Here is a 72,089-nt window from a genome sequence, read left to right on the forward strand (position 1 = left end):
CTCGTTGAATAGAAAAAGGACGATTACGTATCACAATTCCTAATTCTAACAGGTAAATTCTGATTAAACAATTTAGCAGGCCAAAACTAAATCACTCAAACAAGAATCACAAACAATTAAAACAGAATAACATAAACAATTCCAATAAAAACGAGATTAAGAACAATGTTACTAGAGTCAGGTTACACCAATGACATGAAATTAGGCTTCAAAATCCCCTTGAACTGAAGAAGGAAATTAGCCGCACATCTTGATCTAGAACGCAAAAACTCTACAGAATTAAAACTCTACTGTCCTCCCCCCGTTTAACCTAAAAACTTCTAATTAAATAACATGTGTTTTCCTTAATTCTTCCCCAAGAATCACGGAATTTCTTTCCTAGACGTTTCCCAGAAGATAGACTTCCAAATTTGATAAAATCTGATCAGATATGGATTCCAAAATTTGTCTCCAGCTTGCACCAGGATTCTCGTAATGTAAAAGATCTTTTCTGGGCTCCATCACTTCATGAAAATTGTAGTCCAGGAGTGGAGATGAATCTGGGCTTTTGAATCACCCGTTTTCGATATCTGACGCTCCAGTTAGGCCCGTTCAAAGATTCAATACTCAGCTAAGGAATCCTTCCGCGACTAGGATTCCAGGTCCGGTTTTGCAACAACTACTGAGAACACAAACGAACTCTGATTCTTTCCCATAATACCTTCCTGAAAAGATTGATTCGTCTACTTTAATTTCTCTGAAGAACACTTTTACAATCGAGGAATCTAGCTCCCTAAAAAACCTGAAAAACGTAGCACTGGTCAGAATAACGAAAAATCTGGAAAATCTGGAATTTCCTAATCTTTTCTCAATTATTTCCTAAAGTCTATCCAAATATGCCAGACTTACAAAATAAGCTCTAATCAGCTCAACTAGGCATAAATCATAACAAAAAACATAATATGGAAGGAATAAAAATATATAAATTACACTCTTATCAAATTCCCCCACACTTAGCTTTTGCGCGTCCTCGGGCAAACTAATTCAAACACTAAAGAAAAGCTACACTCAGGTCATATCCAGAACACCATCGTGATGCATAAGCAACACTATTTAATCCATGCATATTCATACCTAGCTTAGGAAGCAACAAAGAAAAAATACAGTAGAGTTAATGACATTCGTATCTCTTCATCATTTTCCACAATTACCCTCAATCAGTCAATGAAAACAAGAAGACTAATCACAACCAATTCATGTACAACTCACCCCTCAACTTTTCCTCAACTGTTTCTCTTTACTACTACAAACTGGGTAGCAAACTAGAACTTTTTTTCTTTTTTTTTTTTTGAAAAAAAATGAGTGCATTTTATGCTCCATCTCATTTCATGGTTGTGTTTATGAGTGAGTGCGTTTTACACTCCATCTCGACTCACCACATACCTTTCTTTTCTCCTTTTTTTTTTTTTTTTCTGTTTGCTTAAACCCAAATTTAGGACTAGCTTAAGAGAAACATTTTTTTTCTTTCTTTTAAGGGTTGTTATACACTCCTCAATCATGCTTCGTCACCAAGTTCACCCAACTTCTCAAGACATATTGTTTCAAAACTACAAAGATTCAAATATGATTAACTCTATTTTATGAAATATTGCTAACATCCTAAGTCAAGGAATATGCTAAACACAAAGTCAAGTTATTATTTCATGCATTACTAGACATTCAAAGACATGACTTAAAGCATAAACCTTCGTAAAAACAAAAACTCTTTTTTTTTTTTTTTTTCTTAACATAAACAAACACCTAAAGCCTAACTTCTCCCGCACACTTAAAACTTACATTGTCCCCAATGTAAAACCCAAATGAAGAGACGGGCAAATAAAACAAATAAAACGAAAAGAAAAAAAATGGCAAAACTAAAAAAAAAAACTAAAGTCAAGGGAAAAGAAAATCAAATCTGAATTCTTGGGTTGCCTCCCAAGCAGCGCCTTTGGTTAAAGTCGTTAGCCCGACTCCATGGCATCATAAATATTAAAACGAATTACTTCACCATCAAATTCCATTGTGAGGGTACCATCATGAACATCTATTTTTGTCAGAGTTATATTTAGGAATGGTCTTCCCAATAAGATAGGTGCAGGGTCAGGAGACGAAGAATCATCCATATCCATAATGTAAAAATCAACTGGAAACACTAACTCATTGACCTACACAAGAACATCTTCAACTACCCCTTCAGGGTATGCATTGGTGCGATCAGCCAATTGGATAATAACACCAATATCTTTCACAGGACCTAGATTTAATGAAGCATAAATAGATCTTGGCATGACATTAATCGAAGCTCCTAAATCTACCATAACTCTCTCAATTCTGGTGTTACCTATCTTACAAGGAATAGTAAACATACCTGGATCCTTGCACTTGGGAGGAAGCTTTCTTTGGAACACTGCTGACACATTTTCTCCCATTATTATCTTCTCATCACCGTTCAACTTCCGCTTATTGGTGCATAGCTCCTTAAGAAATTTTGCATACCTTGGCACTTGTTTAATTGCATCCAATAGAGGTATATTCACTTCCACCTTGCGAAACATCTCCAAAATTTCTTTATCCTTCTCTTCTTTCTTTGACTTCGCGAATCTGCTAGGAAAAGGTAAAGTATTAGACTGAAGTTGAATTGAAGGGTTAGGAATTACCTTTGATTCAGTTGTAACCTTTTCTTTCTCAATTTCATCTTCAATCTCTGCTTCCTTTGCTACACTTGGAATGTTCAGATTTGGTTCTTCCACTTTCTTGCCACTTCTCAGCGTCACTGCATTCACATTCTCCTTTGGATTCACCATTGTTTAAGAAGGCAACTTCCCTCCAACTTGAGCCTCTAAACGACTTATAGCAGTTGCCATTTGACCCATCTGATTCTCCAGACTTTGAATACTAGATCTTGTATCTTGTTGAAACTGTTTGGTATTCAAAGCAAGGGACTTAACTATATCTTCCAGGGACGAGTTTGAACTCTGTGATGCAGGTTGCTTCGGTTGAAAACCTTGTTGTCGTTGTTGTCTATTCTGGAAGAAATTCTGTCCACCTCCTACTTGTCTATTTCCTCCATAACTGAAATTCAGATGATCTCTCCAACCTGGATTGTACGTGTTGGAGTAAGGATCATGTTGCCTCGGTGGTCCAGAAAAGTTTCCTACTGCGTTGACTTGTTCAGTCCTTTCCTCTTGAAGTGTTGGGCACATGTCCGTTTGGTGTCCCATTGTCGAACATATCCCACAAGCTTTTACTTGTTGCGCATTCCCTAAAGCCAATTGTCTAACAAGAGAGGTAAGATCAGATAATTGTTGTTCAATGGAAGATGTACTTACCTCATTCACCCTTTTGGTTGGCGCATCATGTCTTGTACCAAACTGTTGGGAATTGGCAGCCATGTTTGAGATTAACTGTTTGGCAACTTCAGGAGTCTTATCTACCAAAGCACCTCCACTTGCTGCATCTATCATATTTCTTTCCATAGGCAGCAATCTTCATAGAGATACTGAATTAGCAATTGATCATTTATTTGGTGGTGAAGACAACTTGCACATAACTTCTTGAATCGCTCCCAATATTCATACAACGTTTCTCCATTATATTGCCTTATCCCACATATCTCTTTCCTGATGGTGGCAGCTCTAGATGCTGCGAAATATCTTTCTAAAAACATCCTTTTCATCTTGTTCCATGTTGTGACTGTCCCCGATGGTAAATAATAGAGCCAATCCTTTGCATCATCCCCCAACGAAAAAGGAAAAGCTCGTAACTTAATCTGCTCCTCTGTCACTCCAATTGGTTTCATGCTTGAATAGACAACGTGAAACTCCTTTAGATGTTTGTTTGGATCTTCACCTGCACGACCATGAAATGTAGGCAACAAGTGAATTAGACCAGACTTCAATTCAAAAGCAACATCTAAAGTAGGGTACTGAATACACAAAGGCTGCTGATTAAAATCAGGGGCAGCCAACTCCTTTAATGTTCTGCCAGCAGCCATCTCTTCTTCTATCTCTGAATCTGGATCATTGGATGAGCTGTGGGATGCTGAACCAAGGCTATATTTAGATCAGGAGATGAAGAACTTGCTTGACGTGACTCTTTTCACAACTTCCGTAAACTGTGTTCAATTTCTGGATCAAATTCCAACTCTCTTGTAGAATTGGATCGAGTCATAAACCACTAAAATCACAAAATTAAGCCTAAGTAAATAATAATACAAAAATAAAAAATAAAATTTTTTCTTAATAGCAACGAAAATTAGCTAAAAACTCTATTAAATGATCGAATTTGACAACGACAGCATGGGGCTAGAAACAATTTCTAGTCTTGCTCAGAATGTCATTTTCTTCGAAATAGGTACTTACAACACTCCTAGTTCAACCAAAATTTCTCTTAGGAATAGTACTGAATAGTACTACTGTTCATGTTGAATAGTGCTACTGTTAAAAAAAAAATTCTTTCTTTTTTTTTTTTTCAAAAACCTAAAAATCACAATTAAACAAAACAAAATAAAATAATAATAAAAAAAAACAACTAAGCACTGATTAAAAAAAATCACAAAAAACGTAGAATATATAAAAAAGAAATCCACAAATACCATTCCCCGGCAACGGCGCCAAAATTTGGTAGAGTGCCAAATGCACCAAATTAATTAACCTTACTAACGTAACTACTGAATTGTATAAAGGGCAAGCAAGGGTCGATCCTAGAGGGAATGACTCGATTAATTTCTATATTCTAAAACAATAAAAACAACAGAAACGCAAATTAAACTCTAAAAAGTAAACTTGACAACAGTAATGAAAGGGGGTTTGTAATCAAGGCAAACTAAAGTAAAACAGAGAAATAAAATATCAGGTTAAACAATCAGTTCTCGGTTCAATATCCACCTAAACATGCATTGGACATAAAGTAACCATAACATTGTTCTATCTCGTCATTATGGAACTACTGACCCTAGGAAACAACAAGCTCTGTTACCCGAATTCTCACTTAGTTTGTCACTACTGAAACAAGCTCTTCGAGTAGATACTAACCCTTGAACAACCTAGAACAAGCTCTCTAAATTTAATTCAATGGCAGCCTTAAGAATTAGGAGAATAGATCAATCTAAGCAACAATCACGCAAGCTCGGATTATTTAACTTAGGTTATGTTATTCAAGACAATAGACCGAAAACTTGTCCATAATCAGCTATCATCATGCGTCACTCGTTGAATAGAAAAAGGACAATTACGTATCACAATTCCTAATTCTAACAGGTAAATTCTGATTAAACAATTTAGCAGGCCAAAACTAAATCACTCAAACAGGAATCACAGACAATTAAATCAAAATAACATAAACAATTCTAATAAAAACATGATTGAGAACAACGTTACTGAAGTTAAGTTACACCAATGACATGAAATTAGGCTTCAAAATCCCCTTGAACTGAAGAAGGAAATTAGCCGCACATCTTGATCTAGAACGCAAAAACTCTCAAAAATTAAAACTCTACTGTCTTCCCCCCATTTAACCTAAAAACTTCTAATTAAATAACATGTGTTTTCCTTAATTCTTCCCCAAGAATAACGGAATTTCTTTCCTAGACGTTTCCTAGAAGATAGACTTCCAGATTTGATAAAATCTGATCAGATATGGATTCTAGAATTCATCTCCAGCTTGCACCAGGATTCTCGCAATGTAAAAGATCTTTTCTGGGCTCCATCACTTCATGAAAATTGTATTCCAGGATGTGTATATGAATCTGGACTTTTGAATCACCCGTTTTCGATATCTGACGCTCCAGTTAGGCCCGTTCGAAAATTCAATACTCAACTAAGGAATCCTTCGCGACTAGGATTCCAGGTCTGGTTTTGCAACAACTACTGAGAACCCAAACGAACTCAGATTCTTGTCCATAATACCTTCCTGAAAAGCTTGATTCGTCTACTTTAATTTCTCTGAAGAAGACTTTTGCAATCAAGGAATCTAGCTCCCTGAAAAACTTGAAAAACATAGCACTGGTTAGAATAACGAAAAATCTGGAAAATCTGGAATTTCCTAATCTTTTCTCAATTATTTCCCAAAGTCTATCCAAATATGCCAAACTTACAAAATAAGCTCTAATAAGCTCAACTAGGCATAAAACATAACAAAAAACATAATATGGAAGGAATAAAAATATATAAATTACACTCTTATCAGTGAGCTACCTTATGGAGCTCCCTATAGAATCTGTCAATATAAGATTGGAATGGCTCATCCCTCTCTTGCCTTATGTTGCTGAGATAGCTTAGAGGCATCGAAAACTTCCTGTTCGCCTGGAAGTGTCTCAGAAATGTCGAGCTCATCTGAGGCCATGAGCTAACTAATCCTGCTGGGAACGACCTGAACTATCGCTTGGCATGAGAAGTAAGAGTTACTGCCAAGCAACGGCATTTTGCCAAGTCAAAGACTTGGTGGAGTTCTGATAATCTGTAAATTATACAGTTTTTATTTGATCTTTTTGTCAGATTTCAGGTACTTTCTAGTGCATTTTTACCTAAATTGGTGCTTAATTCTTTACTTTTCGTGTTTCAGGTTAAAATGGACTTTTTGAGCAAATAAAGACAAAATTGGATAGTTTTGACTCAGAAATTAGCATATCTCAGAAGATAAGAGAGTTCCGGAGCAGGACAAAGCACGATGAAGCTTGTTCCCAAGGAAGAGAGCCAAGAATCGAAGAATCGAACGAAGAAGCAAGCAGAGTGGCAGTTCTGTAATTTCAGAACTTTTGAAGGAGCTTCGCCCCGGCGAAGAAATTGTCTTCGCCGCGGCGAAGTAAGTCAGAAACGATTTGGGATTTCTTCATTCTTCGCCGCGGCGAAGAATTCTTCTTCGCTGCGGTGACAGTCAATTTATTTAGTTTTGTAAACGTACAGTTTCGTGTTGTGCGTGTTTTGGCTGGGTTTTGGACTAAGTATAAAAGAAAAACTTAACCTTTTGTTTAAGGGATCTTGAGCTTTTTAGGTTTAGCCGTTTTTACACTTTTCTTAGAGTAAAGCTTTGAGTTTTTCGGATTGTTTAAAGGAGAAGATTCAGATTTTGACTAGAAGATTCATCTTTTGGGGAGATTTCTTATCTTTCATCTCAGTTTCATTATGTTTAACTTGTTTATTTCTGTTTTTCGTTTTTGTAGTATTAATTTAGCTATGAACTAATCTTTTATGGGTTAGGGTTTTGATTGTAGTTTGGATTTTAAATGGGTTAAGTATTTTGATTGTGTTATTTCCATGTGAATAAGCTTTGGTTGTGTGTTAAACTGAAATTAAATGCTGTATGTGATGAACATGATGAGATTGAAAAAAAATTCATGTTAGGCATCTTGGATAATCACCATTATAGTATTGGATGCTAGAGATAGATTCAAGAATTAATGAAATCAATTTAGGATTCTTATGCTTAATGAATTCAGAATTATTAACCTTCAATTTGTTGGGTGCGGAGTGTTAATAAGGATGAATAGGAAAACATAGCCCGAGAGGGTATGTTTAACATATTAGTGAATTCGATTTACAATCATTGCGCATGAATGTGAATATAGTGTAATTTTAGGTTTAACCCATAAAAATCCAAACGAAGTCAAAACCTTGCCCGCTTTGTTTAAAGTGATATTCAGTGTTTCATCTTGCTTTCTTAATTAAGGTTTAATTCTTTGTTTAATTTCATTCTTGTTTTTCATTACAATTTGCTCCCACCAATCCAATCGATTGCTTCAACTTGATAACGTTAGGAAACTTAGTGCTTTGCTAACAGTCCTCGTGGGAACGATATCCTACCCATCACTTTATTACTTGAGCGACTAGTGCACTTGCTAGTTTTGCATGTTGTAAGAAACACGCATCAAGTTCCATGAGGTCGTTGAACTCGTACAGATGATCTTGCGGATCGAAATTCCCATCGAATGCTAGCATGTCGGGCATTCTGAATCTTGACGGGAGAAGGGCGACTAACACTGTCAGAGAAAAGGGAGACGCCTCTGTGACCTGCCCTTGCTTGCTGAGCCTTTAACTGATCTAGGGCTCGCTGTAGTTCCTCAATCTGAGGCAGCGGAGCCATCTGGGGATTGCTTTTCGCGATGTAGGTTCGACCCTCACGGTTGCGATTGAGGAAAGACTGTAGATCGGATTCTCCTCACCTCAGCCGGCGGTCCCGACCAATCTCGACACACACTGGTTAGAGTCGTGTGATGGCGCTGAATGGTTCGGGGGACCTTCCTAACCTCCGCGGTGGTGCGAACCAACCCACGGATGGTGGGAACTTCCCGTGCGACGACGATCAAAGTCGTCATTTTGGCGATAATGGGAATCTCCCCGCCTTGCACTTTTGTGGGAGCACTCGTGCGACGTGGCACTAGACGGCTCAGGCCACAACATGTCACCGAGTCTCAATGCCACGGGTATTCTACCTGAGGTACGATCGGTGTTCGATGGTCCCTCGGAGCCTCTAGGTCCGCTGTGTGCCACTTGTTTTCCCTTTCTTTAATGCGCTGCAATGCATGTGTTATGGGCTTTTGCCTTTTTCGGCGCTTTCATGCGACCTGCAGGCATTTTTGACGATGGCACCGCCTCATTTGATTCAGGTGGTATGACCCGATCCAATCGGTCCAACCTTTGCTTGACCATTTGGAGAGTACTGTTGAACCTCTCCAGGTAGCTCATGATGGCTGGGTCAAGCTGTGAGCTTGAAGGGATATCCCCCACGATATTTTGTGGGGCTGAGGGCACCTCGGGAGAAGTGTCCTCTTGTACCTGGGGGATCTCTTCATCACTATGATTGGTTCGCTCAGATTCAAATCCGCGAGCCATTTGTTGTAGTGAGATCGATTAGTCAGAGATTCTCCTGATGAAGAACAAGTACTAAATCAAGCCGCCCTCCTTCTAGCGCCAAACTGTTGATGCGTGATTTTGACACCAACTATTCGCACGTGAGAAATGCTGAGCGGACTCAGAAGTCACACATGGTTATGGGGGGGTTTGATTGAGTAAGGGATGAAGAACAATATTTAAAGTGGTTCGGATGCTCAAAAGCCAAATCCTACGTCCACTAGTATTGTATTAATGAGTGAAGTCAGGTCGCATTCAATGAGCGATCTATAGCTTAAGAAATACAATAGGGGGAGAGAGAGAGAGAGAGAGAGAGAGAGAGAGAGAGAGTATACTATTTTAGAGAAAAATTAGCTAATCCCACAAATGAGAGAGGAGTCTTCTATTTATAGTAGGATGAATTAAGGTAATGATCACTAAATCTGTGAGGGGGGCAAATGTCGTGCAAATCCTTCTTTGCGTCCCATTACTCACCTGCTCGAGTGATTTCCTCGACTCGTGCAAGGATTGGACACGTGGACCTTTTCTAGCCTTTCGCCAACCTGGTGCATACCCACTGCACTGGCAGAGCATGTTTCTCATGTCATCATGCGACATGGCTACATCTGAGTGGTTGTAGAACCTTCTTAATCTCCAACCACCCATGCTAACAAGGCTCGGTGTTATCCCTACTTTCTCATGTATAACAATATATATAAAATAACTCAAATAAGTCACATTGAATAACAGTCATGGGCCTTAAAACTTCTTGGATTTCACAATTATGATTTCGTATAAAATAATAAGAAGGCGTACCTTCAGTTCACCATAGCTTTTCTTCTTCCAGCCCGAAACTCAATGATGGTTTTGAAAATAATATGAAACTGTGTTTCTCTATTTTCAGCCTTCTTCTATTCAACAAAGCACTTCAATACATGATAGAGAGCAATGCGTTCTGTTTCTTTTATAGGCAGAGGGAGGACCAGTTTCTTAAGGCTACATTTGTAATTTTCCTTTTAATTATCTCATGTTTTAGACCAATTACTGATATTTATTAAATCATAAATAAATATCCTTTACTATGGCACATTCTCCCAGTTGGCCCATGTGGCAAAATTATCATTTTTGGTTGAATAAATACAACATAATGCACATTACACATCATTATTAAGTATAGACTAATAAGAGTCATAGTGGTTTACATAATTCCTTCTATGTACCACAATATTAGTTTTTCTACTTAACATGATCTATTGGTGAAAAGCTCAATAATGGTCCACTATAATGTCTCTTATCATAGACCAAAGAGTAAACGATTTTTTCCCACCCAAAGAATGGACTAATGACACTTTCCCATCCAAAATGGTTCAAAATATAATTTTACTACCAACAATAAATTTTCGTTAGTAAATTTAGTTGTGATGAGGGTAAAATGGTAAAAAATTCATTAAAAGAAAGGACAGAACGGTTAGTCAATACTTTGCATGAAAAAATCAAAAAATTTAAATTCAAAGTGTAGGCAACTGTAGGGATGAATGGTTGCCACGGGTTTTTTCATCCTTCTCCTCTCATTCTCTTCTCTTTCTTTCCTATTTTTTTTTTCTTTCACCCTTCTTTCTTTCCTTAATGTTTTCTTTCTCAGATCCGAACCAAAGCCAAAACGGCTAGTCCTCCCTCAATTCTCATCTCTTCACTACGCCTCCCACTACCTCCCCTCCGCTGCTCCGCCCACCTACAATTTCCTCGCTCCACTTCCCCACCACCTTCCCTCCCTACATCTCCCGCATAGCAGCACCAACCCACCCACTTCACTTCTCACTGTCACACCACACCCCTCACTTGCTCTTCAAAACCCACTCACACACCGTCCACCCCTGCTCGCCGATTACCACCTACAGCGCTGTGATAGTTGTTCTGTATTTCAAGTGATTGTTGTTCTGTATTTTTGGATTTTCTTGTTGTGGCTTGTTTTATGGACTAGTCTGGAGTTTGTATTGAAGTTTGGGTGTTGTTTGGTTGTTTATTTAGAGTGTTCTTGTGTTTGTTCTGGCCGGATTAACCTATCAGTCACCTCTCCACTCCCCAGCCCAACCTGCACACCACCTATTCGTTAAAAATCCCCACCCAGCTAACTTCCCCTTGCCGATTTGATTGGATGGTGAGAAAATTGAAGACTTTTGTTTTAGAAGGGAATTATGATGAGAATTGTTTTTAGGGAGGCTTTCTTTGTTGACAAAAATAAAATGTTACTGGAAATGTTATTCTTGAGTAAGTAAACTGAGAAGAAAATGATTAATAAAATTTAAAAAAAAAAAATGAGAAGAATTGATATAAGAAAAAAAGAAGAAAATGTAAATGAAAGGGAGAAGAAAGTAAGAAGAAAGAGAAGAGAAGAAGAGATGGAAGAAAACGAAAAAGAAAAGAATAAACAATTAGGGTTTTTTTTAAATAAAAGAGGGGAAGAATGAATTTTATTCTTAATTTATATTATATGAGGGCATATTAATAATTTTATATTTAAAGAGTGTATATTAGTAATTCACAATGACAAAAAATAAAAATAAAAATAATTTAAGCCAAATGATAAAGGGTATTTTTGTCTTCACACTAAATATTACTGAAGTTAATAGAAATCATTAAGGGAATATAACGTTTGGGTAATAAAATTGTATTTTGAAACGTTTTGGGTGAGAAAGTGTCATTAGATCATTATTTGGGTGGGAAAAGATCGTTTACCCTAGACTAAATAACTAAAACATTAATGTGTTTACCAACAAAACATGAATTCAAGATATCAATAGATATTAGAAAAAATACATAAATGATATCAAAATGTCAAATACATAAATATCATAGAGTCATTAAGATTTTTCAATAATGCCCATCCTTTCGACATGTCTAATAAATGCCTTTGGAGGCAATCCCTTAGTTAACAGATCCGCAACCATGAGATTAGTGCTAATATGTTCAATTGACACTTTTTGTTTCTGAACTTCTTCTTTAATGTCAAAGTATTTCACTTCCATATATTTAACTCCCTTTAAATACTTGTCGTTTTTCACAAAGAAGATAGTTGTAGAATTATCACAATAAATTTTTAGTGGTTTGGAAATACTATCGACAATTCCAAGTCCCGAAATAAAGTTCCGCAACCAATTTCCTTGAATTGTGGCCTCAACCATGCCACAAATGTAGAAAATTTCTTAAGGAAATTTGGGTATTCAGACAGTAAACTTGTCTCAACTGGTTATGATGAAAATACTTAACTTAAGAAAAATACACAACACAGTGAGTCAAAATAGATATGCCCAAATCATAGGTAGCCTTATGTACTTAATGAATAGTACGAGGCCTGATATTGCTTATGTTGTCACTAGATTGAATAGGTATACTCATAATCCTGATAAGAATCACTGGATAGCATTAGACAGGATTGCTAGATATTTGAAGGGCACCATTGATTATGGGCTAACGTTTGGAAGTACACCACCTGTATTAGAAGGATATTTTAAAGCCAATTGGATATCAGATTCAGATGAAATAAAATACAGAAGTGGTTATATCTTTACACTTGATAGAGATGATGTGCCATGGAAGTCTTCCAAACAAACTTGCATAGCTCGGTCTACCATGGAGTCTGAGCTTATCACCTTAGAAAAGGCATGTTCTGAGGCTGAGTGGTTAAGGAATCTCTTAGCAGATCTTCCCATTGAAACTCACCCTCCTGTTCAGTATCAATCCATTGTGATTGTCAGGCCGTAATAGCAAGAGCAAAGAGCAAAATTTATAATGGGAAAAGCAGCCATATCCAGAAAGATATACCATTATAAAGCAGCTGCTAGAATCTAAGGTATGAGCCTTGACTTTGTGAAGTCGGAGTTAAAATTGGCCGATCCTCTGACTAAACCACTAAGTAGGATGTTAGTGGAATACACGTCGAGGGGGATGAGACTTATGCCTAAAGCATAAGGCAAGAGTGATGGTAACCCTACCTATGTGATTGGAGATCCCAATAAGTAGGCTGATAAGGGAAATAACAAGTCACTTGTTGTCTTGATAAGTATTATCAAATTTTATCTATAGAAAGTCCTCCCTATGGCGAGATAATATTGATTGTAGTGAATAAGATTGAGTAAAATTACTCTTAATGAAATCCATAGCCAATATAAATAGTGGTGTGAAAAACTGCACTTCACACCTTATGGAGGTTCACCTATGTGAGTGTGGAATTGGGTCAATTCCTATGAGAGTTTAGGCAGACATCTCTAGAGCACTCATGAAATCCAGGCTAGCATAAGACAATAAAGTGCTAAACCACATAACAGTATACAATATAGAGAATTTAGTGTAAGGAACTAATCCTCTGAATTACATAAAGAAACTTTTGGTTCATAAAAACTTAGTTTCACCAAATTTAAGTAATTCACGTTTAGTTACTCAATGATTGGTTCATAGTCCGAAAGACACCAACTCATAAATATTAAGTTCTATAATCAGTGGTGATTGGTTATTTTGAAATATGTGGGGGATTGTGATAATAGCTGGTAGTTCTGGTATTTCAAAATACCAATTTTAATTGCTTTTTGGACTGTTATGTACTAAAAGTAATTGAATTCTTGGACTGTTATGCTATTGAAAGCAATTGAATTGCTTTGGTTACTGTAAGAATGAATTAAGGGAAAACGGGCAAATTTTCTAGTATAAAAAAGGGTGTGTTTCTCATTTGAAATATACAATTTTTCACTTGAAAGAATCCTTGTTTCCTTTGTTTTTTATTAACTTTCTAGCTCTCTGTCACCACTATTATATTTCCTTATGCGATTCTAAACCTGAGGTTCGTCATTGTATCCTGGAGGTTAGTCCACTGTTGAGCCTTTTTGCACCACGAAGATTCTTCCAGTAGGGGCAAAATTCTGATCTTAAGGATAGTGCTTTTGCATGCCTTGATGCTATTGTTTCACTCACTGCTATATCATTACTGTTTTACTGCTGTTTTGTTGCTGTCAGCTATTATCACAATAAACTCAGCCTCCATGGTGGACAAAAGAATGATAGAGTGCTTCGCACTCTTCCATGAAATTGCTTCTCTAACTAATAGGAACAAATAACCAAATGTGGAATTTCTTGTATTAACAAATCCAACAGTCTTAATCTGAATATCCAATCACTTCAAGCTGATCAGATTTCTTGCAAGTGAGCATGTGATCTTTCGTCCTTTGCAAGTATCACAATAATTTTTTCGCAACCTTTCAGTGATCCAATCCTAGATTAATTTAGTACCAACCAAGCATTCCAACAACAAAAATGATGTATGGTTTGGTGCAAATCTGAGTATACAACAAGCTCCCAATAATGGATGCTTAAGGAATTCTTTTCACTTGTTTGCATTCTGATTGATTCTTTTGACATTGCATAAGGCTAAATTTATCTCCATTTCGAATTGGAACAACACTTGATGAGCCTCTTTCCATTCTAAATCTCTCAAGAACTTTACTATTGGTGGGAAGCTTGTCTACTGATTTGAGTTTACACACCATGTGTTCTTTTCCTTCAATGGAAAAACCCTCAGGTTGATCCATATAAACCTTTGCCTCTAAATTCCCATTTAGAAAGACAATTTTCACATCCACTTGGTGTAACTCTAGGTCATAATAAGTCACCAAATCCATAATAATTCTAAGAGAGTATCTCTGAAAGATTGGTGAAAAAGTCTCCTTATAGTCAATATCACCTATTTTAGTAAAACCTTTGGCAACAAGTTGAGGCTTGTATTGCTCGATATTGCCATTGGGCTGAAATGGCTGTGTAACCATCAACTTCATGAATACCCATAGACTTCTTCAGTTGAATTCTTTCATTGGGTCTCTGATAGTTGTTACTTACCAGGACTTCAAGTAACTCATAAGCTTCTTCCGGTGTCTTGTTTTGCTATGCTCCTCTAGATGCTACATCCACCATTGTTTGCACATTTGTCAACAACCCATTATAGAAGGTTTAGACTTGCATCCAAACAGGCAAACCTTGGTGTGGACACTTTCTCAACAATTCTTTATATCTCTCCCATGCTTCATAAAGTGACTCATTCCCTTCCTGCAGAAATGATGTGATATCATTTCTGATCCTTGCAAATTTCGCTGGAGGGAAGTATTTAGTCAGGAACCGTTGTGCCAATTCATTCCAAGTGGTGATTGTTCCTGTTGGTAGTGCCATTAACCATCCCTTTGCTTTATCTCTCATTGAAAAGGGGAATAATCTTAACCCGATGGCATCATCTGACACTCCATTTGCCTTAAATATGTCGCATATCTCTAATAAGTTTGCAATGTGTGAATTTGGATCTTCCTTTGCATCTCCCCCAAATTGTACCGACTGTTGGATCATTTGGATGATTGCTGATGTTATTTCAAAATTGTTGGTTTGCACCGGTGGTCTAGTGATACTTGGACCACTACCATCAACCGAGGGTACTGAGAATTCCCTCAAAGTTCTGTTTTCAGCCATTTCAATGATTATTGCATTTCGTTCTCTTCTCTCTCTAATAAGTCTTCTTGCAGTTCTTTCAATCTATGGATCAATGGGAACCACAGGATGTTGTCTTACTCTTCGCATAAACTACACAAGATCGAAGTGAATGAAAAGAAACACAAAATTAAACTAAAACTAATTAAAACAAAAATAAAACTCCAATCTAGTGAAAACTAGAAAACTTCAATATTAACACTAAATCAATCCTCGGCAATGGCGCCAAAAACTTGATGCATTGATTTTACAACATGCAATGTGTAGCAAGTGCACTAGTTACAAAAAATAATAAAATGATGAGAAGAGTATCATTCCCACGAGGATTGCGTGTTAAGTATTAATTTTCCTAGTTTTGTAATTGGTTGAAGGACACAAAGATTGTTGGATTTGCAGGAGACAAAAACAGAAATTAACACAAAATCAATAACGTAAATTAAAATCTAACTAATTAAGAAAATATCAACTAATCACAAAAATATCAATTCAAGACAAGAGGTTAGGGTTTCGACTCCACTAAATTACTTTGATTCAATCTACGGTTGATGTTGCCTTTAAACTCACATGCAAGGATTATAAATCAGATACCTTAATCTGCAGAATATACCTTCTCAGACTATATTCTCCTACTTATCCCTATTAAGCTTCTGCACCCAACAAAATAAAGATTAACAGTTCTAAGTCTATTAAGCCAAAAGGGATCCTAAAGTGATTTCATAGATCTCCGAACCTATCTCTAGCATTCATTAATCTATAGTATTTACTCTAAGAGGCTAATACATGAATCACTTCTCAGTCTCATCATGCTCAACAATTAATTGAAACAAAGAAAACTCAACATTCAATTGCATTAAGAACAAGAATAAATACAAAATCTAAGCAATAGAACTTGAAAAGAACATCTATTAAAGATTAAACCATTGTAATCAAAGTTAGGTCAAAACCCTATCCCAAAAGTTGGTTAGTTCATATTCAAATTAAATAAATTCGTAAAACAAACTGTAAGTAAAAAGTTCAACATGCTAAAACAGTAGAAAAGAATGAAATCTTCCCTAAATGAAGACCCAAAATGCTCTAATCTCCAATTTCTTCCTTTTCTTCTCTCAAAATCCGAACTCCCTAACAAAATGAGCTAAGGCTCTCTTAAATAGTTGGCCAAAACCCTAAGATTCTAATGTAAGACAATTAAAACGCAACGTTTTATAAACAAAAGAATTGTAGTTTTCACCGCAGCGAATAATAAACTTCGCCGCGACATCAAGTTGAAATCTTGCTAAACCATCTGACCCGAGGCTAGCTTGCCGCAGTAGAGAATTATCTTCGCCACGACAAACTTTGTTGGTCTTTTATGAAATTATGAAACTGCCCTCCACTTGCTTCTTCACTTGAATCTTTGATCTTCGTGATCCCCGATAGGAACAAGCTTCATAGTGCTTCCACTCCGCATCAGAATTGCCCGATTCTTGATTCCAGGTCTAGAAACTCAATTTCGCTCGGTTTTGCTCCAACTGCATGTTTTGGCTTGAAACGTAAAATATGCGAATTTAAGTTACAAATCAGGCACAAACCTCTATAAGAAGTATCCAAAATCCTACCAAAAAGTATAGAATATACTATATAATCCTAGGATTATTAGGCACCATCTAGTTGCTTCGCATTTTTCTTCCCTTTTCAACTTCAATTCTCGACCCGTTTTGCACGATTTTTTCCAAATACATTCCAAAAGCTCATGTACCTTCAAAATAGTAAAAACCACATCAAAGTAACATATTCTTAAGTTAAAACACACAAATAACAACAAAACATAAAAAAATACTAGGACAAATATTGGTTTATCAATCATCATGGCATTAGTTGTCCATTTCAATTTAGATTTAAATCAAATGGATGTGAAAACATCTTTCCCCAATGGAGATTTGGAGGAAAAGGTTTATATGAAACAACCTCATGGGTTCATTTCAAGTGATGGTGAGCACTTTCTTTGCAAGCTTAAAATGTCCATTTATGGACTTAAACAAGCCTCCCGGCAGTGGTATTTAAGATTTCACACAGTTATCTCTTCGTTTGGTTTTTTAGAGAATGTTATGGATCAGTGTATATACCACAAGGTTAGTGGGAGCAAAATCCTTGTAACCAATGATTTGGGTTTGCTGCACAAGGTGAAATAATTTCTCTCTCAATATTTTAGCATGAAGGATATGGGTGAGGCTTTTTATGTCATTATCATTAAGATTCATAGGGATGGGTCTCAACATGTTTTTGGGACTATATTAGGAAGCCTATATTAATAAAATTCTTAAGAGATTTAGGATGAAGGATTGTTCACCCAGTGTTGCAACCATTGTTAAGGGTGATAGGTTAAATCTAAATCAATGTCCTACACCTGAGATTGAAAAGGAACAAATGAAAACTATTCTTTATGCTTCAGCTGTTGGAAGCCTAATGTATGCTTAGGTCTGTACTAGACCTGACATTGCTTTTGCAATTGGCATGTTAGGAAGATATCAAAGTAATCTAGGTTTAGATCATTGGAGAGTTGCAAACAAGGTCATAAGGTATCTTCAAGGAACTAAATGTTTCATGCTTACTTATAGACGGTCCGACATCTTAGAAGTCATCAGATATTCAGACTCATACTTTGTTGGTTGTGCTGATTCTCGAAAATCAACATTTGGATATGTTTTTATGCTAGTCAAAGGTGTTATATCTGGGAGAAGTACCAAACAATATTTGGTTGTCACTTCTACCATGGAAGCTGAGTTTTTTTCTTGTTTTGAAGCTACTACACAGGATATTTAGTTGAGAAGTTTCATTTATGGGCTCGGTGTTGTTAAGTCTATCTCTAGGCCAATAAGATTGTATTGTGACAATTCAGCTGTTGTGTTCTTTGCTAAGAACAATAAGAGTGGAAGTCGAAGTAAATACATCGACATTAAGTACTTAGCAATAAGGGAGCACATTAAAGCCAAAGAAGTGCTCATTGAACACATACGCACCGAGCAGATGATTACTCATCCTTTGACAAAAGGCATGCCACCAAAGACTTTCAAGGATCATGTAGTTCAGATGGGACTACACCCCACTTTGTCACTATGAGAGGTAATATAGTTTGTTTTCTCTTTTTAGTTGTATACATTTTGGTTGGAGACAAACAAACATTTGAGGTTTGTTCATAAAGTAATATTCCACATTCAAGAGTTTATTTAAAAAGAGAAAAAATTGCATAGTAATACATGGAAGGTAATACTTGTTTAAAAGGAACTTACCGTTATGATTCATGCAATTCTATTTTTCTAATTAAACATAAAGAATATAAAACTACTATGTTGTGGATTGTGAAATAAAAGTTTGGACCAATTGGGAGAATGTTAGAATTTTAATTAATTAAAATTCATTGCCTAAAATTATTATTTGGTCCTTCACTTTTATATATTAGTTTTATATAAAATTGAACTGCTGAACAATTTCTTAGCAGTTATCTCCAGCAATTGTCTTTGATGGAAAGACTCATGCGTACTTTAAAAGGGGAACAATTACTGGTCCCCAATACACGCAATTAATTCTGATTTCCCAAAAACCATCATTCTGAGAATTGCAGTGCATTGGAAGAGTCTGTGATCTTTGAAGAAGACAACAACAACAAATTGCTACAGTTGGAGATTAGTGATTAAGTTATTTCGCTTCTGCAAATCTCCATGATTGTATGAACATGTATATGAATAATGATATGAATATATGCATGTTGATTATGAGTAATTTTACATTATTGATCTTATAGGTAATACTTCTATCTAGGTAAGAAATGTCTTCAACATAGTAACCCCTCGAAAAGGGAAGATGCAACATAGTCTTGTCATTTGAGCAAGACATTTCAAACCCTTCAAGACCATAAGAGATTGATTGAGATTTCAGCCTAAAGGGAAATCAGATTTTTGGGCCGTTTTTGTTGCATTTTGTTACTAGATAGAATTCATATATATTTTCATCATTGTTCATGACTGAATTATTTTTGGCTCCTGAGTAGGGAAAGAGAAGGAAGAAGAAAATAAATGGCACAAGAGACATGACAAGAAATAGAGAGAAAATGGGACTGTTGGTTTTCGGGTCGAACTCCTCACCAAAAGGCCTTATTGAATGAGAGGATTGCACCTTCTTATAAACCAGATGGCTTGATCATGCCTAGTCGATATGAGATCTCTAACACTCCCCCTCAAGCCCTCATGGTCAAGCCCATATGGCTATGAATAGAGGTAGTTTGGCAGCCCACCACTAGTCAATCACTCAGCTCATCTGGGCTGGCTTTTGGGTCTAACTCCTCACCCAAAAGGCCTTATTGAATAGAGGTAGTTTGACAACCTACCACTGGTCAATCACTCAACCCATCTAGGTTGGCTCAAATACCACTTGTTGGTTTTTGGGCCTAATTCCTTACCCAAAAGGCCTTATTGAATGGGAAGATTGCCCCCTCTTATAAACCAGATGGCTTGAAAGTGCCTAGTTGATGTGGGATCTCCAATAGAAAGTAGAGTTGCGTAGATGATTATGAATTTTGGGGATAGAGAAAGCAGCCTCCTTTGAGGTTTGTGCTACCCCCCATGTAAACTGATGAACTGGAGTGAAATAGAGAATTTGGGGAAAAAGTCTTTTGTTTATTAATTCGTAAGTGCCAAATATTGCAACTAAGGTTCACACCTTTTGTACTGTAGCAGCAACTATACAAGTTAACTCATGTAGTTAACTAGTCAACCATCTAACCAACTAGCTCATTTGACTAACTCACAACTAACTACAAGAATAACTATATATGTGATGAACAATTTTACAACCTCGTAAGTGCACGAATCGATATCATAGTATAGTGTGCAAAAGCAAGGGTCGATCCCACAAAGATTTGTAAGCACTCAATTAATCCTAATATACTATGCCTTATTAAACAAATAGAATAAACAAAATTCTAAACAAAGAAATTAAACTAATTACTAAGGAAGAAAAATAAATTCTTAATCAATCGAACTAAATAACACAATTAAAAATTAGCTGAAAACAAATGCAAGAAAAACCTAGGTATCTGATTTCACCATGACAATTCGATTCTCTGCTAACAACTAATTTATTACTGTCTCAATCCAATTCCTAGGGTTCAGTCTTCCATCATTATATTACCGTTTAATGTTCAAGTTTAACTAAGTATTCTTAACCATTAAACTCAGTAGGATGTTTAGTAAAGTCTAACAATCAAGAACCCATTAAGAACAAGAAGTACTCAAAATATCAACCAAATTGTATCTAGCCTGATGTTTGCCTTAACACAATCCAATCATTCAAAAGAGCTATTCAAGGTTTGCATATGATATTTACCTTTCCTTGTCTCAAACAATCAATTGTTTTGTATTTTAAAGTTAACATATGGTGTTTACCATACTTATTTCATATAAAACATCAAGATCGAATTAAGTAAAATGAATGAAACTATAAATATATTGAATCAGTAGAACAATAAAATTAATCAAAGCATAAAACCTTCATTTTAGGTTACATTAGATCCCTAGAAAAGAAATTAGTTACACATGATCATAAGGAAATCAAACCTCAAACCCTTCAGAAACATGAAGTACAAGAGAAAAATATGAAACCCTAGGTAGATCTCTACTCCTTGCCTCCAGTTCTCTCCAAGTTGAAGTCCCTTCTCCTTGCCTCTCTCAAAGTTTTAAGTCTCCCCAAAAAATACCTAAAGACATCTTTTTATAGTGCTAGGTTGTGGGAAAGTAATGGGAAAAATCCTATACAAAATAGGAGAGCAAAATTCGGATTAATCTTAACTTGAGTCCTTATAGAATTAGGATTCCTGTGCTGTCCCTTTGGTACTAAAACAAGAATATCTTTTAGATTAATCTTGACTAGAGTCCTTGTAGAATTAGGATTCATTTGCTGACCCTTTGGTACTAAAACAAGAATATCTTTTGGATTAATCTTAACTTGAGTCCTTGTAGAATTAGGATTCATGTGCTAACCCTTTGGTACTAAAACAAGAATATCCTCCTCTAGAAATCTTAGAATAACAAACTGTAAAATTCTCGGTAAACTACACTTCTAAATATTCACAAAAATATGTGGAATAGCTCCCAATTCGTTCTGAGGAATTTATGGTAGCTTGGCGAATTTTCCATTTTTTGTCTGTTTCTCCTTAACAGCTGTTATTGGAAAATTGTGTGCCGAAAGACTTCTACTTTCTAGCATGAAAACTTCTTCCAAAACCATAAACATATTAATTGTAGATATTTGAATCATATTTCTAGTGGTCCAAGAGTCATCCAAATCTAAGGTCTTTAGCTCAAGATATCGTAGCAACACTAAGGCATGTTCCAGAGCCTGCATCTGCTTGTCTTCTATGCACTGACATAACTTTCGGATCAATTTTTAACCATCTTATAGACTGAACTGGATCATGACCCAAACACAAAAGTTATATAGATATCTCTTATATTTCAAACGCCATGGGAATCAGGTCAATCAAAGTTTTTTAGCTAAATTTACACCCATTTTAGTGCAGCATGTTCACTCATGCTACAACACAAAAATCCTCTGCCATGAACAATCTTCAAAAATCCATAACTTCTTCATTTGAGCTCCGATTCTCAAACCGTTTGTTCCTACAGGATTTTGATTCTTTCCTCTTTAATGTTCATGCTTGAAATCCTCATTTTTCAGCACCTAAATACCTGAAAATTCATAAAACATGCCCGTGATTCTAGAAAACAAAAGAGATACAAAAATTAAGTAAAATTAACCAATCAAACCTAATTCCTTTACAAAATACCCTTAAAATCACTAAGTATGAGTGCACTTCCAAGCACTCATCAGTATGTACAATATATACAATATAGTTAGTATCCCCCCTCAAGTTGGTGGGTAAAAGATATCAAGAACTCCCAACTTGTGCAAGATATGGTGATGAGACTTGCTTCCAAGGGCCTTTGTAAGGATATCAGCTGGCTGCTCTGAACCGGGAACATAAGCAGTCTTGATCAACCCTTCTTTTAGCTTCTCACATACAATGTGATAATTAATGTCAATATGCTTCGTATTCTCATGAAACATGGGAATAGAAGCAATGTGATTGGCAGCTTGACTATCACAATACAATGTAACACAAGAGAGATGAGTAAAACCAAGATCAACAAGTAGTTGTGTGATCCAAATAAGTTCACAGACAGTAGATGCCATAGTCGTGTACTCAGATTCAGAGGAAGAATTAGAAATAGTAGCTTGCCACTTAGACTTCTAGGAAATGAGAGAACCACCAAGAAAGAGGCAATAGCCAGTGACAGATTTTCAAGTCATAAGACAAGAACCCCAATCTGAATCACTATAGGCTAGTAGCTGTAGGGAATTGTGAGCAGGAAAATGCAAGCCGAAACCTGGAGCATTTTTTATGTATTTAACCACCTTAAGGCCTATAGCTAGATGTGATTCTTTAGGACTACGCATAAATTGACTCAACAAGTTAACAAAGAAAAAAATATCAGGCCTGGTCATGCACAAATACAGCAACATCCCAATCAGCCTTTGAAAAACAGTAGGGTTAGATAATGGGGATCATCAACATCATTAAGTAATTGATCATGAGCTGTAGAATTAAACTTTAAATTCTAGTCCATATGAATCAGAGATAGCTTAGAGCCCGAAAGACTTGATTTTGAGAAGAGTTCCAAGGCATACTTCCTTTGGCAAATACTTATGCCTTTAGATGATCTTGCTACCTCAAAGCCTAAAAAATACCTTATAAGAGCTAAGTCTTTTAACTTGAAATTGGAGTGTAATAACTCCTTTGTTTGTTGAATCATGGCTGAACTATTCCCCGTGATGACTATGTCATCCACATAAACTAACAACACCACCATAAAAGAGTTGTCCCTTTTAACAAAGAGAGAGTAATCAGATTTTGATTGATGAAAATCTCTAGATAAAAGGGTTGTGGTAAGATTATGATTCTAGGCTCTAGAAGCCTATTTTACCCCATAAAGTGACTTATGGAGCTTACAAACAAGATGCTGCCCCCTTTACTTAGCAAACCCTTGAGGCAAATTCATATAAATCTCTTCTTACAAACCCCCTTGAAGAAAAGCATTGTCTACATCCAGCTAGTAAAAAGGCCACTGATGCATGGAAGCCAATGCTAAGATAGTTCTAAAGGTGACCATTTTTACAACCGGAGAGAAAGTTTCATCAAAATCTATGCCAGCTTGTTGAGTGTAACCCTTAGCTACTAGGCGTGCCTTATACCTTTCTAGAGAATAATCAGCTTTGTATTTAAGTTTGTAAACCCACTTACAACTAGTGCGAACTTTTCCAAGAGGTAGGGGAACTAAAGACCAAGTATGATTGAGTTCTAAAGCTTGAATTTCCTGTTGCATAGCATCAATCCACTATTGGTTCTTAGAAGCTTGGGTGAAATTAGTAGGCTCAGTGAGAGAGGAAAAATTGGACAGAAAAGCCTTGTAAGGACTAGAGATTTGGTCATAGGAGATGTAATCATGAATGGGATAGTTGACTAGTTTAGCTGAAGAAGTGTTTGGGATAGTAGGGCATACAAAGTCAGATGTCTAAAATGGGGGCTTGGTAAGCCTGGTGGATTTTCTAGGAGGGACCAGAATAGGTGGTGAAACAGGTGTAAAAACCAGAGGAGAATCAACGTGTATAAGACTAGGAATAGGTTCTACATTCATGACAAATGGTAACACATTATCAGGAGATGAAATAGAAGAAGGAAAATCTGGTTCTAATTCTAAGAAGTCAGAATTAGTAGGAAAAGGAGGTTGTGATGGTTTGGTCCAAGTAAAAGGGAATAAGTGTTCATAAAATGTGACATCCCTAGTGACATGAACTAAATGAGATTCTAAATCATACAAAATATAACTTTTTTGAGTTAAGAATATCCTAGATAAATAAAAGGTTTGGACCTTGGAGATAGCTTATCTTTTGAAGTGAAAATAGTAGAATGTGCCAAGGAACCAAACCCCCATAAATGATCCATTTTATGTGGTTTGCCATAAAACTTTTCATACGGAGACAGGCCTTTAAAATGTGAAGTTGGAAGTCTATTTATAAGATAGACTGCCATTTGAACACAAAAACCCCAAAAATGGTTTGGAATTTTGGACTGAAATTTCAAAGCTCTTGCAACCTCTAAAATGTGCTATGCTTCCTCTCAACGACACCATTTTGTTAAGGGGAATAGGCACAAGAACTTTGATGGATTATCCCTTTATTAGTGAACAAATCATGACAATTTCGATTAAAAAACTCTAAGCCATTATCTGTCCTAATACATTTTGGAGTCACATGAAACTGATTTTGGACCATTTGAAGAAATTGTTTAATGTTTTGAAAAGAACCTGATTTGTATTGCATAAGAAACACCCAAAGTGATCCTAGAATGATCATCTACAATTGTAAGGAAATACCTAGCATTCCCATGAGTTGGAGTTTTGTATGGACCCAAATATCCATATGCAAAAGGTCAAAAACATGGTCTGTATGTGAAGCATTTTCGGGAAATGGAACTTAAGTTTGTTTTACCAAAGGACAAACATGACAATGATTTGAAGGAAATGCTTTTAACTCATGATGTATAAAAGGTAAAACGGAATACGAGACATGTCCCAATCTTTGATGTCCAACTCAACTTTATTTCGCTTATGAGTATTAAATGACACTGAAGAAGAAATTGAACCACAATTTTCATTTGATTTCAAAACAGAGTTGTCAATAGTAGAATTTTTATTTGATTTCAAAATAGAATTAGCAACATTACATGCCGATTTATTCAATATTATTTTTGAAAGTGAGTCCAAATAATATAATCCTTGGTTATGTCTACCAATCCTCTTCAACTTGCCACTCCAGAGATCCTAGATGAGACAAAAATTAGGGTAAAAGGTGATAGAGCAATTATTGGAAGCAATGAATTTAGAAACTGAAAACAAGTTGTACTTAAAATCAGGCAAATACAGGACATTTGACAAACGTTCACCATCATCCAAAATAACAAAACATGTGTGTTTAATGTGAGTTTTAGTACCATTTGGTAAACCTACAAGCGAATGTGAAGATGATGCTATCACAGTAAGGGAATCCAAGCTAGAGAAACTATGTGTCATATGGTCTGTAGCCCCAAAATCTATAATCCAACTATGATTATCAAACCAAGAATTCAAGGCTAAAAAATTACCTGCAAGATTTGCAGCCAGGGGAACAAGATTTTCCTTTCCTAATAGCTGAAGGATCTTATTATATTGCTCTGCTGACAATATCGGTCCAAAAGGAGTAGCAGAATTCTCAAAAGTCTGAGTTGAACCTTGAGACTGCATAGACTACACTTGATTAGCAGAAAACTTAGCCTTTGAATTATTCTTTCCTTTGGTGAATTGGTAGTCAGCAGGATACCCATTCAATTTGTAGCATGTTTCCCTCTTATGTCCAGGAATATGACAGTAGTCACATTCAACGTAAGGCTTCTTCCTTTTATACTTTGGATTTTGACTCTGAGTTCTTGAATTATTTTGCGCATAAAGGGCAGTAGTGACTTCAGAATTGATTTTAATGTCAGAAAATATCTTTTGGCTTTCATCCTAATTAATAACTAAGTAGGCTTGTTTGATAAAGGGCAATGGCGACATAAGCAGAATCTGACTTCTTAACATGGAATAAGAGTCATTAAGCCCCATTAAAAATTGTATCAACTTTTGATGATTCAAGTGATCTAGATACGCCTTAACAGAAGCACTATCCGATGATGGTACACTGGCCAAAGAATTAAGCTCGTCCCAAAGATATTTGAGCTTATTGTAATGAATTGCTACCGTATTCCTTCCTTGTGTAAGATTGGCAATCTCACAGTGTATACCATACACTCTAGTCCCATTAACTTTGTGATATTACTCCTGTAAGTCTTGCCAAACTTGATGAGCATTTGTGGAATAGATGATACCGTTGAATATCTCATTCAATATTGTGTTGAATATCCAAGCAAGAATAAGAGAATTGCTCCTTTCCCAATGTGTAATTAGAGTAAAATTGATAAGAGGTTTCTTGCAAGTTCCATCTAGGACTGTAAACGAGCCGAGCCGGCTCGCGAGCCGGCTCGGCTCGGCTCGATAAAAGCTCGATAAAAGCTCGGCTCGATAAGGATCGGTTCGACTTGACTCGAACTCGGTTCGTTAACCGAGTCGAGTTCGAACACAGTAAAGCTCGGCTCGTGGGCTCGCGAGCCTACGAGCCTCGGCTCGATTAAGCACTGTACACTTAATAGGGTGTTTTGGTGATTTTTTAAACTATTAGGTATTAAATTGATATTTTTTAGTGAAAAAAGTTTAAAAAATGACAGTTCCCCCCCCCCCAAAGTGCAAATTTGAAATAACACGATATACCAAAACAGAGCGTCAATTACTCAATTTCAGTTCCCCATCCCACTTGCCCTAAATCCCAAATCGCAATCAAAGACCCCTAAATCCCAAATCGCGAACCAAACACTTTGAAATCGGTAATCTCCTAGGAATGTTATTTGTATATATTCAGAATTGTTTTTTGATTTTGTAAGGTAATAGACATTTTGTAATATTCAAAACTATCATGGTTAATTCAACATTGGATGTAAATATGAAATGATGTACGTAGGCAGATTGCTGTAAAAAAGGGGAACTTAGCTCGATCAAACCCGGATAAATGGTGGTTTGATCGAGCCTTATCGAGCTCGATAACGAGCTCGCGAGCCCTTATCGAGCTCGAGCTCGACAAGGCTACCGAACTCGATATTGAGCTGGCTCGCGAGCCGGCTCGAGCTCGACTCGAGCTCGAGTCTCAATTTTAAGGCTTGCCAGGCTCGAGCTCGAGCTCGAGCTCGACACTGTTGTAAACGAGCCGAGCTCGATAAGCCAAAAACTCGACTCGGCTCGGCTCGTTTACACCCCTAGTTCCATCAATGAAACCTAATTTGTTCCTCGCGTGAAGAGAAATTGTCATCGCTCAGCTCCAAATCCCATAATTTTCAGTCCCAATTAGTTGCTCAGACATTAACGTAGCTCTTGCAGTATCTGAAGGATGAATATACATTAGAGAATTAGAATTGATTGGACCTATAACAGATTCTTCATCTGAGCTGGCCATGGTGGAAGATAAAGCTCAAAAAGTGTAAATTTGAAGACAACTTCAAAATTTCAGTGACGATTCAAACGTAGACTCGCCGAAAAGTAGTTATTGAAGCTCAATTTGATTGGTTATCTGATTCAAAAGCGGAATTTTTGACAAAATGCTCTGATACCATGTAAACTAATGAACTGGATAGAATTTGGGGAAAAAGTCTTTTGTTTATTAATTTGTAAGTGTCAAATATTATAACTAAGGTCCGCACCTTTTGTACTACAGCAACAGCTATACAAGTTAACTAATGTAGTTAACTAATCAACCATCAACCCAACTAACTCACAACTAACTACAAGAATAACTATATATGTATAGTATATACAATATAGTTAATAAACTTTACAATTTTATCTCCTCTACTTTTAGGTAATTAAATCATTAGAATGTAAACTTTCATTAATCGGTTCTTTTGGAATCATTGCCTCATTGGTGTTTATTTGTCGACCCTGTATGTTTTTTTTTTTTTTTTTTTTTTCAAGGGTGATCAAGCCAGCTTACGTACACCTTGAGTAGTCCCCCGACCCCAAACAAGGCTTCTGAAATAGGGCAAGCCCTACGGTCCGTGGCTAACAATATTAGCAACTGTTCTTGTGATTCAAACCTAAGACCACAAAGGGAGTAAACCCCTTGACCCCAAGCCTTTACCACTTAGCCAACCCATTGTTGGTTTTTCAACCCCGTATGTTTACAGAAGTGACCCTTTGCCGCTGGTATGGGAAATTTGACCTTTGCTCCCCTTTCATTAGTTTTTGTCAATAAAATTTAAGTAATAGTAACATATTGTTGACATTTCCATCTTTTCCGACAGGTATTATTGGCATTTAATTTTTTTTTGAAAATTATAAGGTATTTTTTCTTTCTTTTCCTTCTTCCTCCTCCCTCGTCTTTATCTCTTGAATCTCAATGCCACCGTTTCTATTAAATTGAATCTCACCTCTCGTGGCTGTAATGAGGCCAAATCTAACCTCGGTGGCTGCAACGAGGCCTAGAATGGCCTTGTATGGCTTCGTGAGGCCAATCCTGGCTTCAAGTTTGTTTAGTTAAAAAAATATTTTTTACATGTTTTTAGTTTGTTAGTATAAATTTGATAAGTTTGAGAGTGATCAATGAAATATCACTAGTAGTCTAGATAACCTAACCAGAGATTAATCAATGAGTGTACAATATAATTTCTAATAAATTATTCGTTATCAAAGACTATGGATAGTTAACCAAAACATTTTGATCATTTCATAGTGCAAACAAATTTGGCACATAGAAACTAAACAAGAAAAATCACTACGAACATGATCATATTACAAACAACTGCAGCTTTTATTTTACTTTTACACATTTCATTGCAAGAACTAATTATGCATCACTATTGTTGTATGAACATCCTTCCATTGATTTAGATAATAGCAACTCAGTTGAAGAGTCTGATTGAGTCTCTCTTATATAGACATACTCAAAAGAAGAAAAGAAGTTTGTTAGTATAAATTTGATAAGTTTGGGAGTGATCAATGAAATATCACTAGTAGTCTAGATAACCTAACCAGACATTAATCAACGGGTGTATAATATAATTTCTAATAAATTATTCGTTATCAAAGACTATGGATAGTCAAACAAAACATTTTGATCATTTCATAGTACAACCAAATTTGGCACATGGAAACTAATACAAGAAAAGTAATTACGAACATGACCATATTACAAATAAATTTAGCTTTCATTTTACTTTTACACATTTCATTGCAAGAACTAATTACGCACCACTATTGTTGTATGAGCATCCTTCCATTGATTCAAATAATAGCAACTCAGTTGAAGAGTCTAATTGAATCTCTCTTACAGAGACATGCTCAGAAGAAGAAAAGAAAGGCTTAGGAGGCATTTACAAGTCATCGATTCTCCCTTCTAAGATTTCAATAACCTTTGTAATTGAGGGACGATCTGAAGGCTTCACTTGTATGCACCATAACCCAACTAAACACAGTTTTCTTGCAATCATGATTTCATTTTCAGTCAAATCTGGGAGCTCTAAATCTCCACTAATATTGATTTGGTCATATACCCATGAGAGGAAGTATGCTTTGCTTGAACGAGCTGCCTTCATATCAGAATTTTTTCTTCCTCCAACCATTTCCAACAGCAACATTCCAAAGCTATATATATATGACTTGCAAGAAACTGTTCCAAAATTCCTTGAAATCAATTCAGGAGCTATGTATCCTATTGTTCCCCTTGTAGCACTAACAGACACAAAATCATTTTCCTTTGGATAAAATTTTGCAAGTCCGAAGTCAGAGACTTTTGGGATGAAATTTTGGTCCAGCAAGATATTGTGTGGCTTAATGTCGAAATGAAGAATATACACATCACACCCTCCATGTAGATACTCAATCCCACGAGCAATTGCAAGAGCAATTTCAAATAGTTTGTCCCAACTTAATGATAGATATTTGCCTGTCTTGGAAAATATATGCTTATCAAGATATCCATTTGGCATGTACTTATACACAAGAGCACGTTTAGATCCTTCTGAGCAGAATCCAACTAATTGTACTATGTTGACATGGTGAATTCTACCTATTGTAGAGACTTCATTGATGAATTCTTCTGCACTAAACTTGGAATTTTCTAGCAATTTGACCGCAATAAAGCAACCACTATGAAGTTGTCCTTTATAAACTGATCCGAAGCCACCTTGGCCCAATTTTCATTAAAATTGTTTGTCACTACCATTAGCTCTGGGTAGGCGTACCTTTTAGGCATCCAAGATTGCTGGTTGTGCAGAATTTCTCCACATTATCAACTGTCCTCCTTCTTGTTCTATATTTGCAGATGAGGTACACTACTAAAACTATTGGAACACCCATAAATTTGCAAATAAGAACTACTAGAACCACCATTGCAAACCCAATAGCCCAACTAAAGAGAGTTAATTGTATTATTTAATCATACTCAGTGCAATACAAACAGGAATTAATTGCAGCCTGGGAATTGTATCGATCAGAAGCTGTCCAAGGAGGAATTCCATAGTCTGACACTATCTCATGAAATATGCTTCATATTCAACGAAACTAGGACCCGCATAAACCCATAAAGAAATGTTAATTTAAGCCTTATGAAGCTATTATTCAGTAACACAAGCCAATATTAAGAATAGGGGTTCCAGCTAGGAAATCATACGCAACGACAGGATGGATCTAACGAATGGATCATATATAGTTCTCCGCAAGTATTCAATGACAGGATCTACATTAGCACCAAAAAAATAGAGTTTAGGTTTTATAATTGAAGATGTATAAAACAAACCAAAGATTCATGAAAAAGTACAAAGAAATCAACAAAGTCATCACACAATTTATCAATACTTATGCAGAAAGATGAACTTACTAAGTGCAGTTTCAGATTTTTTGCATTCAAGTCCATATGTTGTTGTCCCTGCCCTAACAGAACACATACCATGAGGGGCAAGACAATCCTTGCACTCAAAGGACCATGTAAGATTGAAACCTTACTACAGAGACTTGCGGATGGTTTCGTAATGATATGTGTTATTACCAAACAACTCATATGGCCTATACTATATAGGAGTCCCTGCATTTAATGAGCAATACTAATACTGATACTCTAGATTAAAAATTGTAACATAAGAATGAGATTGGTTTTCATTCAAGCAATGAATTCTTGTGAAATGCAGATCACTAATCTTCTCTGAGCACCAGAAAAATCTGGCATAAAGGTAGTTACCGTCTAGTTCTAGTCCAAAACTAAACTTAATGGAAAATTCCTTTAATATGTCATCGTCTGACAGAGATCCATAGGGAAGGTGGTAGGTTCCACTGGCTAAGTTAATATCGACAATACTAATTGTATTTTCTTTATGTGAAATTCCCTTCACATAGTACTTTCCTGAATGAAATTCTAGGATGGTTTTGTTGCTTTTGTGAAGAAGATGGACCTTGGACAGATGGCAACACACTAGGGAGACAACACTGGTGACATGTGTCTCCATCCGCCAGGTCTCTAACAAACTAAGATTCCTATGGTCTTATATTGTTGTGTTGTCACTCTCTCACTACGGTGCTTGCCCACCACATTTTGTAAATTGATCAGGAAACTTCCTGAATTAGTTATGTAAATGAGTATAAATCAAGTGGTTTGTAATATGAACAAACATCTTCCAATATACAAGCTTATTATTCTTGCGTCTCTCTCTGGGTACTCCTTTCTCTTCTCTCACTCTGCTTTCTCTTTTTCTCACTTGGTATCAGAGCAGGTAAGGAGAAGATGGCAGACTCCACTCTCGGTGATTCCAACACCTCTACTCCACAAACTATAAATACCACCAACACCATACCTTCAAACACGTTCCAACCTTCCAACTTCAACTTCACTGTATCCACTAAGCTTGATCTCAAAAACGATCTTTCATGGAAGACTCAGGTAATACCTCCGATTAGAGCCAATGATCATGAGGGCCTGATTGATGGAACTAAACCAAAACCAATTCCCTTCCTCACACCAAGTCCAGGGACAACAAAAACTGTCAAGTTACCAAATCTAGATTATCTAGTCTAGAAAAGGCAGGACCAGACCCTCCTCAGCTGGCTACTTTCCACCATCTCAGATGGTATTTTGAGAAAAATCAATAGGTGCAACACCTCTCGAGAAGTTTGGGACAGCCTTGAAAAATTCTATGAAGCTTAGTCTCAAGCTAGAGTCCTCCACCTGAATCTCTAGCTCCAAAACACCAGGAAAGGGCAACTGAAAATAATTGGATTTTTTGACAAAATGAAGGATATTGCAGATGACCTGAATCTGGCTGGCCACACTATCCCGGAAGAGAAACTCATCTTGCAAATATTAGGTGGACTAGGGATTGAGTTTGAAACTGTGGTTTCAATTGCCACCTCTCTTAGAACTCTTCCCTCATTGCAAGAGACTTACACCTTGCTTCTCAATCATGAATCCAGATTGGAAAGGATGCACACCAACTCAACATTTGAGGTGCAACAAAATCCTTCCGCTCAGTTTGCCAAAAGCAACAATCCAAGACAGTTTTCATCTCAACAAAATCCTAATTACTACAATAGGAACCAAGCCAATAGAGGAAGAGGCAGGGGAAAATCCAAAAATACTGGAAATAGGAATGGTTCTAGGACCAAACCAACCTGCCAGCTGTGCTTGAAATATGGCCATTCAGTCGAAGTTTGCTATCACATATATGACAAAAACTTTACTCTTTCGAATCCAGCGAACCAGAACCAAGGAGAACCAAATCAGGTTTATGCTACACCCTCCAACCAACCATTTCCATCATCCGAATACTCAAGTGAAGGAGGATGGTACATGGATTGTGGAGCATCAACACACATCACTAACGACTTAAACAACTTGAGCCTAAAAAGTGAATACCAAGGACCAGAGAAGGTAATGGTGGGAAATGGCCAAGCTCTCAACATAACCCATTATGGTAAGGGCTTCCTAAACTCTTCTTGCTCTACTCCTATACTACTAAAGAACATTCTAGTTGTCCCTAAAATCACCAAAAATCTCTTAAGTGTATCTCAACTCACCACTGATAATAATCTTTGTGTTCTATTTCATGGGAAATATTGTTCCATCAAGGACAAGAAGGGGACAACTCTACTGAAAGGAGTGGCTGACAGATGACTCTACAAGCTGAACCATCACACTGGAACCAGACTGCAAAACTCTAAGGAAAAGAGGTCCAGTGCCTTCTCACTTTTAGCTTTCCAAGAAGTTGATTTTCAACACAATTCCTTCCTAGTTACTAAAAAAGAAACAAACCTTGTCTCTGCTCATTGTAAACCTGGAAAGGATCACATTAATGAAAATTTGCCTGATTCAAATTCTTGTGTCAATGACAAAGTCACACTTGACCTACTGCACAGACGTTTTAGACATCCAAACCTTACTACTCTAAATCATATCCTAAAGTCATGGTCTATCAAAATTCACAACTCTGGGAAGACCTCTCATCTAAATTTCTGCCAAGCATGTAGGCTAGGGAAAATGCATGAAATTCACTACCCGAATTCTCAGAAAAAATCAAGTCATCCTCTGGAACTAATTCATGCTGACATATGGGGTCCAACACCCATATCTACAACCAATGGAGCTAGGTACTACCTTAGTATCCCAGATGATTACTCAAGATACACATGGCTTTATCCTATCACTCTAAAATGCCAGACCTTAGATGTTTTTAAACAGTTCAAAACCATGGCAGAAAAACAATTCAACAAGCCTATCAAAACCATTCAAACAGATATAGGAGGAGAGTTCATTGCCCCTTCGCATTTTCTCAAAGAAAATGGAATTGTCTATAGATTCTGCTGCCCACATACTCGTTATCAAAATGGCAAAATAGAAAGGAAGCATAGGCACCTTGTAGAAACTGGTCTAACCCTCTTAGCCCAAGCTAGCATGCCTTTGGATTATTGGTGGGAAGCTTTCCTCACCTCTGTATACCTCATAAACAGAATGCCTTCTCCAGTCATTGACAATCTATCACCATATGAAAAACTAACTCAAAGTAGACACGATTACAACTTCTTTAGGTGCTTCGGGTGTGCTTGCCATCTATACCTGAGAGCCTACAATAGACACAAGTTTGATTTCCACACCAGTAAGTGTATCTTCATTGGCTACAACCCAAATCACAAAGGCTTCATGTGCTTGCATGAAACTGGTAGAGTTTACATTTCTAGAGATGTGGTTTTTGATGAACATGACTTTCCCTTCAACAAAATCATGAACAAGCTGCCATAAAGTCTGAACAACATTTCAAACACAACCCTTACCATCCAATTCCTAACAACCTTCAATAGCATGAATCTCCACTAGTGTGATGGTTCAACAGTGAGCAGTCCACCAACGGCAACTCCTCAAGTAAGTTCATCACCTTCTCTATCTCAAAATTATGATAACCCATCCAATCCTCCAAACAATAATCAAGCTCCTGCAATCAATGATGAACCAGTAGAATATGATGAAACCACTTAAGGAGAAGCTCCCGAAAACACACACCCTATGGTGACAAGAGCCAAGGTTGGAATTTATAAGCCTAAGGATTTCCCAATGACTTCTGACACTGTCCTAACTCCATCATGCACTCAAGTTGCTCTGAATCATCTAACATGGAAAGAAGCCATGAAAGATGAATTCATTGCACTATGTAAAAACCAAACCTGGACCTTGGTACCAAGAAACTCAAACACCGAGACTGTAGGGTGCAAGTGGATTTACAAAATAAAACACAATGCAGATGGAAGTGTATCAAGATACAAGGCAAGACTGGTGGCCAAGGGATTTCTACAGACTGCAGGGTAGATTACTTTGAGACTTTCAGCCCTGTGGTGAAATGTAACACAATCAGATCAGTGTTAAGCTTAGCCACAACACTAAACTAGGAAACAAGACAAGTGGACATCAACAATGCCTTCCTCAATGGAGAACTCACCGAAGATGTCTTCATGGACCAACCAGAAGGTTTTGAGGATCCAAGACATCCAGACTTCATATGCAAACTCAACAAGGCACTCTACGGACTCAAACAGGCCTCTAGAGCCTGGTTCCACAAACTCACAGAAGCTCTTAAAAGATGGGACTTCAAAGGATCAAAAACTGACTCATCTCTCTTTTACCTACACTGAGGGAAAGACTTAATAATCCTTTTGGTGTATGTGGATGACATCATCATCACTAGAAGTTCAAGCCATCTAATAAATCAAGTTGTTCAAGGACTGAAAAACAAGTTTGCCTTAAAGGACATAGGAGAGCTATCTTACTTCTTAGGAATTGAAGTAAACAAACAAGGGTCCTCAATGCATCTGTCTAAACGCAAATATATCCAAGACCTTCTTATTAAATCTCATATGGAGCTAAGTAAATCATGTCCTACATCAATGATCATTGGGCACAAATTCACAAGTAACGAAGGAAAATCTCTGCCAAATCCTTCCTTATATAAGAGCGTAATAGGGTCTCTATAGTATGCAATAATTACAAGACCTGACATTGCATATAGTGTGAACAAGTTGAGTCAATTTATGCAACATGCTTCTGAAGACCATTGGCAAGCAGTTAAAAGGGTCCTAAGGTATTTAAAGGGAACTTCGGAGTATGGCCTTCTCTACAACCTAGGGGGAAAGTGTGAAATCCAAGCCTACTCTAATGCAGATTAGGCTTGTGACACTGAGGGCAGGAAGTCTACAAGAGGCTACTGTATTATGTTAAATGGAAATCCAATAGCATGGAGCTCAAGGAAACAAAGAGGGGTGTCCAGATCAAGCACTGAAAGTGAGTACAGAGCTCTTGCTCAAGCTGGAGCTGAAATAGCCTGGCTAACTTCTCTACTCTCAAAACTAAAAATATGGATTTCTTCAACACCAAGAATCTGGTGTGATAATGTTAGTGCCACAGCCCCCACTTTGAATCCTATCTTGCACGGGAAAACCAAACACATTAAGGTGGACATTCATTTTATAAGAAAAATGGTGAGTAATGGAGACATTGAAGTTAGCTACATTTCATCAAAAGAACAGGTAGCAGACATATTCACAAAGCCAAGTCCTAAGAACCACTTCGAATGGATGAGAAACAAACTTAAGGTCCTACACAAAGACCTTAGTTTGAGGGGGAATGTGAAGAAGATGGACCTTGGACAAATGGCAACACACCAGGGAGACAACACTAGTGACATGTGTCTCCATCTGCCATGTTTCTAACAAACTAAGATTCTTGTGGTCCTATATTGTTGTGTTGCCACTCTCTCACTACTATGCTTGCCCACCATGTTTTGTAAATTGATCAGGAAGCTTCCTGAATTAGTTATGTAAATGAGTATAAATCAAGTTGTTTGTAATATGAACAAACATCTTCCAATATACAAGCTTATTATTCTTGTGTCTCTCTCTGGGTACTCCTTTCTCTTCTCTCACTCAGCTTTCTCTTTTTCTCACTGCTTTTGTATGAAAGTTCAAAGTTAGGATGACCACATACTGTTGGATCGGCCTTGAGGCAAAAAGGGTATTTTATTGTATTGATGTCTCCACATGAAGAAGAGCATTCTTGTTGAAGTTTTCTTGCTTGTATTTCAGTAATGAACAGGAAGATCAACACAGAAACAAGAAAATTTGAAAAAGTTAATAATGATCCTTCCCTTCTTATGGTTCTCTCTTCCCTTCTCAGAGTGCACAAAGTCTTTATAATGCACAGAAGTTGCTGCTGTTCCTAGTCAAAATGTGTTAGATTAACAAAAACAAAAGGTCAGTAAAGATGCCTTATGAAACGCGATATGGCCCAGAAAGGTTGAAACTACTTCTCAAGATATAATATTTTTTTAAGGATTAGGGTCTTCCTTACTAATTCCTTAAAAGTTGAGTAATTTTAATTTTAATTCTTTACTAAATGGATCAAATAAGTAATTTCTCCATAATTTTTCCAAAGAGACAAACAAATCAAAAGGCCACATTATAAGAGCTGAATTTTTTGTGCATAGAGTTACTCCATTGCACAAAATTCTCTGTGTGCCCATAAATTCAGGTCTAAATGTCTTCATAATAACAATAAACAAGTTATTGAATTCTAGGTTATAATAAGATGGCCCTTCAAATATAAGAAATTGACAACAGAAGTAGCGCTCAAACTTAAGGACAGTATTTGGCTTGAGCCTAGGCAAACATGTTGACTGTGGGCCAAAGTGTTTCAATTGATATTAGAGTAGGTCCAACCGAAAGTGTCTGGATGGTCTATAGTAGCCCAGGAAGGCTACCAACAAGCTAGATTTGAAGGGGATAAATTGTGAGATCCTTATCAAGCTAGCAAGAGGAATCCCTATCATAAACATGAGGAAGTGATAGTGACTCTATTGATAGGGTAGCAAGAGGAACCACCTCTATCATAAACATGAGGAACTCATAGTTACCCTCTTGATAGGATAGCACGAAGAATCCCTATCAAGATGAATCTATGGTCAAGGAATTTATATTTACCCTCTTGATAGGGTATCAAGAGAAGTCTTTATTAAGAAGAGAACTAATAGTTACCCTCTTGATAGGTTAGTAAGAGGAATCCCTATCAAGACGAATATATAGTCAAGATAAACGTGAGGAACTTATTGTCAAGGTAAATAATAGGAAATAGACTTTGGAAACGCTGTTATATAGATGAAAAAGTGTCATTATGCTGTTATTTAGGTAGTATAGTGGTATTTTAAGATTTTGTAGGTGAAAAAGTGTCATTATGCCACATTTGGGTGGGAAAATGTAGTTAACTCACTACAGCCTTTGACTACGAGTCGTTTTGCAGTACCACCAATATCTTCTAATTTCATTATATAAATCATTTTAGCTATGTCAATGCAAAGTTATTAAGGTAGGTGGGAGTGTTGAAATTAGTCACTCCTAGATGGACTTGTTCGCTTTCATAATCACCCTCTAATTAATCAACTTCTTCCGTTCAATTCATTTTCATAGCGTCTTTGGTCCCTTTTGAGTTTTTTTTTTTTTTTCGTTTCAAAGATTTTTAGCTCTATACTTGTTATAAGAGTAATACTACATTTACAAAGACTATATAATGTCATTTATACAAAATTACATAGTAATACTTTTGCATTAACATATCATTCACTACTATCATTTAATATGCCTTTTTTAAGTTGATTTTTCTATTAATTCATCTTAATCCAATCATATTTTGACACGTCACTTTATATAAAATACTTTATATAGTCTTTGCAAATGTGATATTATTCTTTTTTATAAAGTGGACATGTCATTAGTTATATTTATTGGGATCAAACTTTGTATATATAACATTATTAAATAAAAAAATCTAATATATACAAATTTATTGACCTCTGTTCACAATGTTTTAGGTATAGATTTGTTGGTCCAAATGTCAGGAAAAAATGATTTGTGCTTTGGTTATTACTTTAGGTATAGATTTGTTGCTGCTTTTCGTATCCATGTAATTTCTTTTGTGATAGTAATTACAATAATTTTTAGGTAACAGAACTTCAATTTATTATTATCATGTTTCGCTATTATGCTTGATACGACAATAACACTTGAGAGTCAACTCAAAGAGGAAAAGTACTCTTTTTCATTTTTAGAGGGATAATTAATTTGTAGAATCGTGTAAAGACCTAAACCCTTTGTAGGGGAGGAGAAGGAACTAAACGTCAAGATAGAAAACGACTCTTGATAAAGTAGTGATAGCAAGAGGAGGAAGAATTAAGATAAAAACTCTTGGTAAGGTAGCAAGAGAAACTTATAATCAAAATAATACAAGGAACTTAGGTGCATTTGATTCAGGGAATTATATATTAATGGAAAAATAGATTACCTTGAAGATTATTGTACATGTTTAAGGAAATATATGTTTGGTTAGTTAGAATAAATTGGTGGATATGTTATATTACTATGTTTGGTTAGGAAGAAAATATTGGTGGGTATGTTATATAATTTACTAAATTGCTCTCCTTTTTAAATATTAATATAATATTATTTTTATTATTATTTTTTGAATAATTTCTTTTAACCCCCTATATTTCAGATTTAGCTAAAACACTACAGCAACAAAAAAGTTTAAAACTTAACAAAAACACCCCCACCCACCCCAAGCCATTACCGACAGTTGCGAAAGTGGAGATTTGGCTGTGAAAGGCCAAATCTAGCTGTTTTTTAGCATGGATCACAGATCCACGGCCACAGATCTGGCCATGAAAGGCTAGAAACAGTCTTATCGGTGCACGATTGACCAGATATGGCCAGTCGTGCGCCATTCCATCGCCGTCGGCAATGGTTTTCAACGACTGATGGTGGTGGCCAGATCCAGCCACCACCCTTGGGTAATTTTGTATAATTTCAGGGGTATTTATGTCTAAAAAACTTTATATATAAGGATAAAATAGTCAATTGGTATTTTTGTAAATTGTTTTTAAAACAAGGGCATTATTGTCCTAAAATTTTATCAATAAGGGGTCGTTTGGATCAAGTTAATATTAGATAACTAGGGTAATATTTTTTAAATTGAGCAGATGACGATGTTTGGTTGGTTTGTAAAAAATTATTCCCAGAATATTTTATGACAAACAGTAGCATTTGGGGGGTATATTTCTGGGAATCTTAATATCGGGGGGGGTGGGCTATTATTAAAACTTACCCTGGTATTACAATTTTTTTTCCCATGTTGCCCCTAAACAGTTGAGCATTTGGTCCAAATTAACCTTATATTTGTTAATATTTATAAAACACCCAATCACTCATGCTGACACTTTTGTCCTCACTTTTTAAATTTTTTGGACGACATTGCCCTTGTTATTGTCATTATTTACAGAAATGCCATTATACCCAGAACGAGCCACCACCGGCAACCATCGTTGACTGCTGCCAAAGGCTACCAAAAGTCGTCATAATGGCGTACAATCGGTCGTATATGGTCGGCCATGCGCCAGTGAGGCTTTTTCCGACCATGGATCGAAAAAAGTTAGATCTGGCTGTTTCACGACCAGATCATGGTCGTTTCACGGCCAAGGATGTGGTCGTGAAACGATGACTAATCTAATTGTGAAACAGCTAGGTCTTTGGCCATGAAACTGCTAGCGTTTCACAGCCAAAGACCTAACCATTTCAGAGCCACATCTCTAGCCATGAAACGGCCATACACAATCATAGATCTGGCCGTTTCTGTGGCACTTTCGGCATCACAGCCGGATTTGTGGCATTGCCAGCGGTAGTGGCTAGCGACAGTGGCTTGGAGTGGGTAAGGGTGTTTTTGTTAATTTTAAAATGTTTTTGATTGCTAGGGTGTTTTTGCAAAATCAGAAAAGTAGGGGGTTAAAAAGAATTATTCAAAAAATAATAATAAAAAATACCGTTATATTAATATTTAAAAAGAAGGGCAATTTAGTAATCTATATATCATACCTAGGTGTGCATACGAGCCGAGCCGAGCCGAGCCAAGTAGTGGCCGGCTCGAGCTCGGCTCGGTGAGATAAGGTGGGAGCTCGAGCTCGAGCTCGAGCTCGTCGAGCTCCAGCTTATGAGCTCGAGCTTGGCTCGTCAATTAAATTACATGGCTCGAGCTCGACTCGACTCGACTCGTCAAGTTCTGAGCCTAACCGAGCCAAGTCGAGCCGAGTTCGAGCTCGAGCCAAGCTCGTTTGCAGCTTTTTCCCAGCAAAACAAAGCACAGCGTCTTCTTCTTCTTCTTTCATTTTCCCAAAACTACCTCTTCTCATCAATGTGAATTACCACTCCAATTTACACCTTCTTCTTCCACAACTCTTTTTCATTCTTTCTCTCTTCAAACCCAGCTTCAACTATTGCAATTATTTTCATTTTTTGTGTAAAATGAACACATCTGTCTCTCATCAACTCAACAACTCATCTGGGTTTTTCTCAAAACACATTTTGGATTGGTAGATTTCTTTAATCAGCAAATCAAAATGAACAAAATCAGTCATTGACGGTAAGGGAATCAAAGGTTATTTTGTTAGTGGAACTCGCTTACCTCATGGCAACGACGTGGTGCATACCTTGCCTGAAACTTTTTATGTGGTGGATTTTTGAACCTTTTAATTCTGGACCTGATCAAATTCTTTAGTTTTCTTCATCGCATATGATTGATCTTTATGAAAAAGAAACACCTTGTAGAGTGTATGAAACAAGATATGTTTAAGAGAAATTGGACCCAAGTCAACCTGGGGGTTTACTTTGAAAACAACTGCAGCTTTGAAGATCAAAGAAAAAAAAGTTATTTTCCACTGAACGATAAAAGTTTTTTTCATCTAGGACTCAAAGTCATTCTCCAAGTATTATTCAGATCCTTTAGTTTTTCTGAACGTGTTAAACAATTCGATTCCAATTTCCAAGTATTATTCAGATTTTTCTGTAGTAGATGCCCTCCAAAAGCTGATGATTCAAGTGGGTTCCGTAATGTAATATTCTAGATATACAAATACATATAATATATTGTATTCCAACGACTTCAGAACATCTCTAAGGCTGCTCTATGCCTATACCATAAACCAGATTAGTCTAAAATTCTTAAAATAATTGTCATTTAAAACGAGTTTAATATATTAATGTATAAGTGGTATATATATTCGGACGCATATGGGTCCAGATATATATATAAAAATTGGGAATATATAATATTGTTATTGGAGGAAAGTTACAAGAAGAAAGGAATGACTAATGTAATTATCAAAGCCACTGCATTTTAGAGAGGCCAATGGACAAATACTAGAAAACAAAAACTGATTGCATGTGGAGGAAATTGTCAGCGGCATTAATGAAAGACAAATCACGAGCAGAGTGTAGAGAACCCTCAAGAATGCATGCTTTACTGATATATAATGAATAAAAACAGTCCAGATCATCACGAGCGGAGTGTAGAGAAGGGATGGGGAAGAACGTATTCAGTGCTCCATTGTGATAAAACAGGAGAAGGGTAGAGTTTTCAATTTCTGATAAACAAGAGAAGGATTGGCCGTGCAAAAATGGGTAAACAAATCATATGATAGCACCATCAACTTAGGAAAAAAATAAAAAATATAAACCAAAGTGCAATCCAGACAACATTTACTAATAATTAATTCTTCACTCTAGCTTCTCCAGTTCCCCCATTCTCTCAATGAACACAAAGCATGAAAGTGATGCCCGTTAATGTAACCAGTCAAGCCTCTAGGCATCAAACAGAGACCAATGATTGGATCCTGTCATCACCTAGGGTGGTGAAATTTTAGAAAATGGGAGAGGCTACCCAAACTGTTTCAATATATCAACAGTTCATGGAAAGGGGCTAAAGGGGACTACAAAGCACCAATACTAGGGGCTCCAAAATAGCTAGAATGAATGACAAGTTCAGTACCAAAAACACCAATAAGTAACTAAAGATCCAAGAAGGAAAAAAAACACATAGAAAAAGAAATTATTGAAACAAGAAATATTCCCAGTAGATGTGAAAATCAGGGATACAATTATACATAACAATTCATCAAAATGCTCACAAACAAAGTCTTTTAAGATACATTTGAATTTGCCTCCATGCTCGAATTTCCCCAGCTTTCCACGCTTGAACTTGCCACCATAATGCTGCCCGCCATACCCAAAATTTCCCCAGATATATGGATTAGTGCAAACTAGCAAAATTTAATCAAACTAATTTCTCATAAAAAGTTCAACATTTACTATCACTAACCTGTCAAGATTCCACCAAAACTTGATAGGATCGGAAGCTAAAACTCCCTATTTGTCTTCTGTTTCTAAACAACAAAAAGGAAAATATATTGTTTTAGTTTCAATAATGTTAATATATGACCAAATTAATCCATAATTTTAATAAAATGGACTATAGAAATATGAAACTTACTTTGTAACTTTTCTTGACTCCATAGAGATTGAGACACCAATCACCACCACAGAGTAGCATTTGCACGGTATCGGGAGACAACGATGATCGATAAGTGTCAATAACTCGACTCCCTGCACTGAAAGTTGCCTCTGAAGCGACCGTGGTGATTGGAATAGCAAGTATTTCACGAGCCATCTTAGATAGAATGCGATAGTTCGTTTGATTTACCTTCCACCACTGTAACGCATCAAATGAGGTATCATCCTCGTCCCATAACAAACATTTCTCCTCTAAATAACGATCTAACTCAGATTTCTCATGTTGCATCGTTTCAGTTGTCCTAACAAATTGACAGAACCGTGAACTAGAACGTTTAGGGCATTGTACATTGTCCCGTTGAACTTGACTGATTTGCACAGGTGGTTCACTATTGGCAGATTGAGTTTCTGCTGCATATTCCTCATAAATCTCATACAAGGCAGCTTGCACTTCATCCATTTTGGCTTGTGCTTCTTCATTAGGATACATTTGTGGGTAGGCAAATTCCAACATCCTCATTTTCATCCTCGGATCCAATACAGCTGCAATTGCCATTACGAAATTGCATTCCCCCCAATACTTGTCAAACTTTTCTTTCATCTTTCCCACCATTGACCGAATGAAATCATCATCATCAGAACACTTTTCATCTAGCAACTCTTTTATGTCAACAATTTCTTGCAAAAATAAGTTAGAAGTGGGGTACTCACTCCCCGATATGACATTAGTTGCCGAGTTGAATGCTTCCAAAATCTCACACACTTTCTTTAGGTTTTCCCAATCTTCATCTCTTGGGGCAAAGGTAAAGTTATTATCCAACTGAACTAACATTGGAAACACATCTCTATAATCAATTGCAAGTTTCAACATCTGATAAGTAGAATTCCACCTCGTTTTGCAATCAAGTATGAGTTTCCGTTTGGGCAACTGAAACATTTGAACAATCTCTACAAACATAATTGCTCTAGTCTCTTATTGCTTGACATACAAAATACAGTCACGTATGTCTTGAATGATGGGCTTAATCTGGGAAAGCCCATCCTGAACCATGAGAATCAATATGTGTGCCGCGCACCGCACATGAAACAACTTCCCACCACACAGTAGCTTCTTGTTTCTTCCCAAATTATCCTTCAAAATCTTGATTGTCATATCATTACTTGAAGCATTGTCAACCGAGATATTGAACACCTTGTTCTCAATTCCCCATTCAATTAAACACTTATGAATAGTAGCAGCAATCTCAACACCAGGTCGAGGAGCCGGTATATAAACAAAATGGAGCACACGCTTCTGTAACTTCCAATCATTATCAATAAAATGTCCAGTGACAACCATGTATTCAAGCTTCTGATTAGAAGAATTCCATAGATCAGTTGTCAAACAAATCTTGGTAATACTCTTAAGCAAAATAACCAACTTCTTCTTTTGTATATCATACACAGTCATACAATGTTGTTTCAAAGCAGTACGCGTTATATTCTCCCATAGTGGCATACCACATTTTTGCATCATGTTAAAACCCTCCTCCTCCACAACTGTAAATGGATGCTCATGCATGAGCACCCAGTTTGAAGCTAGTTCCTGTATCAAATTCATATCAAACTTGGCATCTGAAAATGCAAGTGCAGATCGCATTGAGATATCATCCGTTGAACTGGGTGGTCGAAAAAACAAATGTGTTTGCATCTGACTACCTATTCGCTTCAAACATGATTTCAAATGTCTTGCAAACTGAGTTGTGCTCTTGGTCTCCGTTATTGCAAGCTTTGCCTTGCAATGAATACACTCTCCCTTTGTAGAACCATCCGATAGAACTACCTCTTTAAATTCATTCCAAACCGGTGATGTCTTTGGTTGTTTTTTCCTCTGAAAAGGATTAACTTGCTCCTCCTCAGTATGAGGGGTAGAAGCATCAACACCATCACCGGGTGTGCCTGTGGGTGTCGCATCGTCATCAAACTAGATTTCAAAGATATCTTCTTCTAGTTGCATTTGTGAAGTGGAAGGGTATGTTGGATTGGGGGTGAATGACGGATGCTCCATTGGAATAAACAAATCCCTCTGCAAAGAGAATATGTAGTCAAAATGCAAAATCAAGTAACTTTGACTTGTTAACTTTTAATACAATAGATGAATAGAATGACATGGTTACTAATTCAACACATCGTTTTAGCTTGTTCCGTAAAATTTTCTCATGTCTTTGTGTGTGACATAAGAGTACAGGCTGATAATATTAGCTATATCAAAATGACAAATGATGCTCTCTTGGGAAATAAATTAATAAAAAGATGTTAGTCATTTTCACCATTAACAATAATCACTTAATTATGAGTAACAAGACGGTCAAAACTCATTTAAAATCTTCAAGAATCAATTGATTGCCAACGCCACGTTAACTTGGTAGCCACTAGTTCAAACAAAAGTAGATGGTTCATGGTTAAGTATTATTTCACACTCGCCTCCGGCAAGAGCTCTGAAGCAATGGCTTATGGGCAGCCGAAATCTTAGTGGCCCATGTTTGAGAGACAAGGTGAAAATGAAGTCAATTTCTGAAGAAGATTTAAGATAGAAGAGATGAATGAAGTCAGACCCCACAATAATTCTTTTTGTTTCTTGCTAATCGCAAAAGTATAAAATAAAGAAGAGAAAGAAAGAAAAATTATCTTACACCTTGAGACTTGAAACATTCACCCCTTTTTTTCTACAACTACAGTTTGAAACTATGGCCTATGATTTACACACAAAAATGTGCCCACCAACTTAATTAGCTTGGAAATTATCAAACAAGTGCATACACCTACCAGATAAAGATCATATCAAAGTTTACGCAAATTACTGCTCAGAGATTTTTTCCAATTTCATATGATCGATATACATACAAGAAATTAAGCCTATTCTCCATCATCAATTTTCTTTCTCTCTCCCAGAAACATGGATATACTTCATATTGTCATCCATTAATCTTTAAGTAGTTTATCAGTTGAACAACAATTGTAGTGGTTTTGTTCAAAAGCACTGCCCAGGTATCTTAATGAGAACGTAGATCATTCACCTTTGACCCTAGCTGGCTTGCTTTGGAATTTACCTCATATTGAAATATTTAAGCTAAATTTTATCAGGAAAAATATATTTATATATATTTACATTACATGCATCACATATCTATGCGTCTAAGCAACTTAAAATAATTAGTAATGTTGATTATTTACATTACATGCATCACATATCGCTGCACTTAATCATGTTTTTCGCTCTTTTGGGACTATTCCAACAAATTAACATCACAGGTTTGCTCTCTTATTCTTTTTATTTCCTCTTTAGAAACTTTCATTCTCTTTCCCTTGCTCATGACAGAACAGTCCAAATATTTATTTTATTATGTTGATTTTCCTTTTCCAGACCCTGATGAAAGCAGCTTTGTAGATTTTTAAAGTGGGGGATAATTTCTGTTCATTTCCATGGCATAGGGAACACAAAATAAAATTGCAACATTTTGACTAACATCTATGATACGTGTAACCATTTGTGTTTATTTAATTCTTTAAGACAAGTCATTATGATCCCAGACAGTCTATCACCATTCACCACTGGCCTTTGCAGCTTTGCACTGAGACATTTATCTGAAATTTTTATTTTCTGTCATAACCAGATTTCTTCATAAACAGAGGATTCAGTTCTCAAACACGACAAGAGCTCCATATATTTTATCAACACTAACCTCATGTACATACATTACTCATTTCCCAAATCTATTATGAAAGTAATAATATTGAAACAATATTAGGTGATTTGTTTAATAACTTGACAGCAAAAAAAATTTTATTTTAGGCAGCAGCTGAACAAACATGTGATATTAGCAATAACTCTTCTCTTAGAGGCATTTCATCAAATAAATAACAACTTCTCTGCAAACTTCCAAAAATTAATGCAACTCATATCACCCATCTTCCAATTTCCAAATACGCAGCAAAGTCAACATAAACCTAGAAGAATTCGTAACTAAAGAGAGAGGAAAACAAAGAAATTTATAATCAACTTAAACAAGTAGAATGAGACTCACTGCAAGAGACAACTTTGGGTGTCAAGAAGTAGGAAAATGTACCTTATGGTAGCAGGGAAGTGAAGAAGGGAAGACGATGGTGGACGGTAGTAGCTGAAGCTGGTCGCTGGTCGGTAGTAGTTGAATGAAGGCTGGATGAAGGCTGGACAATGGTGGTCTCAGATCTTGCGCTGTGTTTTGGAGGTGAATAGCTGAATGTCTGTTTTTGGCCGAAAGAATGACTTGATTTCAGATTTTAGGGCAAATATTAACACAGCTCGATCTCCTGCTTGAATGACGTCTCCAGTTCGTTGAACAGCTCGCGAATAGTTCGAGTCGAGCCTGAAAAGCTCGACAGTTTTCACGAGCTTGACGTTGAGCTCGAACTCGAGAACTACTCGTTCTCCGACGAGTCGAGCCCGAGCTAGTCACTAGTCGAATCCAAGTAGCTCACGAGCTACTCGGTTCGACTGCAGTCCTAATCATACCTACCCATTTATCCTCCCAACCAAACATATTATTCACCAATTTATTCGAACTAACCAAACACATTTTTTAAACGCTCCCAGTAATCTTCAAGGTGATTTTTTATTCCGTTAATATATTATCCCCCTGTAATAAAATATTATATGATTCAAATGCCCACTAAGGGGTAAAATTATAACAAAAATAAGATAATCAAGTAATCTTAAAATATCTAAGAAAATAGAGGGAATCAGATTATCTCTAATATTATTAACAGTAACTACTATTGTTAATTATTAGAATATTACCAAAATTTTATATTACTTGACAATCAAACATGGTAATTAAGTAATATAAAATAATATTACCTCAGTAATCTCATATAACTCCCAACCAAACACTCCTTATAGTCAAGATAGAAACTCTTGATAGGATAGCAAGAGGTGGAAACTTAGTCAAGATATGGTATAGCAAGAGGTGAAACTTATATTGAATATAAACTATGCAAACTCTTGACAAGGTAGCAAGAGGAAGTCAATGTAAACTCTACCATCTCAGAGTCTAAGATAGATGGAAATTAACAAACTTAGGAACACATAAAAATCTAAACCCTTGATAGGGTAGCAAAAATGAAAGTCAAGATAATTAGATATCATGTCCAAGCTTAAGCTTTCATGACTATTTCTAGACAGAAATTATCGTGGAGTGATAGTAGGGATGGACTAGATTCCATATTCCAATGCAACTTTGCTATGATGATCAATCTCATTGAAAATGTTCTTAATTAGGTATAGTAAAATATCTATAGTGAAGAAGTGGCTGTTTTCAATAGGGATATATATTTTAATTTCATCAAAAACATATGAGCTCTATTAGGAATACATGATGAATTAAAGTTTGCAAGTGTCAGCTGCATGGTAAACAAGCAATTGCAAGTGAATTACCAACATTTAGTTAATTAATTGCTTCAATAGTTGTTCCTTTTCTTTGCATTTTACAAGTGGCAGTTCGATAAACTGAATTGTCCTGAAGTCTGTTTACAAAGAGAATACAAAAGCCTCTCTCTTGTTTACACAAATAATATAAGAGACTCTTCTATCTTAATTTACAGGATCTTTTGGAGATCAACTAGTCAAGACCAAATTAGTTTTAAATTTCTCAGAGTAAGTTAGAATTGTCGATTGGTCAATAAACTTAAAATTAAATCAAATTGCAGACTCAATACATTACTCTGCTACATTTTTGTTATTCCAAGAAGAATAACAATGAATTATTTATTGATTGGAAAGGTGAAGTTCCTCAATTAACTCAATTTTATCTTTATACATGATGAATTTGCATCCGTTTCGTCATCGAAGAAATCAAGGGCTCTGGAGGCATTTGTAACACCATTGGCATGGAAGGCCTCTCTCTGAGCATTGTATTGAGTGGTACATAATTTCATGTTAGCACAAAAGCAATGGATGGCAAGTTGCATCTTCCACATTCTTTAATGCCGATTAGTCGGCAGCCAAATTTTATTAACAAATTAAAGATTTAAATCTACTATGCTTCAATTGTGTTAAAAAGGAAAGAATTTCAGAACGATTTAAACCGGCAGCTATATCATGGGAATTAAACAAATTAACTAAGCAAATGCCATTGGAAACAGCTACCAGAACAAGACTTATTGTGTCAAATTAGTTTAGCAGCTATTGGAGAGATATCACTTTTGCTAACCCGCTGCAATTTTGAGTCACCTAGGAATTTTACTGAATTATTATTATATTTTTTTTCATTTTTACTCTTGTTTTTATCTTTTTGAGAGAATGTAGTTTTTGCTTCTCAGTGTTGTCACTGATACCACAGTGGGTTTGGCTTCTTACGGGGATTGGCATTGTAATTTGACTTGAAGTGAGCTCAGGATTGTGTAATTGGTTGATCATTACTATCTGCACATTACCCAACCTCTCCCTATATATACAGCATATGGATTTTGATATGAATAGAACATTTTTGTAATTATGTATACATAAGTGATTTTTAGTCACTACTAAACCTTACAACTAAGTCATATAACTGAAAAATACAAACAAATAATCAACAAATGACAGAATAGTAATTTTACATAATTTTTATCTATTTGTATTACTCAGTTGTAAGCAAAACATTTTGTATTGATCAATATCTCCTATAGCTAAATACATCTCTATTATATATATTTAAAAAAAATTAAACTTCATTTAATAATTAAAATAACCCTGCTTAGTTAGGTTTTTTATTTGCACCATTTTTCTCTAATTTCAAACTTAATTAGGTTTTTTTGTTTACACCCATTTCCCTTTCCCCAATTTCATATGTGAAACTTACTTCTTTTCTTTTTCAAATTCAAATTCATCCCGTTGTGTGCTTACTTTCTCTATAGCTTTAGTAATATATTTTAGACCTGACAAACGGGCAGACGGGATGGGTACAGGTAACGGGTCAAACGAAAAAAATTTTGGACGGGCAAGAAAAGACACGACCCGTACCCGACACCACCCGTGCGAGTATGGGTCTACCTGTGGGTCACCTATTTTCCACATATATTTTCACCTTTTTTTTTTTTCTTTTTCTTTGTTTTTCAAATTTTGTTATTCAAAGTTCAAACCATATATATATATATATATATAAGCATAAAACAAAGAGGTGAAAATTTTGGAAAATAAAAAATTCAACTCAATCCAAAGGATATTTGACGTCCGCACGGACAAAACTCAATAACAATTCAACAACAGTGACCAAGCAAAAACCATTACTCTCTCTCTCTCTCTCTCTCTCTCTCTCTCTCTCTCTCTGAATTTATAAATATAAACCAACAAATTACAAAGAAGGCTACAAAACAAGAAGCTTAGTACTATCAACTGAAGCAAAAAGCGAAAAAGAAACCTCTAAAACAATAAATTATTGGTGCCCAGAGTGCTCAATTTGTACCAACATTTCTCAAGAGTCAAGATTATTGAAGAAGAAGCCCACCATTTATTATTCTTATAAATTTAATATTTTGAAAGCCCAAAGTTAAGAGTCTTCTTCAACCTTTCATTAGACATTACTTAATGATTAAAGGTAAATTAAAAAGAGTAGCATTACACTTATAATTTTTTCTGTTATGCCTGGGAAATCAAGGGCTGACGTGGGAAGTCACGTGATGAAGTGTGACCTACTCCCGTCAGAACGGTAAGCACACGTCAAGCCTACTAGACACTGCGGAGCTCCCATGTGTCCATTTTCCTGCTCCAAATCACGTGAAATCAGCTTGGGACGTGGGCAATGTGACGTAAAGCCAGATTATGTCCTGACATTCACACCAACCCATGGATTTAATGATGATTACATGCATTCATCTCGTTATAAAAAGAGGAAGACCCCTTCATTAAGGGGATTCGGCCATTTTACACTTGAACTCTCTCCCTCTGGCAAACTTTGTATTTACTTTTCCTAATCATTTGTAAGTCAGTCCGCTGTTGCGACCTAACCCACTATACTAATACAAATCAGTGGACGTAGGACTTGCTACCTGAGCATCCGAACCACTTTAAAAAGCTCTCATTGCATTCATTCTACATTCTCTCCATAATCACGTGTGTCCCTTGATCAATCAACGTTACGCACATGTTGATTAGTTGGTGTTAAAATCACGCATCAACAGTTTGGCACTAGAAGGAGGGCCTGATTTAGTGTTCATCCTTCATCAGGAGAATCTTCCGCCTACTAGTCCTACAGCAACAAATGGCCCACCAATCTGAACCTGAGCAAGCCAACCAGCGCGTTGAGGGAGTTCCCCTAACCCAGGGGGATACCCCTTCCAGGATACTTCCAGTTTCACAAAATGCTGCGGTGGATATCCCGGCAGCTTCGCAGCTTGACCCCGCCATCAGAAGCTACCTGGAGAGGTTCGACAATACTCTCCAGACGGTCAACCAGAGGCTGGACCGTTTGGACCAAGGCATATCATCTACAATAGCTGGGGCGGTGCAACCGCCAAAAACGTCTGCAGGTCGCGTGAAAGCGCGGCAAAGGGAAATAGCCCGTGCCGTGAGCACTGCAGCACGTAGACGTAAGGGTAAGCAAGTGGCAAAAAGTAAGCCTACGGGCTCCCAAGGACCAGTGAACACAAACCGTGCCCCGAGCAGGGTGCCGGCAAAGTTGAGACTCGGCGAAAAAGTGAATCTCGAGCTGTCCCATGCCACGTCGCAGGTGAACCCAAGCAAAAGTGTCGAGCGGGACGATTCTTATCACCGCCAGCAGAGCTATCCTGATCGTTATCATGCGGGAGGTCCCCACACCTCGCGGGGCAGTTCATACCACCGCGAGGGTCGTGAAAGTACCCCGCACCATCCATCACCTTCACACGCCTCTAGTCAGCGTGTGCCGAGAGCAGCTGGAAATGCTGGCCGAGGCGAAGAGGAGTCTGACCTCCAGACTTTCCTGAACCGTAATCGTGAAGGCCGGACTCGCATGGGTGAAAGCAATCCCCAATTGGCTCCATTACTGCAAATTGAGGAGCTACAGCGAACTCTGGATAGGCTGAGAGAGCGGCAAAATGAGCAGGCCCAGGTCGCCTCTACATCCCTCTTCTCTCCCGAAGTGCTAGCTGCTCCACTCCCACCAGGGTTCAGAATGCTCGACATGCGACCGTTTGATGGGAACCATGACTCGCAGGATCATTTGTATGAGTTCAACGACCTGATGGAGCTCCACCAGGTATCGGATCTTGCAAAATGTCGCTGTTTGGCCGTGACGCTGACTTCTCATGCCAAGCGGTGGTTAAGGTCACTCCCAGCAGGATCGATCAGTTCGTGGCCTCAAATGAGCATGACGTTCCTGCGGCATTTCCAAGCAAATCGAAAGTTTTCGATGCCTTTGAGCTACCTCAGCAATATAATGCAAGAAAGAGATGAATCCCTGCAATCTTACATCGACCGTTTCCACGGGGAACTCAACAAGGTGGCTCATGCCCCCGAAGAGTCCATCCGAACACTTATAATAGCTGGAGTTCGCCCGCAAACCGACCTGTGGAAAGAACTGCAGGCTGAAGACAATGTTTCCCTCACCAGATTTTACAATCTTGCAGAAAAATATCTCCGAATAGAGAATTCATTGGCGGCACTCCGCCATCGCGATCACGGCACTTCAAGCAGTATGTCTGGTTGGGGAGAAAATAGGAGAGCTGATCGCAAAGGAGACATTGATGATCAGCGAAAAGGGAAGAAACCCCACTACGAACATAAAAAGTCCTATGCTCCTATTCCTCGTCGCGACCAGGACAGAGCTCAATACACTCCGCTGAACGTGTCCATATCTGCAATCCTCGACAAATCCAAGGAGGCCAGCCTGCTCGGTGAGCCGGAACCCATGAAAACCCCTGCTACGGCCAGAAACAGCAAAAAGTACTACCGTTTCCATCAGGATAACGGGCATCACACTGATGAATGTCGAGCTCTAAAGCAGGCAATCGAAGAGCTCATCAAGAAAGGGCACTTCAAGGAGTATATTGATGACTCTGCTCCGAAAGAGAACCAAGGGGAGCAAAAGAAAAAGCATCGTGATCGCAGCGGATACAGCAGTGTTAACATAATCTTTGGAGGCCCGCACCTCGCGGGAAACATGCGAGGTGCGCAGGAAAGGTACGCTCGCGAAGCATATCACAACCCGATCAGGGTAATGAACACTTCGCAGCGACCGCAAAAGGCTCGAAAGGACAAGTCGATCACCTTCTGTGAAAAGGAGGCAGCTCGCTTGCACCATCCTCACGAGGACGCCCTGGTGATCACGCCCCTAATAGGGTGCCATAATGTCTGCAGAATGCTTGTGGACAACGGAAGCACTGTGAATATCCTGTTCAAGACTGCTTTCGAAAGAATGAACCTAGACGAGGCTGACCTGAAGCCCGCCTCGATACCTCTTTACGGTTTTACAGGGGACCACCTGATCCCCAAAGGAACGATCCAACTACCAGTCACGCTCGGCGACTACGACGAGGTGACTAGGGTTACCGAATTTTTGGTCGTGGATTGCCCGTCAGCCTTCAATGGAATCTTGGGGCGACCTCTGTTGAGAAGCTTCAAGGCAGTCACTTCCATATATCACCTCAAGATGAAGTTTCCCACTCCAACGGGGATAGGGGAAGTGAGGGATCGTAGAGCGCATCTCGCGAATGCTACGTAAAAGCGGTGCAGATGGCAGGCAAGGGCATTTCGCGATATATGCCTCGCCAGGCTATGGCGATCAGCCGAATCGAACCACAGTCGAATCGAACCACAGCTGGTCCAGCGGAGGATAACATAGACCCGCGAATCCAGGAAATCCCTCCCAACGGCCCGGTTGAAGATCTATCCGAGATTTCGAGTGATTCAAAAGAGCCGAGCCGAGTGTTAAGGATTGGAAGCTGTCTCAACCCTCAGCTCGCTTCCGAACTGATAAGCTTCTTAAGGGAAAATATTGACGTGTTTGCCTGGTCGCATGCAGACATGGTCGGGATCAGCCCGGATATTATTTGCCATACATTAAACGTGAACAGTGAGGCCAAACCGGTTTGCCAGAAAAGAAGAGCAATGGATCCGGAGTGGTACGCTGCACTAAAATCAGAAGTGGAAAACCTCCTCCGAAATGGGTCTATCCGAGAGGCATTCTGCCCGACCGGGGTTGCCAACCCGGTCCTGGTAAAAAAGCCAAACGGCAAGTGGCGGACCTGCATTGACTTCAGCGACCTCAATAAGGCTTGCCCGAAAGATAGCTTCCCTCTGTCGAGAATCGACCAGCTCGTTGATGCCACCTCGGGGCACGAGCTGCTAAGCTTCATGGATGCATAATCGGGATACAATCAAATCCCGATGTATAGGCCAGACGAGGAGCATACATCCTTCATTACGGATCGGGGGCTGTACTGTTACAAAGTTATGCCTTCGGCCTCAAGAATGCTGGCGTAACCTACCAGCGGCTGGTTAACCGAATGTTCTCCGACCAGATCAAAAAGACAATGGAGGTCTATGTGGATGACATGCTGGTCAAATCCCAGGTCGCCTCAGAACACATTGCACATCTCGCTGAGATGTTTGACATCCTCCGACTGTACAGAATGAAGTTGAACCCTCTCAAGTGTTCGTTCGGGGTATCGTCAGGAAAGTTCCTAGGGTATATGGTTAATCAGCGGGCGATAGAAATAAACCCCGAGAAAATCCAAGCTCTGCTCGATATGGAGAGCCCGACCAGCAAAAAGCAGGTCATAAGTCTAAATGGGCGGATAGAGGCACTTAGTCGCTTCATATCGAGGCTAACAGACCGCTGCTTACCATTTTTCAATGTTATGAAGGCCAACAAGAAATTCGAATGGACTCCCAAATGCGAACAGGCGTTCCAGAGTATAAAAGAACACCTTGGGAAGCCACCTCTCCTCTCTAAGCCTCTTCCACAGGAAATCCTGCTCATCTACCTGTCCGTTTCTCAGTTTGCAGTCAGTGCAGCTCTAGTACGGGAAGAAAATGTGCAATGGCCAGTGTACTATGCGAGCAACCGTCTGTCGGATGTCGAGATGCGGTATCCGAAAATGGAGCGACTAGCCTTTGCTCTGCTGATCGCATCCAGAAAGTTACGACCTTACTTCCACGCCCACACGATTCACGTAATGACTAATTACCCCCTCAGGCAGGTCCTCCAGAAACCAGAAGCCTTGGGTAAACTGCTCAAATGGACCATGGAATTAAGCGAATTCGACCTGAAGTACAAGCCCAAGTCGACCATTAAGGGGCAAGCTGTTGCTGACTTCATCTCAGAATTTTCCTATCTCCCAAGCGAGCAATAGCCTAGCGAAGTCATGTAGGAAAGTATTCAGAACCTGTCGACCTGGAACCTCCACATCGACGGGTCATCAAACAGGAAAAGAGCTGGTGTGGGTCTTCTCCTTGTAAGCCCCGAGGGGGCTCGAATTCATGGTATTCTCCGATTCGGGTTTAAGGCGACCAACAATAAGGCTGAGCATGAAGCCCTACTCGCCGGGTTGCGACTTGCCAAAGAAATGGGCACAACCGCGATTAATGTCTACAGCAACTCCATGCTGGTCATCAACCAAATTTTAGGGGAATATCAAGCAAAGGAAGAAAACATGGTCCGCTACCTGAAAAAAGCTAAGACCTGGTCGTTCAAACACTTTGAAATCACTCAGATTCCCAGAGATAGCAATTCTATAGCGGACGCCCAGCAAAGATAGCCTCATCGTTGGATTCAGAGGCTCTAGATAACATTCCTGTTCGTTTCGTCGATGCTTCAACTATCAGCTCAACCGAACAAGCCGTAAATGTGACTCAACCGGATTCCTGGATGACTCCCATTTTCTAGTACCTCAAGGATGGGACATTGCCAAGCGGCAAGGTCGAGGCAAGAGTCCTACGGGCAAGATCTGCTCGTTACACACTCATCGGAGACCAACTGTACAGGAGAGGATTCAGTGCCCTTCTCCTCTGATGTGTAACCAGTGAAGAAGCAGGCTACATCATGAGGGAAATTCACAAAGGGATCTACGGCAATCACACAGCTGCTCAATCTCTTGCAAACAAGGTTGTTCGTTAGGGATATTATTGGCCTTGGATCCAAGAAGATACGCACAATTTTGTCAAGAAATGTGACAAGTGCCAGCGGTTCGCGAACATTCTGTGAGCCCCCTCTCACGAGCTAATAACGATGTCTAGCCCCTGGCCATTTTCCATGTGGGGGATCGACCTTATCGGTCCCATGCCAGTCGGAAAAGGAAGGGTCAAGTATGCCATGGTCGCGGTAGATTATTTCACGAAATGGGTGGAAGCCGAACTGCTGGCTTCGATCACGACCAGAAAGCTGAAAGACTTCGTTTTCAAGAACATAGTGTGCCGCTACGGAATTCCTCACACCCTTATTTCGGATAATGGAAAGCAATTCGATAACGAGGAGTTCAAGCAGTTCTGCGACGAGCTGGGCATCCATAAAAAATTTGCCTCAGTCGCCAGGCCGCAAGCAAATAGCCAAGTTGAAGCTGTCAACAAGACCATCAAGCACACACTAAAGGCCAAACTTGGGACAGCCAAAGGAAATTGGGCTGACGATCTCCCTGAAGTCTTATGGGCGTACAGGACAACTCCGAGAACCTCAACCTCAGAAACCCCTTTTTCGCTAGCCTATGGCTACGAAGCAATGATTCCTGTGGAGGTAGGAACTGGTTCTCTGCGGAGAGACTTGTACGATGAGGTTGAAAACGAAGTACTTATGAGGGCGAGTCTGGATCTTGTTGAAAAGCACCGCAGCAAGGCTTCGCTAAGGATAGCAGCCTACCAGCAACGTGCGAAGAGGTTCTTCGATTCAAAGGTCAAGCGAAGAGACTTCCAGGTCTGAGACCTTGTGCTAAAAGAAGTTCTCCTTGGAACCAGGGAGCCAAGTGCGGGGATACTAGGACCTAACTGGGAAGGTCCATACCGGGTCGACAAGGTGATCAGACCGGGGACTTACCATCTCAAAAGTTGAACGGTTCCAAAGTACCCTGAGCTTGGAATGCCGAGCACCTCCGGCCATACTATCAGTAATCCCAAACTCAGCTCTCAAATTAGTTTTGATTTTGTTAGTTCCCTCTTTGTTGTAAAGTATTATTCTGTCCGCTGAAACAGTTCGCATTTATTCTGTTCGCTTGTAACAATTTGCATGTAATATTGTCTATGTAAAACTGAATTGTAAACTGCATTTATGTATGATAAAGCGAATAGCAATTGAAAGCAAAATGTATTTTCATTTATTTACAACAAAAATTAAGACCCTATTCCAATGGAGTCGGTCTCATTGCACTATGGCTGGTCGGAGGGATCCTTCGAAGCAAGACCCGAACCCTCTGCCTGGTCGGATCTTCGGGTGGCCGTTGCTGCTTGATCGTCTTCCTCCGCCAAAACCCGCAAGGTCTCTTGCCACCCCTCTGGGAGGTCGAAAATATCCAGATCTGGGTTCTTTGGTCCTAGGGTATAAATGGACCCGATTGCCCAATCGTCGGCCTTGTCCTCGATCTTCTCTGACTGGATCCGCATTTCTTCAGTCAGTGAAGCAATTTTTTCCTGACTCTCCTGGAGTTCGGCCTCGAGAGCTAACCTTTCCTTTTCAGAGGCCTCCCTTTCTTGTTCAGCTCGCTGAGCCCATATGGAGGTCGTCTGGAGCTCCTGGTCCTTTTCTCCGACCTCCTTAAAGAGTCTAGCAGTTGTCCTCTGAAGCTCATTCACTTCCTCCGCACGTCGTTCAAGCTCCGCTTTTTGGAAGTCCACTGTCCGCAAAGCGGCATCCTTTTGGTTCAGGTATCTGTTCGCCGCTTCGAATGCTTGCGTTCTTTCTGCTTCGACAGTCTCCAGGCTCTGTTTGAGCTTTGCGACCTCCTCCTTTAGATCACTTGCCCCCTTCACAGCCCCCAGCCGAGTCTTCTCCATGGACATCCTCATCGCAAGCAAAGCCTGCGAGCAAGAAGTGAATTAGAATGAAAACGGCGGACAAACTTTAAGAACAGTTTATTTACCTTGCTTAGATGCTAGAACGACGTGGTCATCAGGTCATCGCCCGTATCGGCGAATTCATCGTATGACTCCGATAGCCCACACTCAAGCAGAGAATAGACTATCGGCTGCAGGTATTCGAGCAGGCTCCCCAATGAGTCTAACACTAGTGTGCCCTTCGTCTTGTCGGCAGCAATCGTCTCGTCCGCGGGTTCCTTGCCCGACCTCCTTCTTGAGTCCTGTCGCGACCTTAAGGGTTCTTCCTTAGATTCGGTCTCTAACTCGTCGACCTGAATCTGCTTCCTTTTCTTCGACCTTTGGGCCGGAGCCTTCCGCCTCGGGCGAGCAGGTGGTGGCTAGGTGACCTGTTCTGTCCTGGTCGTCTCTTGCTCAGGCTGGGGCTAGGAAGGCGCAGCTATTCGTACCCATTGTGCCGTCATGGGGCAAGCAGCTTCGGCCACCCTTTCTCTCCTCGATCGAGGGAAGATGAACGGTGCTCGCCGGGGTTGCTCGGACTCTTTCGGAGGCATGGTCGTTGCATGCAAGTACATTAGCAACTAGACAAAAGTTATTCTGCGACCAGAAGGGAATCAAAGTAACTTACCTTCTGGGGGCTCCAAAGACGCGTTGTTACTAATGAAACCGTACTTCCGCAAGTTCGCGATCGTCACGAGCTTCCTCGCGTCCCGACTTTCCTCTGGAAGGACTCCAAAAGACACGAGCCTATCTGGGTCAGCGAGCAGGTCTTTGCTGGTCGTCTTGTTAACTGCAAAAGAAGGCAGGTCGTTATAATAAAGGAAGCGAACAAACAATGAACCTAGCGAAGAAGAACCTACTTGGTTTCTGAAAGCGGCAGTAGCCGTCATAGTAGAAAAAGAAGAACTTTGTCTCGTAGGCCCCCGCGTTGCTGGGATAGCTATGTATCCCTTCGGCAATGGTAGGTCACCGGGACAAGTAATAGGAATCCTTATCCTTACTCTTTTTAAGATAATAGGCGATGCCGAGCTCCACCGCCATTAGCTCGACCAAGCCACTCTCGCGGCACGCGATGTACATCGCGACGGCGATGACATACACGTTTGGCATCAACTGCATTGGTGCGATCCCGAAGTGATCCAGGACCGACCTAATGAAAGGATGAAAAGGAATCATCCCTCCACCCTTGAAGATCTCTTCAGAGATCGCAGCTAGGACATCAGAAGGATGCCGCGACGACCGGGTGTTGTCGAGGAACACCTCTACGCGGACATTGAACTGTCTTTTTATCCTATCGAACTCTTCTTGGGTGAGAACCGAGAAGACGTCAAGGGATGCGTCCGCAGGAACGTCCTGCGAAGACGAACTGGCTCCTTCCTCAGGTCTGGATGTTGACGGTTCCATTCCAAAGTCTGCAACACCGACAGACAGGTCATTTAAGCCATCGCATGTTGTCCCGCACGGCGGCATGGGACAAATTCCTTAAACCCTAACAGCAACTCGAGCCGCCATCCACAACTCGAATCCGACGATAGCGTCGCGTCTCTGATGAAACACCAGGAGACCCAACGCCATTGCCCACCAACCAAACAAAAAAAAAACAAAAAAACCAAAAAAAAAAAAAAAAAAAAAAAAAAAAAAAAAAAAAAGAGGAAGAAGGGAAAGGACCTTACCTTCTGGGGCGCGTGACTGAGGACAGATCTTGTTTTGGATACTGGCGAGATGCCAATCGGAAAGGAAGAGCTTCCGGTTTGCAAAGATTTTTCGCTCGAGGCAGAAGGGATTCTGGTGGCATCATCTGAAAAATTTGGGCTTTTATATGGACTGTGAACCGACGGTTACCATCTCTCGGAATAGAAACGACAGCCTTCTCTCTCTCCGCATTAAATGCGCCCGACGTCGCATTCAATGTTGTGATAAGGGTCGACGTTTCGAATGTGTTGTGCAATTAATATTGTCAAAACAACACCGGGTCAGTACACAACGCATTTAATGCGCCTGCCAGACGCTTTAACACGTGCAGAGCGCCTGACAGCGCGGAAGCAGGCTCATTGAATCTCCAACCCTAAGGCACGGTAAGAAACATCCGATGAATCCAGGTCGCTAGGATGATGATTGTTCGTTTGGGCAAAGATTGTGCGAGGTCGTGTTCGCAAAAGGCCCTGTCCCGAGCTTCTTCCATTCAGGTCGAAATTACCAGAACCTCCAATCGCGGCATGACTTAGTTTCCAAGGTTCGATCCTCAAACCTTAAAAACTAGGGGACTTCTGTTATGCCTGGGAAATCAAGGGCTGACGTGGGAAGTCACGTGATAAAGTGTGACCTGCTCTCGTCAGAACGGTAAGCACACGTCAGGCCTGCCAGACACTGCGGAGCTCCCACGTGTCCATTTCCCTGCTCCAAATCGCGTGAAATCAGCTTGGGACGTGGGCAATGTGACGTAAAGCCGGATTATGTCATGACATTCACACCAACCCATGGATTTAATGATGATTACATGCATTCATCTCGTTATAAAAAGAGGAAGACCCCTTCATTAAGGGGATTCGGCCATTTTACACTTGAACTCTCTCTCTCTGGTAAACTTTGTATTTACTTTTTCTAATCATTTGTAAGTCAGTCCGCTGTTGCAACGTGACCCACTATACTAATACAAATCAGTGGACGTAGGATTTGCTACCTTAGCATTCGAACCACTTTAAAAAGCTCTCATTGCATTCATTCTACATTCTCTACATAATCACGTGTGTCCGTTGATCAATCAACGTTACGCACGTGTCGATTAGTTGGTGTTAAAATCACGCATCAACATTTTCATACAAAGTTTTTATACAATCTTGATGTGGCAACTCGCGATTGGTCAACTCGTAGTGGTTCTCATCTACCCAAATACAAATTGATCAATCGTAAGCTGCCACCTTAGGGTTGTATGAAAAAATTATAAGTATAATTTTATTGGACTAAAAAATAAGCAACTTGTTTGGGACATTCGTGTATTTTAACTACAAAGCATTAAAAATTGCGCACTCAAACCACCAAATCTAGAAACTACGACTTGCTAAACTTTGCAGAAAGCAACACTAATAATAAACAAGAAATATTTCAATGTTGATGGAAAAAAACAAGTTTGATAAAATCATCACAAAACGGCCATAAGTCTGCAGGAGCAAGATCATAACACCATCATCACAACCATTCCTAGCTTCTCTACAAACAAAATCAACAAACGGCCACCCACCAAACCCACAAGAAAGGCATCAAACCCCATCCCCAGAACACTCCAAAACGGCCACTACAACCAAGTACCTAGATCTATCAACCCCAACACAACTCATGGGTAAGTCTCATACTACCATAGTTTTGTGAACTCTGTCGACACAACTCATGAGAGAGAAATGGTTTAGGAGAGATTGAGAGTGAGAGCTGATGGGCGTGGGCGTGGGCGTGGGCATAGGCATTGGTTTAGGAGAAATGGTTCAGTGATGAGTGATAGCTACGTGAGAGAGAAATGGTTTTAGGGTTTTTCATATATATTTTTTTTTAAAGTAAAATAGGGGTACATGCAGGTATCACCTGCCCACCTGTTATTTTTACGGGTGGGTCGGGTACAGATAAATTTGGTATGGATGATTATTATAGACACTTGTAACCGCCTGTTTTACTCGAGTACCCGTGGACCCATGGTTACGAGTCAAAGTTTACTAGGTCTACAACAAAGTAATTCAATACATGTTAGAGAAAAATATGCTAGTTGAAGTATCTTGAAAGGTACGCATCTATTATCATTGCAAAGTTTTGACACAAAAATTAGGTTGAAATTGAAGGTAGGGACAAAAGGAATATTTTTCAGGATTAATGTGTCTGTGAGTTTGACTACACCACTATGAGTGGTTGGAGTAATATTTTTGTTTGGCATTTTAACATAAGTAGGTGAATTAGATTGTGTGTGATTTGGAAAATGTTTTTGGTTGCAAATTATGTGATCATTAACCATTGAGTCAATTATCCAAATATCACTAGAAACTGAATTGCTCAAATAAAAAGATGTACCTGCATAAGTGGCAGAAGCATTGGTGGTTCGAAACTGATTTAGCATTTGGATAAGTTGACTGGTTTGTTCAAGATTGATCATCGTTGTTTGTGCCTCAATTTTCGAGGTTCTGTTAACTATCACATGGTTTGTCATTGGATCGTCGGTTTTGTCCTTGGGACAGCCATGTAATTTCCAACACGTGTCCGGTTGTGATTTCTCCTCTTGCAATAGTCATAATACATTTTGCCCTTGATCTAGATGATCTTGAGCCGTTGGATCCACTTTGAAAATTCTCTAATTATGAACCATTGGATTAGTTGATTTGACCGTTGACTTGGTTGACTAGCTGTTGACTGTTGGATAAATTGAAGTAATCTAGGTCGTTCAGTGCTTTATATATAAAGCCACCCTTTTCACCATGAAACCATAGTTGCCTTTCACCAAGCCCTTCACCTCTCGGGTTTCCTAAAACGCCTCTACCATGCCCTTGGTTAGAGCAAGCAGTAAACGCTGTGAAATCACCGGGACGCAGTGATTCCATGGAAGCCAACCATTGGCTTTCATCTTGAACGGCCAATTGATAAACCCGACAAAGTGTTGGCGGCGAAGTTTTGGCTAACATTTGGGTTCGAAACGGAAGAGACCTTTATTCAAACCCAGCAAAAAATGGATTAAGCTCTCTTGTTCTTTGATTTTTTGAAATTGTTGCAGGGATTCCTATGATCTTTTCAACGGTTCTTCGATGGCATCCAACTCGTCCCAGATCACTGATAAGCGATTGTAGTGTGTTGTCACCGATTTTTTATGTTGCTTAACTTCAGCAAGATTTTGTTGGAGAGTGAATAATTTTTCCAAATCGAGTTAACCATACATTTCTTTGATATGACACCATATTTCTTTGGCGATTTCAGTAGGTGGTAAACTGTCAGCAACCTCCTGGGTCAGGAAGTTGTTGATCCATAACGGACCGACATGTTGCATCTGGTCCAATGTTTGTGAAGATGAGACTCAACCGACGGTGAGATGGTTCCATCGACGAATCCATCTGTCTTTGGTGATGAGAGCTCTTCAGAAATCGTGAGCCCACGTCATGTAATTTTCTAATTTGGTGATGGCTTGTTTAACCAGAACGAGATCTAATCTATCAGATGACGTAGAGTAAAGTGAATCACATGGTTCCGATTGTCGTTTAATGGCTGGAACGATCTGGATTAGGAATGGATAAGGTTGGGCCGGGTTGACCCGTAAACCAAAATGGGCTTAGTTGAGTGTTTGGGCTTGGCTAAGATGTGTGGTTTTTGGGCCCATAATGGTCATTTGGGTCTAGCCCAATGTTTGGTAGAATGAGCCCAGCTAGAGTTGATGTGGGCTCATTGTGAGCTTGTGGACTTGGGCTGGATTGGTTGGTAGATGGGCTAAGTTGTGTTGGTTTGTTTGTGGTGGGATCCATTTAGTTTAAAAAGAAAAAAAAAACCCTAATCCGAGTGTCTGTTTTGCAAGTGAGAGCAATAATAGAGGGCAGAATTGGATTAGCTGAGGGGATCGAGCTAGGAGACTTGAGAGGCAAAAGAAGTCTTGGTTAAGAAACCTGCTCTGATATCATGTCAGAACTTAGCAATTGGAGAGGCAACTAAACTATCAAAGTATGCCAAGAGAAGAAGACTTTGTAAAGAAATGTATTCGACTGATATATGTCTCATGTACAATTTACATCTATTTATACAAGAAAGAATGAAACCTGTAAGGAAATGTAATAAAAGAAAATAATATCATGATTCCCATAATAAGGATACAACATAATATCCGATATTCATTATTCAATTACAACCATATTGTATCTCAAATTAATGCGTAATATCCACATTTCATGTCAACGGGTTGCCTTGGCCAGGTTGCAACAACCTTAGTCACGACCAAGTTGGGTTGCATTTAGCCAGGTTGGTTGCATCTGGGAGGCCGTCAATTGACTTGCCCTCGGATGATATCCAGAGCTCCAAAAAACTAGGTTCCTCCACCACTTCTTCCACACCACCGTTTGTTTTCGAGATGAAGACTTTGACTTTTGTATTTTATTTTTTTTTACTTGGTTTTTGGTTCTGCTTTATTATGGGTTTGATTGTTGTATCTTTTTTCTACTATCATTTTATATGATTTGGGAGTAACAGACGGAAATAGCAAATGATTCTAGTTGACTATTGGTTTTAAGGGTTTGGGTTGATTATTTCTGTGTGATTATGTAAAATCTGGATTGAAATTTTTGTAAAATTTGGATATTGAAGATTTTTGTAAAATCTGGATGGAAGATTAAATTTTTGTGGAGCTAGAAACAATGGAAGGTCATAATTCTTTATGGAAGATGTTTCTGTACAGAGTTTAATATAATTAGGATGTAATAATTGTGTAAAAGCTTGGTTTGGAAATATATTTCTGTAAAATCTTCCTTGTTTGGAAGATTTATTCGAAGTTTTACTATATTTGAGATTTAGTTTATCTTAGTTTAATTTTATATTTTTTTAAGATTTTTTATTGATTTAATTAATTTTTTAATAAGTGGAGGTTTATTATAAAATTTGTGTTTATTGAATATAAGCTACTATTTTTAAAATTTATTACTGTGATAATCATTCCTAAGTGCAAAAGTGACATTTGAATGGTCAAAATAAATCAAATTGTAATTTCTATGGACAAACATTAATAAATAAGGGTAAGTGGTTCCAGGTACCCTGCATTTTTTTGGGGGAATCGAAATCGGAACTGCACAGTGCAGGTTCCCAAAAAAAGGAACTGGAACTGGAACTGGAACCGAAATCGGAATTGCACAACGCATGTTCTTAAATTCAAGGAACCAAAACCTAAAATAAAGTTTCCGATTCCTTTCCCAGGTACCCTATAAAAAATCAATTACCCACCTATTAGTTTAAAATACCTTAAAAGTTTACAAATACACCCCTAACAAATTTTGATTACTCATTCATTTGTGTCCAATGTGACTCGTAAATCCTCTAACCTTTAAGCAACACTTGAATTCAATCAATTCATCACAATTCACATAAAATTCTTCAATAAAAACCAAAACACAAACAATCAATTAAACAATCATATTATAAATCTATAATTCAATATTATAATTAATTGAATTTCTAATCATTTAATTTAGTATTGTACTAATGTTTATTATGGAATATTATAATTAATTAAGTAATCATACAATAAATCTATGATGTAATATTATAATTAATTAAATTTTTAATCATTTAATTAAGTAATGTACTAATGTAGTAAATTACTAATGTTTATAATGTAATGTTATAAATTTATAATTAATTAAATAATCATTTAACTATGTAATTTTATAATTAATTAAGTGATTATAATATAATGTAATGTTAAAATTAATTAAGTAATTATTTAATTATAATGTAATGTTTTAATTAATTAAATTTCTAATCATTTAATTAAGTATTGTACTAATGTTTAAAATAAAATGTTATAATTAATTAAGTAATCATTTGTTTATAACGTAATGATAAAATTAATTAAATAATCATACTATAAATTTATAATGTAATATTATAATTAATTAAATTTCTAATCATTTAATTAAGTATTATGCTAATGTAGGGAATTACTGATGTTTATAATATAATGTCATAATTAATTAAGTAACCATTTAATTATGTAATGTTATAATTAATTACGTAATCAAATTCTAATATAATGTTATAATGAATTAAGTAGTCATACCATAAATCTTTAATGTAATATCTTAATTAATTAAATTTCTAATCATTTAATTAAGTATTGTACTAATTTTTATAATGAAATGTTAAGTAATCATTTATTTATAATGTAATGTTATAATTAATTAAATAATTATACTATAAATTTATAATATAATATTATAATTAATTAAATTTTTAATTTTTTAATTAAGTATTATGCTAATGTAGTAAATTACTAATGTTTATAATATAATATCATAATTAATTAAATAATCATTTAATTATGTGATGATACTATAATATAATGTTATAATGAATTAAGTAATCATATTATAAATCTTTAATGTAATATTATAATTAATTAATTTTTTAATCATTTAATTAAGTATTGCATTAATGTTTATAATGGAATGTTATAATTAATTAAGTAATCATTTGTTTATAATATAATGTTATAATTAATTAAGTAATTGTACTATAAATCTATAATGTAATGTTATAATTAATTAAATTTCTAATTATTTAATTAAGTAATATACTAAATTACTAATGTAATGTTATAAATTTATAATTAATTAAGTAATCATTTAACTATAATGTAATGATGTATTTAGAACTTGATAACTGAAGTAAATAATTAAATATTATATTATTTTTCAATCAAATATACTATTTTATTTAAAAATAATTTTTTTAATAACATTAAAACACTTTTAATTGGTCATAATTCCAATTATACATTTAATTAATCAAAACTTTAATATTAATATATTATAATATATTAAAGTTTTTTATACGGTGTAGTTTATATTTAATAAGTATAATTGTAAAAATTTAACTTTTTTCCGTTTTAAATTTTTTTATATGTAAAATTACATAAGCCCCCCATTCTTCACAGATATTTCATTTCAGCCTAGGTTCCAAAATAGAGTACCCGATGTAGGTTCCAAGTCAAGGACCCGCTGTAGGTTCTTTTTTCCAAGTTCTATATGGAGGAATTGAAACTGGAACTGAAACCGCACAATATCGGTTCCAAAAAAATGAAACTGGAACCTACTCGCATAGTGTCGGTTCCAGGTAGGTTCTAGTTCCTATTCCGGTTCTACCCATAGGTTCCGGTTTCACTTGCTACTTGTGCTCATCCCTATTAATAAAGGGTGGAATGTTGCTAGCTTCTGAAATTGGGGGTACTAATGTTTATTCACCAAACCTAGGGTAGTAAAATGTATTTCTATTGAGGGACACTAAGGGAGAGTGGAACGTTGATAGTTTTTGAAACTGGTGATACCAAGTCTATTCACCAAACCTAGGATGGTGAAATGTATTTCAGCCTTAAAACATTATTCTTCGTCTATGGGGTGTACCATCAAAATCAGTGATGATTTTGGCATATTAGCATTTGTGAGTTAATCTATACGCGGAATGCTTTAATTGATGCAGAATTTCACATGCCATCTTCCTTGACAATCATTATGTGGATAGAGCAGGAAATAGTTAATGATCCTGAAGCAGAGGAGCATTTTTTTTTTTTTTTTTTTTAAAAGAATGAAGTACCCATGCCTCAAAAAACAAGACATACATATGACAGTCATAGATTAAAAGACAAGCCAACTAATCCAATTAGATGTTAACATGACTTATCCTAAAGACAAATCCTTGACTTACTCGTAGGGCAAAAAGACAATTCAAAGGCAGAGAATTTGATGATGTCAACCTTGCAACCTCATGCACTAACATATTAGCTTCTCTACGGGTCTACTAAAACTCATCTGAAGAACAATTGTGGGTAAGGTTGTATATATCTTTCACAATACCATCAATCTCTCAAAAAACCTTTTCTTTCTTATAGGTTGTAATAAGATCTAACTAATATGTTTCCGGTAAGACCCTACTAAAACCTAGATTGGCTGCCAAAACTATACCTTCCCTAACAGCTAGAGCCTGGAAGCTGAGGAGCCATTGAGACAGCAAAGGAAATGTTTGAATAAAATGGGCCGTAACTGGGCTGGTGCATTTATGGTCAATCATAGAACATTTACCAGGTTTTTAAAGCCTCCCATCCCGTGTCAATGTCTACAATTTTGGGCGTGGGCTAAATTTGCTTTTTAGGCTGATGGAAACCTACAACGAACTACGAAATATCTTGTTCATGTACAAAATTCGTGGTCCGTTCATGTCACTTTTGCACAACGTTTATTTAATTAGTGTTGTCCATGCCATGCACGAATTTCAAATCTAGTGGTTTTTTATGACTTCTCAATCCTTGTGAAAGAGATTGCTCTTAAAGTTTCTACCAATTGCTGCCATTATGAAATGGACGCTCAAGTATTGCATGAATCCCTTCTCTCTCAAGGATAAAGACAACTATGGTCTGATGTCAATAAAATAAGATTGCTTAACCATTATTGAAGTCTCACACCGACTATGCATGCTCAAGTTTATTGGTTTATAAGAGGGGGTAATCCTCTCATTCAATAAAATCTTATTAGGTGAAGAGTCAAACTAACCTCAAATTTTATCATGGTATCAAAGTCATGTTCAGTCAAGCCGGATGCTTGACCAGTGAATGAGGAGTTAAAGTCAATAACTAACTCCATCAATAAAGACCTTATTGGATGAGGAGTCAGACCCACCTCAAATTCTATCGATCGCTAATAAGACAAACAAAAATAATATATATAAACCATAGGTCTTGAAACAATTTTTATTATTTTTACATGTTAAATTAATTTGGGAAATCATATTAAATAACTTATTTTTGATAACTCAACTAAAAAATAGCTTGTTTCTGAAAGTGTCAATAAATAATCATATTCCAAAAAATTTAGCATATGTTTGATCAAAATACCCTTCCTTGGTTTAATTTGGGTATTTAGTTAGGAAAGAATAATTTGGTTTAATCGACACAGAAATTTTAAAATAAGGCTATTTTCTAAGAGACTTATACAATATAATTTCTTGAATGATGTTATTTTGCCAAATCTGAACGTTAACCTGTTACCAAATGAAAGAGCAACATGGATCATATAATATTATAATGTGGTCCAAGTCCCATTCCTACCCTCTGTATCTTAGACTTTTTAATTAATTAAATAAATCTGACTTGGTCCAAATTAATTGATTTTATATGCTCCGACTCGGATTCTTCTCTCAGATTAATCTAAATTTATCCTTGATTAGATCTCCATCCGGCTGACCCTGGTGGATTTATCTCTACAAAAGCTTAAAAAAAAAAAAAAAAAAAATGATGAATAAATAAAAGATGCTCAAGTAAGCTGGCATCATGCACACTAATTGATATAATGGTACTTAAATTCAACACGGCGGGGCCTCACCACTCCATAAAGTCGCATGCCCTCACCATAACGTTATAATATTTTATAATAAGTAAGCGAGAACATGGTTTCCAACCAAAATCCATGATCTAAAAGTTGAACTTGAAATTGAAAGCAAAACCTGATCCCATCTCATTCTTTTAATTATGAGTTAGTTACCTAAGGTTTCAACCTTTAACCCGTGGATATAAAAAAATCATTAAGTTAACATATAACACTAATCTGTTAACTGCCGTTAGGGCACATTTAATGGAATAAGTGATTGTTTGTAAGAAGACCTATCTAACCCTATGACGTTTATTACATTTAACTTTAATAATAAAGGCAACTTAAATACTTAATCATTTTATTAACCACTATATCCTTCTTAAAATTACAAAAAAGTGTTAATTTTTATTAACATAAGAACTTAATTGATTAAAAAATTAAAAATAAAATTTAGTTTTTATTAGTTTTATTCATCAAAATAATTTTTTTACCTATATAAGAATTTAATAAAATTAAAATTAAACATTTAAATTATTATTAATATTATATGTATCTTTTTTTTTTCTTCATCTTTCTTCCTCCCTTCTCTTTACCCTAAAACCCTAGAGATCAAACATATTGGCGACATTGAGCATAACTTTCTCGACAATGGGGAGGAGTGGACGCGTAATAGCCTTGAGATAGTGCCCTAGCGTCGCCATCTTACGATTTTTCTTTTTTCTTTATTTATTTATTTATTGTTAATTGGTTTGAAGTATATTTTTATCCTTAATTTTCTAAGAGTATCTCCAAATGACTCTTTATATGACCTAAACTCTTTATCATAAAGAGTCTATTCATAATAATAAGAGTCCAACATACTATTTATCTTTAAAATATAAATTAGAGAGTGAGTTTGACTCTCCACATTTAGAGAGTCAAATTTCACTCTCTATCCTAATTTTAATTAATAAACTACAAGTTTTTATGCATTTTATTTATTAATTCTCTCTCTCATTAAATCTTTTTCTTAAAAATAAAGAACATCTTCATTAAATTTAAAGAGTTTATTGCATTTTATTTATTAATTCTCTCTCTCGTGGAACCTATTCAAATAATTATTGATGTATGATAGATAAAGAAGTTATATATAAAGTAAAAAATAATAATATACATATAACATTTTTATACAATATTTCTCACAACATGATGTGGTCAAAGATAATTTAGTGAAAGTTTATTTTTAATTTAAAATCATCTAATATTTTTTATCATATCAGTTGTATGATAAATATTATATAAAAATATTATATATGTAGTATTATGCTAAAGTAAATTGATTATAAGAGTTGATAAATTTTTATTACTAATAAATGAGCTTTTAGGATATTAATTTTGTTCAGTTAACTAATATATAATAAGACCAATCTTATTTAAAAAATAAAAATCAATATTAATGAAAAAGCAATTTAAATGTTAGAGCTCATACTAATCTAACAAATCTGCCCCATTATATATTATTATAATTTGAAAAAAATAAATAATATCGCCGTAGATTTGAAAAATATATAAATAACTTTTGGTTTATCTCAGAATTTTTAGAAGAGATATTCAATAAATTCTCCTACTGTAGAAACAGCATGAGTTTCCGCAGTAGAGTATAGTGAAGGGTTCGGCGAAGGAGCATAAAACACAATGACAGGTGGACGGCAAGATGCATGATGGATCGAATCGAACATTGAATAATTCAAATTTGTTTTTATTAATAATTAAAGAGTTAATTACCAAACCCCCCCTAAGGTTTCAAATTTTAACATGTGTTAGAAAATATCATTGTGTATAGAAAATATCATTAGGTTAACAGTGACACCTAATTGGTAGTCTATGTTAATAAGAAGTTAGAGCATCTTCAATGGTGCTCTTTATTTTGAAGAGTATCTTTCATATAATTAAAGAGTATCTTCATTAATTTTTAAATATAAAGAACACAATTTTTAGTACATGTCCTAAACAAATTGCATTAAATAGGTTCCACGAGAGTATAACTATATACATTTATTAACGTATATTTTAAAAATATTTTACATAAATTAAAAAATAAATCTCACATTAAAAACTTTGAAAAGCTCAAATCATAAATTGTTATTTTATCATGTACATGTGCATGCTACGATACCAATGAATAGATCCACGTTAGTTAATTTGTGGATACATTTTCTAAAAACTAATTGGCTAATTACACATGTTTTAAAACAAACTAAAAAAAAGATAAATTCGTTCAGAAAATGATAGATTTAACTTTAAAGAAGGCAATTGAACAAATTTAAATATTTCATTAGATACTTATAATTTTAATAATATTTTTAAAACTATAAAATCATATTTATATAAAAATAATTAAATAATTAATAAAAACCGCTGACCATCCTTTTTTTTTGTATATTAATTTTCTAATTTCTTTAATTTTAAAACTATTTTAACATTATGAATGATTGTAAAATTTAGAATATGTTTTGTTTTATATTTCTTGATTATCTAGTTATCTAGTTATCTTATTTTCTGTTTTAAAAAATATTTTAATTTATAACAATTGAAAATATTAGAATATATTTATTGATTTTTAATTTTTATAATAATCTGAATTTTTAATGTTTTTTCTTTAAATATTTGTTAAGGGGCATTTATGTCTTTTTATCATTTTCCGTTAAAATTAATTGTAACTAATATAATTTTGTCCACCTTTTGTGTTTTAGAACTTGTGTCCTTTCCTAGATAGTTTTTGGACATAATGTCCGCAATTTTTTTTTTTTTTTTTTCTATAAATGAGGGTGTCTGGGCCAACTTATATGCATCTCAACTAATCATTCGGAACCTTGGAACTACCGGCTGAGTAAGAGCTTTAGTGGTTATCCCTATTAGCACCAGAAGAGGGGCTCAAACTCACGACTTCTTGAGTAATACACCCAAGAGTTTTAATCGAACCGCTCAACCACCCAGAGGCAATTAAGTGTCTGCAAATTGATAATACCCTTATGTTGATGTTACAAAGTTTTAAAGTGAA

The 72,089-nt window shown here is 37.2% G+C and overlaps 2 protein-coding genes, 1 non-coding gene and 2 pseudogenes across 4 annotated transcripts; 2 read left to right on the forward strand and 3 right to left on the reverse strand.

Annotated features, from left to right (window-relative positions):
* Positions 1-1,979: 1,979 nt before the first annotated feature.
* On the reverse strand, positions 1,980-4,012 carry LOC116119710 (annotated as a pseudogene).
* An 8,167-nt stretch (positions 4,013-12,179) lies between these two features.
* Positions 12,180-12,605, forward strand: LOC116119711 (secreted RxLR effector protein 161-like). Its single transcript, XM_031405660.1, has one exon. The coding sequence runs from the start codon at positions 12,180-12,182 to the stop codon at positions 12,603-12,605; it is 426 nt and encodes a 141-aa protein (XP_031261520.1).
* A 2,254-nt stretch (positions 12,606-14,859) lies between these two features.
* On the forward strand, positions 14,860-14,966 carry LOC116119723. Its single transcript, XR_004126432.1, has one exon. It is a non-coding gene; the product is annotated as a small nucleolar RNA R71 (small nucleolar RNA).
* A 14,344-nt stretch (positions 14,967-29,310) lies between these two features.
* LOC116119713 lies at positions 29,311-30,457 on the reverse strand (annotated as a pseudogene).
* Positions 30,458-42,528: 12,071 nt separating this feature from the next.
* On the reverse strand, positions 42,529-44,050 carry LOC116119718 (zinc finger BED domain-containing protein RICESLEEPER 1-like). 2 transcript variants are annotated; one of them, XM_031405664.1, is made up of 3 exons: positions 42,960-44,050; positions 42,789-42,846; positions 42,529-42,682 (listed from the first exon to the last, which is right to left on the reverse strand). In XM_031405664.1, the coding sequence occupies exons 1-2, from the start codon at positions 43,935-43,937 to the stop codon at positions 42,826-42,828; spliced, it is 999 nt and encodes a 332-aa protein (XP_031261524.1). In that variant the 5' UTR covers positions 43,938-44,050; the 3' UTR covers positions 42,529-42,682; positions 42,789-42,825. The 2 variants fall into 2 exon arrangements, with proteins under 2 accessions (XP_031261524.1, XP_031261523.1); XM_031405663.1 differs by having other exon boundaries at positions 42,533-42,682; positions 42,789-42,852; positions 42,960-44,049.
* Positions 44,051-72,089: the final 28,039 nt, after the last annotated feature.

This window comes from Pistacia vera, unplaced genomic scaffold, assembly GCF_008641045.1.
Source record: "Pistacia vera cultivar Batoury unplaced genomic scaffold, PisVer_v2 Contig900, whole genome shotgun sequence".
NCBI lineage: Eukaryota > Viridiplantae > Streptophyta > Magnoliopsida > Sapindales > Anacardiaceae > Pistacia > Pistacia vera.

Coding starts and splice junctions, on each gene's coding strand:
- LOC116119718 (XM_031405663.1), bottom strand. CDS start 43,937: ATGTTTGTAGAGATTGTTCAAATGTTTCAGTTGCCCAAACGGAAACTC. Junction 42,853..42,959: donor GAGTCAAGAAAAGTTACAAA/GTAAGTTTCATA, acceptor TTTGTTGTTTAG/AAACAGAAGACAAATAGGGA.
- LOC116119711 (XM_031405660.1), top strand. CDS start 12,180: ATGAATAGTACGAGGCCTGATATTGCTTATGTTGTCACTAGATTGAAT.